Source organism: Leptosomus discolor, chromosome 1 (assembly GCF_034619465.1).
Source record: "Leptosomus discolor isolate bLepDis1 chromosome 1, bLepDis1.hap2, whole genome shotgun sequence".
In the NCBI taxonomy this organism is placed as follows: Eukaryota; Metazoa; Chordata; class Aves; order Leptosomiformes; family Leptosomidae; genus Leptosomus; species Leptosomus discolor.
This window is the reverse complement of record NC_141391.1, coordinates 110171339-110243427: the sequence shown is the minus strand read 5'-3', so window position 1 is coordinate 110243427 and position 72089 is coordinate 110171339. Positions and strand designations below refer to the sequence as shown.

The 72089-nt window shown below is 38.3% G+C and overlaps 1 protein-coding gene across 4 annotated transcripts; it reads left to right on the top strand.

Moving 5' to 3' along the window:
- Positions 1-25030: 25030 nt before the first annotated feature.
- On the top strand, positions 25031-62847 carry USP25 (ubiquitin specific peptidase 25). 4 transcript variants are annotated; one of them, XM_086462818.1, is made up of 20 exons: positions 25031-25162; positions 26028-26104; positions 26819-26892; positions 28355-28503; positions 32993-33120; positions 33887-33982; positions 34276-34437; positions 36253-36461; positions 37176-37246; positions 41374-41602; positions 42979-43176; positions 45310-45449; positions 48219-48332; positions 50205-50300; positions 53817-53995; positions 54822-54900; positions 56696-56775; positions 61199-61322; positions 62005-62200; positions 62655-62847. In XM_086462818.1, the coding sequence occupies exons 1-20, from the start codon at positions 25046-25048 to the stop codon at positions 62825-62827; spliced, it is 2691 nt and encodes an 896-aa protein (XP_086318944.1). In that variant the 5' UTR covers positions 25031-25045; the 3' UTR covers positions 62828-62847. The 4 variants fall into 4 exon arrangements, with proteins under 4 accessions (XP_086318944.1, XP_086318952.1, XP_086318968.1 ...); XM_086462826.1 differs by lacking the exon at positions 48219-48332; XM_086462842.1 differs by lacking the exons at positions 48219-48332; positions 50205-50300 and having other exon boundaries at positions 45316-45449.
- Positions 62848-72089: the final 9242 nt, after the last annotated feature.

The window sequence follows — 72089 nt, the reverse complement described above, 5'->3', positions numbered from 1 at the left end:
ATGTATTGTATGTTCTACACTGGAAAATAGTCTGTTATGTGTGGGCTAGGATTTAATAGTATGTTTCATGTTGATGTATTTGTTTAAATATTGAGGAAGTAGATGGAGATAGAGGATATACGGTTGTATTTAAATAGGACCTAAAACTTGTGTATCAGGTAAAAAGCAATGAAAACATAATATAATTAAGAAGCTAATAAATTCTTTGTCCTGTTTTTTGCAGTGTTCATTTTACAATAACATTTTCTTACCTCTGTGCTAAGGTTGAGATTGAGGGAGGGCATAGTGATGCTATGACTTGAGTATACTAAGAGCAGCTGCTGTATTTTAGCTGATCAAGTATGTTATTAACCTATTTAACAAACAGGATTTATAAGCTTTGAGTAAAGTTAACTTCTTGGTTTAAAGTTTCGTGAACTTAACTTTCTCAACTCAGGTGTGATAAGAGTCTGTAAGTTAAGTTTTGATCAGATTTTACAATGACTTTTGTACAGTATGTGTGTTTATATGTAAATATAGTTATAATTATGAAATATTTGGGACTTGAACTAAGCCTGCGTGTAGAGGTGTGGGAGGGATGTTGGGTTATTTTCATCTTTGGCTGCCCTTGTTCTAGGGGAAAAGGACAATGATTTGATCCTTGTGTGAGAAGGTTAAGTACTGCCTCCTTGTGAAAGACTAATTTTATAAAAATTGGCTTAGATGGGGGAGATTTACCACAATAATTCCTTTTCTCAGTTCACTGTATTCAGCAGACTAAATGGCTTATCAGAAAAGTCCAGCTCTGAGAATATGGAGAGTGTTACTTTATCCACAGGCATTTTCTTTTTCCTTTTGAAAAATAAATGTACTAATTCTGAGAATAAACATACCCCTTCCTCCCCACATTTGTGATAAAAGCCATCTTGTTATATGAGTTTAAGATAACATATTTTTGGAGAGAAGGATGGGATGAAAGGGATTTATATTCTCATTAATAATTGGAGGAAGATTTTTCAGGTGTTGTTTTTTTTCAAAGACCTCAGTATGTGCATGTGTACAAGATAATGGTGGAAGTTCTGTCCAGTTCTGATTGAGAAGTTCAGCTCTTGCATGTTCCTTTTTTAAGGACAGAGTTGTCATAATTACAGAGTTGTGATTTAGGCAGGCACTCAGAAAGATGGACCTATTTCTGGATATGGAAATCTTTCTCCCTTTTTTCGTTCTCTAGGCTTTGACTGCTCCTGCTGTGCTCACTTCTTGGGAGCCTTGAAGCTTTAGTTTATTTCCTGTAGACTTTGTTTTTCACTTCTGAGACTAAAAAGTCCTTTTTCTTCGTATCTGCTTAGCCCATAACTAAGTATTAGAAATGCATTGTATTTAAATTATGGTGGGTTTTTTTTTTCCCTGGTTGCAGAGAATAAGAAATTATGCCTTTTTTTTCCTGTATGTACAAAGGCATGTAGACAATCTGTTCAGTTATATACAGAGAAAATGTTGGTGTTTTGATGAAACAGCTATGTATATTTGATGGCAAAATTACACACACAGTAGCATGTGCCAGATTAAGAGCTTGTTGCTAACAAGGGAGATGTGGACTGCACACTGTACCATATTTTCTATACTTGCTGTAGTATTTTTTGAAACATTTGTTGCTCGAATTAATTTCCCAAAGCCATACAAAAATATTCACTAAAATATCCATAGTGTATCATGGCACAAGAAAGGGAATGGGACTTTACTTGTGAATGGAGGCAGAGAGGAGTGAGAATCTTGGAGATTTTGGCAGCATTGATGTATTAGATCAACTCAGTTACATACCAAGATACACCCTGAGTTGATGGCAAATAATGTCCGAGTTGTACAAATACAGGAAGTTCAGAATTCTTGAATTCTTGATCTGAACTGTTCAGTCAGTTTCCTTAAAGACAGGGCTTCAGACTGTTTTTCAAAAAAAAAAACCCAAAACCAACAAAAAACAAACAAACAAAATCACTTTGTAGTTCACACCCCACAGAAGAATGTTGGCATTCCAATAGAAAGCACAGTATCTGTGCAGGACTTCTCGAAACAAAAAGTAGAACACTGTGGTTGTAAACAAGTCAAGCAGCAACCATTTACTTTTGTTTTTCTAGGTTAAATAAGAAGCAGAAATCAAATAAGAAGTCGATAAAAAGCAAATTAAACTATGGAAGTATTTCATTTATAAAAATGTAGGACGTGTGCATGTTTGGTCTTTGGTGTGGAGGAGTTTGTTTTTGTTTTTTTTCAAAGTTATTCGTAGTGGTTTGGAACATAATTTGCACTGATTTTGTTAAGGTTTCCAAGGAAGCGTTAATGGAATTTCTTGGTTTGTGTAATTGATGTTGTAATGCACGTAGAATTTGTCTTCCTGAATGTAATTGCCTTGTGCTACTTAATGAGGACAGATCTGATTACTTCGTAGGTGTTGAGAGGAGTGCAGCTGAAATGTCCCTGTGTCCAAGCTGAACATCTTGTACATGGCACATTGAAAGTTTTTTACTATTCTCTCTTTAAATGTCCCAGGGGAATGCGCACAGTCTATTTCCTGACTTGAAAAAGTTTCTCCTGTTTACATTAATTTTCATGGATTGAAGGAGAATGAGGCTGGCCGGATAGGGCTTCACTGAGGAAGCTAGTAAGACATGACTGAAAGGAGACATTACCTGGCCTGTGTTGTGCCTAGGGTAGCAGCCATGTTACAATGGGGGCCCATACTATGAGTGCATAAGGATGTGCACAACCCCTAGGCTTTTTTTTTTTTAACATGGTCATTAAAACTACTGAGGATTCTGCACTGTGGTTAAGCATTGTGTAGATCAGAGGTGAAACTGGGGAGGGACGTAGGGTTGGGGATATTCCTGGATGTCCAGCTGTAAAACAGTCACAGTATAAAGACTTTTCCTTGTTCTTTTAGCTGAGTAGCCTGCTAGAGTGGGCTCTTCTGCAGCATGGTTAGTGGGCTTCCTCAAAATGGTTTGGCTGAACTTCTGCGCTTTGGACTCGCTTTGCCTGAGGCTAATTGCATTGTCTGGCTAGCCCCATGCAAGCAGCCCTGAAAAGCTGCTTGGCTATGCTCAGCTTGTTACAGAGAGAAATAAAACACTGCTTTCAAGTCCCATGCCAAGCCTGGCATTAACTAACCCTCACTCCAGAGTTTCCCTCCAAACAAGATTCCAGCGCTTGGAGGTGGGGGAGCCTTTGGTCCCGTGAGGCCAGAGAAATGCCATACCCTGCACGTAGCTTATGGCTCTGCTGCTGGCGACTGCGGCTGTGGTCTCCGAGGGTCGCAAAGAGGGTGTTGTGGCTGCGTAATCAGAATGCTAAATCCTTGTACTCACTTTCTGGAAGGAGGCTTATTTTGTTGAGAGCGATGTGTGAGTAAGATTCTTTGTCAAGGTGGTCTCCCAAATCAGGACTGTATGAATACAATATAGTGAACGTTACAGTGTAAGAGGTATACTCACTGTGCTGGTAAATACATTTATTTATGCAGCTTTTGAGCTGATCATTAGGTTCCTGTTTACTGTGCTCACTTTTATTTCAGTTTGCATCAAGCTATCATTATAGCTGAAAATGAATTTGGCGTATAGGTTGTGCAGCTATTGCGTGTGCTCTCTGAGGACAGATAACATTGTAAGTAAGATTAAGGAAAAATATCATGAAGCTTTGAGAATCAAATACTTTATTAAGACATGGAAACAGATTTGAGGTGGAGCTAGAGATGAGAAAAATCCTTCACCTGCTAAAGAAATACAAAAACAAATATAAGGAAGAAATGTTAGTAGGTCATTAAGTTGATAAATGGTAAAACCCTTGGAGTCAGGGAACTGTTTCAGTTTGAGAATATATATTTTTCTGAACTTGAATCTTGAAATATTTTGAAATATTCTTGAGCTTGGTGGAGGGGAGGGGGAAAGTTTGATTGTTTCCATGGAAAAAAAAGTGGTATGGAGTAGGTATTGTAATCCTCTTACAACATCATTCTAAATTTGTTCCAGTCTGTCATAGTCTTCCTTTCAATTTTAAAGGTCCCTTCAATTTAGTTTAAACAAGAGTTTAAGTAATTCTACCTGAATGATAAATTACTTGAAATATGTATGACATTTGTTTCGAATGAATTTTTAATGACCCCATCAAATAACTTTTACTCTCAAAGCAGAGATACACTGGTCATCTAATACTTTTGAAGGATTGTATCAGCGAGAAGGGAAGTGAATTTGCCTGTTTCTTTACATTTTGGATTTTGCTTAGGAGGTAACATTATTGTAAAAGACTCCTACAACTAGCAGCTACTGAAGAGTCAGGTTCCATCCCTATGCATTGTTTGAAGAGAAGTCAAAGCAGAAAATCTTAGAGGATTATATGCCTGTCCTTTCAGTGCTGTTTACAAGGTTATCTGTCAAAAACTAGATGTCAGAAATTGATTAATCCTTAGGAAATTACAAGTTTTAGGTTCTTCCTGAGATACATTGATACAAAAGTGGTATTTATACCAAATGGTCTCTCACATTCTGAATGCTTCTATTTTTATTTTTATTTTTCAAAATAAGTAGCAATACAAAATTAGTGTGTCCCCCAAAACAATTATCTACAGTAAATGCACGTTATGCTTCATGGTTCTTGTATACCTTGTAAGATACCTTTTCTTACTTTGACAAGAGCATAGCTTGAAACAAAAATCTAGTTAGGAAACTGAGTGATTACATCGTGTGTGGTTTTTTTTGGTCTGTGTGTCGTGTTCCAGTCCCCGCCCCCAGCCCCATTTCTTTGTTTTTTCTAAAGTGTTCAGACTTTGCTCTTTAGGAACTCCATTTACAGACCAGCCTAAACCTCCCTGCCTTTGATGTTTAGCGAGTCTAGAACCAAAGGGGACAATCCCTCATGCTGCTTAGACTACTTGGATGCTTGTCATGCAGCTTCTGAAATCCTGTGCTTGGTGAATGTAGTAGTTAAATAGCAGCTCAGCCTTTTGCATGATAGTCAGACTAGGTGGTTGGGGATAGTGACTACTGTGTCAGTAGTGCACATGCCAGGCAACTTTGCTTATGAGTTCAAGCCATTGTTCTATGACCTGAATGTATCCATCTCCATCTTTCTATTTAGAATATGTAGCTACTACAAATTACCTTTAAGGTGTTCTTTGTCACCAGTCTATGTGCTGATACAGAAATAACTGTATTGAGTGAAGCTTGAGTTTGGGAGCATAACACACATCAGATCTTACTGTTGTGTGAAATATGGACATTCAGCCTAAATCAGTTTCCTGCAAAGAGTTCATACAATTAACTTGTTGGGTGGCGTTTGAAAGATTGTGGAGAGATGTCTTTCTGTGGCTCATAAAGTAACTACTTGCCATGAAAAGTGATTAATACAGGTGTGTAAGTTGCAAAAATGGAAACTAAAAAAGCTTCTTCCATTTTTGAAAGTTGCCTAGCCAGCTTTGATTTCCTGTCAGTAAAATAAATATTAGTGACTTTGTGCTCTGCATACAATAAAGCATTTGTAGATGAAAGCACTACACTATGTGCTGCCTAAAATTTCTTGTTGTCCATCCTGTTTGAATCTGGTTCTTAAATAATTGATGACTTGCAGACTTGGCTCTCATGTCTAGAGCTCTCACAGAAGATTCGCTAACTCACTGATACTGTTTTCCAAAAGGTAATCGGATTACTGTAACATATCTAAAAGTAAAATAGCATCTTACTTTTGAAGATGTATTATTGCATATAAATGTAAAAAAAAAAAAAAGAAAAAGCTGAGCAACAGTAAGTTAGCTAATGATGTAATTAAGATGTCTGTATTAGTAACTGAACGTGTTCTACTATGTATTTTTTTGTTTGCTTTGTTTTGCTTTTTCTCACATTTTTCCCTCCCTTCTGTTCCCGAAGAGTTCTAGAAGCCAGTATTGCAGAAAATAAAGCAAGTTTAAAGAGGACGCATCCAGAGGTATGGAGTGACTCTCCAAACCCTTATGATCGAAAGCGGCAAGACAACTGTCCAGTAGGATTAAAGAATGTTGGCAACACGTGCTGGTTTAGTGCTGTCATTCAGGTAAGCAATCTCTTTGATTAGCTGTTTATACTCCTCGTTGTATTTATTGTGAGGTGAGTTACCTTATTTTATTTTAAGTGGATAACTTAAGATACCTGTTTTCCTGGGAAGTTTAGGCCACTGCATGAGATGTTTTTGAGCATTACTTACTTATTGCATCACTTAATGTGTTCATCCATAAGTCTGAAGTGTAGAAAGTACTGTAGCATAACTAAGTGAAGCTTCAAAATGCTTATTAAAAAGTTGTTGAAGACAAGAAGTCGAGTCTCTGGGTGTCTGCAGCTCATGCTGACATCAGTGACAGCTGTGGATACCTAAGAACACGTGAAAATTGGATTACAGATGAGGAACAGACTTTTTATATTTAAAGGAATGCATGCAAATGACTGAAAGAGGGTGGCTGACAATGGAGGTAGGTAGAGGACGTGAGACTCCCTCAAGCATGGAGTGCTTACTAGAATAGCTACAAGCAAATAGATAGCTGAGTATGGTAAGAGAAAGACTAACTGATAGAAAAGGAGACTTGAGAAGGAGGAAAGAGAAGATCTGAGATGGATGCAATTGTCTGGTTTGGGTTGTTTTACCTACTTTTTTTTTTTTTAAGATAGAGTCAGTAGGGAAACAAGTACAGATACTGCAACTTGTCTGGTGAAATCTAATGTTCTAGTGTCAATAGTTCAACGTACATAAACTTTATGAATCCGTCTTTCAAGAGTTTTCTTTTTTAGAAGTCAGTGCTAAATCTGTGTATGTTTCTGTAAATAATTGGTAGATACATTCAAAAGCATCCAAACCCACAGAAAACTGTGGGTGAAACTGGATTACGACAGGGGAAATGTGTTTTTAGTCTACAAGGAGCAAATTCAGCATACTGTAACTCTTCATAGTCTGACATTTTGAGAGGAATCAAGTAAAATATTTAATACCCATTTTTAACAAATTATTGTCAGGCTGAAGCATTTCAGATAAGCTACTTTCGTACTGATGGCTGTTGTACTTCAAGTTGAGTCCATTTAGATCAACATTCTGCCTTGCAATTTCCGCAAATGGATGCTTACAGAGGAGAACAAACAGTAAATGATATTGCTCTGTTAAAACACTCCCAAGCCTCCAACTGCTTTCGTCTGGGGGGAGTTTCTCAATTCTTTGCAGTTTGTTTAGGTGGTATCTCCAGTGGACCTCTCTTTTATGTACTTGTCTCCCTTGAACATTGCAAACTTCTTGCACCTGTAGGATCCTTTGTGTGGCAATTCCGTAGTTGCATGATGTTCCCTACTGTATGAAGAACTGCCTCGTTTTTGTTTGGTTTTTTTGAACGTGGCTCCCCCTAGCTCTGTCTAGTAGCCTCCCTGTCTCCTGGTGGACAAGACAGTTAAAAGTTGATTGCTGTTACAATTCTGCGGGCTGCTGTCATACCCTTTTTCAACAGGTCAGCTGACTGCTGAATTGTTGCCTATGTAGAATCTGTTCTAACCTTTGATCCAACTTGTTGCTGTTCTCTAGATCTTTTCTAGCTCTAGTAGCATTTTAGTTGGGGGACCAGGAAAATTCTCAAGGTGCGAGTGGGCTATGAATTTATGAGGTGGTACGATGGGCAGATACAGGCTTTTCAGGAAAGACAAGCAGGGATGACAAGGAAAGGCGTTGCCTTGTGAAGAAGCAGCTCAGATGTATGTGGTACTTGTGTGTGGCTAGATGATAGTTTAAGATGAGAGTTTGTGGGTCAGGATCAGAGGAGAGGCTGGTAAAGGCACCACCCTAATTAGTCTTTTACAGACCACCCTCCTCGGGATGAGGACAAAGCTTTCTTTAAAGGCAAGGAAGTCTTTGGATTGTGGTCTGTGGTTCCCATGGGGAACCTTAATAAACATCCTGACACCTGCAGGAATTCCAACACAGCAGGACACAAATGAACCAGATTTCTGGAGAGTATCAGGGACAACTTCTTGATATGAGTACTGATGGGCCAACTAGATGTGGTGCACAGCTGGATCTGCTGTTCCCTAAAATGGAAGAACTGGTTGGAGATGTAGTAAATTTGGTACTTTTGGCTGCAGTGACCATGAAAGTCCAGTGGAGTTCAAGATCCTGAAGGGAGTGAGGAAGGAGTAGCAGGGTATAGACTCTAGAGTTTGGGAGAGCAAACTTTGGCTTCCTCAGGAAGTTGTTATCTGGCATCCCATAGGAGGCAGCTCTGATGGGCTGTGGAGCTAAGGAAAGCTGGCAGCATACTGTAATTGCAAGCAGGGTCCATTTTGCTGCTCAGGGAGCCCATGGCCAAGCTGCAATCCAAGCAGGCAGTGTGCAGGATCTGGAAGCAGAGATGTGCTACTGAGGAGGAGTTTGGAAATGTTGCCCAGGCATGAAGGGATGATGTTAGGAAAGTGAAAGCTCACCTAGAGTTGATGCCTCAAGGGATGTTTAGGGTAACAAGAAGTTTTGATGCTACGCTAGTCATAAAAGGCTGAGCAAGGAGAATGTGGTTCTGTTGCTGAACAGAGCAGGTGTTTTAGAGACAGCAGGCTTAAATAAGGCTGAGGTAGTCAGTGCCTTGTTTTGTCTTAGTCTTCACCGATGAGATCTCCCAGACTACTGTGCTCAATTGGGGGAGACAAACTGAGTGATGGTTAAGGATTCAGAGATCACTCAAGGAAACTTCACCCCTATAAGTCCACAGGACCCACTGAGCTGCATCCAGTGGTACTGAGAGAATGAAGGAAAGTCTTAGCAAGGCCACCTTCTATCATCTGGGAAAGGTTATGGAGAATCAAAGAGGTTTTTGATTAACTGCAGGCAGGCCAAAGAGTCAACCTGGGAAGCTATGGGGTGGTCTGCATTAACTGACCATTTGAAGATGGAGCCAGGCTTTTCACAGCAGTGTATATTGGGAGGATGAGGGGCAACGGGAGTAAGTTAAGAGAGATTCAGCCTGGACATAAGAAGCATTTTTCCCCATGAGGGCAGGCAGTGGAGATTGCCCAGAAGAGAAGCTGTGCAGGCTCCGTTGAACCTTGAAGACATGCCTGGAAAAAGCCCTGGACAATCTGATCTGATCTCAGAGGTGACCCCCCTGCTTTGAGCAGGTGGTTCGACAAGAGACTTCCATCAGTCCCTTCTGAGCTGAATTACCCAATGATTTTATAGAATATTTTATGTTTCATTCTGTCTTCTTTCTTCATTATTTTTTTCTGCTTTAACTACTTCATGCATTGAACTGATACTTTCATGGAACTATCTGTCGTAAATTCACAGTTTTGAATAATACTCGTTAGCTTGGTGCCTGTCATTTTCTATAAATTTTAGGATTACTTTCCACCGTGTACCACACTGTACACTTATCTGTGTTGAATTTAGCTTTATTATGTAGTCACTCAGTCCCATACGATCCTTCTGTCAGTTGGTCTTTGCCAGGTCTTGTTTTTATTACATTGCATATCTCTGTACTGAGCAAACTTGGTCACCTTGCCTGTTGCTCTCTTTTCTAGATCACTTCTGAATTTTGCTTACCAGCACAGACTTTGTCAAATAGCGGTAACCTCCCTTCAGGCTGGAACAGATGGTTTGCTCCTGCCCTCTTTTTTTTTTTTTTGATTGCATGTCTGTGCCTGGACCTTCCATCTTACCTCATCGCTGCTTAGTTAAAAGCTTTTGTTGAATGACTTCTTCAGAAATTACTCTGAAATCCCAGTAGTCTGCATAAATTGGATTGCTATTATCCATGTTCTTTTTGACTTCTTGGTGTTGGATGGTATTTTTTTTCTGTTTGTGGTAGGGATTTTTTTGTTTGTTTTGGTTTTGGTTTTTTTATGGGCAGGATTTCCTTACCTGCAGGTAATACTCAGGTAACACTGTAGGTAATGAAACAGAAAGACTTCTTTATTTATTCTGCAACCTCCCTTCCCACCGAAGTTTTTCTCTTCTTAGACCTCTTTCTTTCAGCATCTAGTAGTCTATCAGGTGTTTGAATTTTCTGTTTTCCTGAGATTTTTCCCTTGTTCCTCTCTTCCTTTACTTATTCCTTCACATGCATAACTCTTTTTTTTTTTTTTTTTCCAGTAGCAGAAACATCTTGGTGCTAATACAGAGAAACATTTTATTTCCATAAAGCTCTTTGTGGAGCTAATATGACTTGGCGTTTTACCTTCTCTGTCATATAATCAGATTTTACATTCTATAGTAGTCCCAAATCTCAAGATGACTGACTTTATATGTATGTGCATTTCTGTAAAACAAATATTTATACATAGGAAACTGCAAATGTTTAAATCAATGTTTTCAAGGAAACTTGAATTTTAATTCATTAACCACAGAGATAAGAACAGAAGCTAGAGAATGTTAAAACCTATGCTAGACCTATGATCTTGTGTTATTTATATGCGATGTGCAACTTTATACCTTGAAAACGGATTATAAAGAGTGCTAGCTAGTTTTTATGGTCACCACCCATATTATGTGAAAATCTGTGGCATCTGAAATTATAACAGTTTGATCCTAAAAGATAGTTAAACTTCTGTGTTTAGGTCTATAGAATGTAATTCAAGTAAACCACTGAAAGATTTATAACTTTACTTGATTGAAAGTTTAGGTTATTAATGTCTACCAGCTAGGAAGACTTATGTTTCAACCAACCATCCCAGGGAATTTACTGCATGTTAATTTAGAGCATTAGCTAATACCATATTTATTTATCCACAGGGCAGATTGACTCCTTGGGTTGCACTGACTATGTAGAAGTATTTTCAGGCTTTCTTTGGGAGTCTTTTGAAACCTGAAACATCACATAGGTCAACAATATCTAAATGTTAACTACTGTCAGTCACAATGATATATTGTGTAATATAATCTAAAACTAAATTGCAAAGAAAGAAAAATCTTTTTCCTTCTATTTAAGGGGTGCTTGTTTAGGAAGAAAAAAGTTTTTGACATTTTGACAGTTCCATTATGCAGTGTATATTATTTTTTATAGCCACTAGTTAGCCAACTTAGTCAAATGCAGCCATCAATGTTTTGTTGCATTTGCATTAAGAACATGAAATTCTGTAAGATACCTTTGCAGTGAGAGACAGGAAACCCTAACAAGTTTCAAAGATTGCTAGAAATACTGCCTTTTAATCTGTATTTATTTGTTTGTTAGAGAAATACGCACCCGTGGAAGTCATCCTTTTCTGTAAGGGAAGAGGGGAGTTTTTCTTCAGGTAGCTCTAAACCAAAGTTTTGCTTTCAGCAGCTAAAGTCAGCGTCATTAGAATGAACAATAATATTTTTTCCACAGTGTAACTTCTAAAAATCTATCCTGTTGTTGAAGACTTTTGACTTAATAACTTGAATTTAAAACTGAGTCCCCAAGAAAAGATGTCAAAACAAAACTGTATTAAAGCATGTTTGCTTTTTCCTTACCTGCCAAGAAACGAATTGAGTCCCTCAACAATTTTCCTCTCTCCTCTTGAACTTGTAGCAAACCTACATTTTTGACAGGAGTTCACCCATACATGCTTTTGCTACAGTTTAGTTAGCTTAACTTTTATAGAAAGATCCCTAAATCTTGTGGTTCAAAAATATTTCTAGAAGGGCGTTCATGTGTTTTTTGATGGGTTTTTGTTTGTGTTTTGTTTTGGTTATTTTTTTTTAATTCTCATTATTGTAACTGCGTATGTCTGCTCTTGAAGTAGAACTTAAAAGTTCTTTAAAGAAACAAAACATGAATATAATGCTACTTTTGTTTTTTTTTACTTCCTTTTTTCCAGTAGATTTCAGTGCCTCCTTTGTAAAAAGGTAACTTGACAATTTTCCTTGGTTTTAGGAGTTTATAGTCTGAGAATTGCTTATAAATAATACCTTTATTGAGCTTGTGAGGCGGCTTAACTCATGCTGAGCAAGAGTTAAATGTTTGCAGGACTTAGGACGTAGAAGGCGGGTAACTCACAGGACATGGATGTACTATTGGCTTGGTATCAGTGGGCTCGCTGCCTAAGCAAGTTGTCTCCCAGGTGTTTTGCGTTAAGACATTGCACAAGACTGACTTTATCTGTTGGAGTTCCAAGTAGGGTTTTGGTCATGTGTGAGGAGTAATGCCCTGGCAGTACTTGCTCCTTGAAAAGGGTGTTGTGGGAGATACCGAGTAGTTGGTTGTTTGGTGAACGTCTCCCTGTGCTAAGACAAATCTCTGATGGGAGGAAGAAAGTGTGTGGGAATTGCATGAAAATTGTACTGTAAATGCTGCTCTATTTCCCCTCCTCCCTGAGTCCCGAACCTAAAGTGCTAGGAGCAGTGTTCTCCTGGGACTCAGAACTTCCTGAGGGCCTGTCTGGATTATAGCTCCTCCCTTTACCAAGTAAGTTACCCTAACAAGACAACTGGGGTTTGGCATCTCCACGCTCTTTTTCTCCAGGAGTCTTTTAGAGTCTAGTTAGTCATTCCAAAATGAGACTTTTTTTTTTTTCCTTACCCAGAAATACATAGCTTGCAGAACAAAGATTAACAGGCTACCATCTTACAAACATAAATCTCCATGGCTGCTCTTTAAATATATATTTTTTTTTTCAGGGTCCCTAACACCACTTCTGTCATTTTACTCTGTTGCGTTGTGTTTAGGAGTAGCCACCTTCCTTTCCTGATGTCAGTATATGTGGTGTTAGGATCTCATTAGAACCTAAGCTTCTAGTTCTGAGAAGAAGAGAGCCAACTTGATGGGTGAGAATCAGGCGAGTATTTTCTTCCCAGTTGGTGGCTTGGCTATTGTTCTTGCCATCTTTGAAGCAGCCTACCATAGGTATCTAGCTTTTGCATTGTTTCATTTTTCCTGTTTGTCATAGTGAATGGAAGGGATTGTGATGGATGATGTGGTAGTGCATGAATACCAAAACCCCTAGTATTACATAATGAGAGTTGCACCTATGTACATTGTACATGACTCCCTTGCTTCCCTAGGCATGAACGGAAGGTTTCATGCTGAAGAAGGTTCAGTGCGCAATCCCCATTTGAGTTAAAATGGTCATTGATGGAACATTTTTCTTTCCAGCATTTTCTCTGTGGAACAGCCTGGGGCCGGGGTGGGTGGGTGGAGTGGTGTGAACTGTTTCTGTGGAGTTTCATGGGCAGAGGAATAATGATGTTGGAAATGTAGTTTCTTACTTTTCCTTTCTCCACTACTCCCTCTGTTCCCCGTAAAGATAGACCTGTCGCGTCCAAGTTCACTTATCCTATGATATTTGCTGACAGGATATTCCTTTTTCTGCTTTTTATTCTTCTCTGTGGTCTCCGGTTCCTTCAGACTGCTTGTGTGATTTTTCAAACTCTTGCCCTATATTTAGTGGTATATAATTTTGCAAAATTTCTGTTGTGACGGGTGGGAAAGCTTTAATGGATGATGACTTTACCTTTGACTCATAAATAGTTGCTCACTTAATTAAAATAAAGGATACAGAATTAAGTGTTGGGTTGTGATCCCATGTGCATTTCCTAGGTTTAGAAGGGCATAAAGCCATTGCATTGTTTAGTTGTGTTGTTTAAGTTATACCACAAACTTATGTCACATTGTTGTGCATTTAGGCAAGAAGTTGAAAACTGTAACCATGTAAGGAAATGTTGGCTTTTATTTTATGTCCTAACAGATTTTTATTTTTTTTTTTTTCTTGCTTTGAACATGTAATAGAGGAGTGGTTGAATGGCATTTTTTAGTATGTGCCAAGACACAAGCATAAAGTGAATTCTTCTGGACTCATCTCATATCATACTTATCTGTCTTCTGAATTGCAGTAATGTTCTGAGTTTGTTGCTATAAACAAGTAAATGTTCTCTAAATGCAGCCTTGTAATACCATGGTGAGCTGTTTGTTTAAAATGTTGATTTAACTCAAGTCTGCTAGAGGTCTTAAGTTAGTTTGACTTTCTAGATCAAACAGTATGAAAGCTGTTTTCCATCTTCTTCCATGTTATACCTCAGCCTTTTGGAAAAGCAAAACATGACAGCTTAAAACTGTTTTATATCTTGCTTTTCAGCAGTTTGGGATGCTGATTTGTTGACTGTTTATAAATAAAAATGTCCTTTTTGAGACACTTTCCAAAGCTTTTAAGATCTGGGAGTGAATCTCTCTGTGGCTCTGAAAATGCTAAAAGTTTTCCTGACTGCTATCACTGTACATGTTGGGTTGTTCTACTTAAGTTCAGCCATGAGATAGTGCACTGTCTGTCTGGAGGAGTTCTGTTTCAAAGGGATGGAGAAAAAACTACTCTTCCTATACTTTCACAACAAGGTTTGAACAAGAACTTGCTCAAGTCCCAGCTTTGAAGCTGTTTTTCCTCTTTTCCCTCTTCCTGACGTGCAATTTTCTAAAGAACAAAAAGATTTTCAGGAAGGCTTTTGACTGTGCCAGGTTCTCAGTCTATGGAAAGAAACAATATCAGGAATATGTTTTGGGTGACTTTCTTATTTTCTTAAGGGTTTTTGGGTTTTTTTGACTCTAAAAGGTAGAAGACAATACATAGGGCTACTATCTGCTTAAGATAAATTATATTTAAAATTGTCTAGTCTTGTTACAGTAATTTCTACACTGTAGAAACTAATTTGCATATAGCAGTTTCCTTTTAGTTTAAGCATTGTAGGAAGAATTCTTGTTATATTTATGCTTGCTGACTTTTACTGCTGTGCAGTGCGTGCATAGGCTCAAATATAGGACTGATGATCACATTTAATGCCCATCATTAGTCTTTATTCTGAAAATGGGATTTACCACTTATATGAATTAGACATGCACAAGTGGAGTAGGAGGCAGCCCCAGTGTGAGTTATAATGAGGTGCTGGGTGGAAAGGAGCATAGCACAGGAGCAGTTGGAGAGAAGTGGACTTAGTTGCCAGTGAAGTTGCTTTTGTTTTTGCAATATGGAGCTTTGCTAGACACTAATATTCAGTCTGAGGCATGCTGGAGTCTTAAGTCACTAATAAGTCTAAGTGCAGTATTTGGGGGTATTTTTATTTTGAACCCTTAGCACTTCAAATATTGGTAACTATTAAATTTAAAGTTAAAGTTTTTAATGTTATTGGAAAGAATGTGTGTGCATGCAGGTGGGAGCATACATCCCATAGAGTTGTGTGTTTTCTTTGATTGAAATTATTGGCATGAGTAAAAAGTTAACCCTTATAATGGCTGGCCTACCCCACTAAAACTAGCTCTATATACCATAAACCACCAAAATTGTTTATAAACTGAAGTGAGAACGTAAGTCTGATTTGTCATGTTGGCAGAGGCAAACTATTCCAAATAATATACTTAAAAGGCATAGGCAGAACTCTATTTTTGCTTTTTATTTTTAGATCAATAATAAGGTATTCATTCTTTAAGATCACTCTCTTCTTGCTGTACAAAATGAAGGTAGATACAGTCTCTGCTTTGTGACTTTAATATCTGAATAAATGTAAAACTGTAAATGCATAAAAGGCCCCAGATGACTAAATGAGGCAAGTGGATATTGTCATATATTAATGCATATATAAGCTTTCAACTCACACAAGATCATGTTTTAGCTAAATGCCAGTACCCGAAGTAATTCATTTAGGAGCTCCGTAGGATGCGTACTTTTCTTTCCACCTGCTGAAGAGTTGCTTTTCAAGCTGTATTAATAAGATATATTTAATTTTTGGTTACTAGCCAAATTAAGTGCTTCCTAAATTCTCTTTGCCAAAATTCAAGTTAGTCTTTGTAGTTTTCTCCTGTTAAATCTCAAGCCTTGGCACTAGTTTGGACAGATTCTTAGCCAGTATTTGCTGCTGATACATAGATATAGTTGTGCACACCTACGCTAGTCGTGGCGTCATTGCCTGGTTTTAATCTCCTTCACTTTGGTAAAAGGGAGCCTACAAACTGGCCTGCCATAAGAATGGAAATTGCACAGCTTTTCTTGGGGCTACTCTAAGAGAAACTGGAACGATGACCGTATTTCACAGTATGGTGGTGGTGCAGCTGTGTGCCAGTAGGTATGTCCTATTTTGTTTGCTAAGCTTCGATAGTAATGTTGATTACTTTTTATTTTTATTTTTTCTTATCACCTTAGGAGAAGTGTAGGTTTTCTGCAGCCATCACAGCACTGGTCAAATATATTCGTTCCACTTAAGCATCCTGGATGATTTTCTGCCAAATGAGAATGTTTTTGGCATCTTGCTGAGTGGTTTAGAATTAGTAGTCTGAATCACTTTATGTGTTTCACAGAACAATTTGAAAGTCCTTCCTTCCTTACAGGCTTAACCTTTGCGAACTGAACGGGAAGATGGCTGTGTTCATAGTATTATGAAATTAGGGGGTTTGTGTAAACTTATATAGAGGTCATCAATGTTAAAAATTCCCCAGTTCCTGTACAAAATTTTTTACTTTTTTGTTCTCCATGGTGGAAACAAACGCTAGTCAAAGAAAATAAAAGGTTTTCATACCTCTGTTAATGAAACAGCTGATTTTAGTGCCCTGTGCTTACAGAACTTGCAAGAATCCATCAGAGAGCCTGTCTAAAGCTTTGTGCAGCAGCTTGATAGTCATCATTTATCTAGATGCGGAAGCCCTGTTTTCCTACTCCCCAAGTATTGTTGATGTCAGTAACTTTACTATTTCAGGACTCTGCTGGTGCTCTTAATGATATGTGTTGCATGCCAAGCTTTTACGGATTTAATATGCTGACTGACTTGTATTGTTGCAGTATTAAAGCAGCATCACAGTTCTCGAAGGTTAAGAATTAATCCTTTACTCAGGCAACCTAAATTCTGCCAAGATCCTCACGTTTGATAATCCTAGACATTAAGGGAGGAAAGGTACAAGCAGGGTGTCTTAAGTGAAACCAAGGCGGCTTCTATTCTGAAACTGCATTTGGACTCTATATAGTATGGGTAGTTATTACTCAGAAAAGTGAATGGTTTTAGTATCTTACAGGCTACAACTCTGCCTAGCGCTCTCTGGCAAGACAGAAAATACGTCGCTGTCATCGCCACCTGTAGCAGAGGAAAGCCACAGTATGTCTGTTGTTGTTCAGCATGGTCAGTTTGAATGCCCTAAACTGACACTGGATTTTTGTTGTTGGTTATTCTCATCTTCTTTCACTATCTTGTTCAGCCCCCAAACTGACCATAATAGGAGGCAGATATTATAAAAATCTGTCTATTTTCATGATAATTTAAATGGATATAACTTATCTTAGCCTTAGCTTGGTCAGGTTTCCAGATAGCAGCTTTTGAATAGGTTTAAATACAGTGGGGGGGGGGGGGAAAACCCCACCTTTTAGAGAATTTTTCTTGCATGCATAGGTTTTGCATACTTTACATTGGTAAATTTTAAACATACTTGATCAAGTCCAGTAGATACAAAGTATCCACCTTTTAGATCCAGCCTGTTTTCTTGCACTGGGACTCCTGACACCTTTCTGTAGCTGCAGCCAAGTGGGTAAGAGATGAAGTGCTGCCCATTGCGATGTGTTTGGAAGGCCAGTGCTTTGGCCTGGGGCCAGCGGGTGGCACTTGGACCAGGGACAGTCTCTGCTGTGTCTCTCTCAGCAGCTGCAGAACAGCTTCTGCTCCGTGGTGTTCCCTACCCTGGGTGTAGGAAGCCTAGTCAACAGATGACGGCTCAGCAAATTGGCAGTTGTTTTCACTAGCCCTTTTCTGAAGCACTGGGGTGGCTGGCCATGGGAGGCCTCTGCTGCAATGAGGGCTTAGGTGAGCTCGTTTATATCTCCTTACCTCAGGAAGAACTGTAGGTTCTTCCGTGAGGTACCTTGGGCACAAAAATTTGTTGGTCTCAGGCACACTTACTGCTTACTGTGTACTTGTTTACACTTATGCTGAGAAATTATCTTCTTTTTTTTTTTTTTTTTAATGAAGATAGAAGTTTCCTGAAGTTGATTTATCTTAGTGTAGAAGAGCTACAACATGATACCATCCTGTTAGCATTAGGTGGTGTTGGCAGTAGATTAACAGTGAGTGTTCTGCTGCATCTCAATACAGCCATGCACAGTGTAAGCTGTTTTGTAGAAAAATTTAATAACTAAATATCTTGCCTAAGAAATTTTCAGTGGAACAAAGCCAAAGGAGAAAAGAGCATATCAAACAATCCTCTTAGTTATTCTCAGCAGCTTGTAGAAATAGGTTAGTTCAGCTTAGTAAAGCATGGAGTTACATGTTCACAGTTTAGAGTTCTGGAATAAAGAAAGAGAGTTTTTGTGAAAAACTTGTGGATTGAATGCCAGGCAAAAATTCCAAACTTTAGTACAGTTTTCTGTACTTAATTTGTGTATGTGTATTATGAAATTGACCAGCTCAGCTGCTTGGCATTTTGTTGGCATTTGGATTAGTCATGGAGAGAAGTCAGTCTTTGGACATTATATTTCAGCAGCTGGGTTATTTTGTGCATAAGACATTGCTACGTTTTGCTTGATGAAGAGCCTGCCAGTGGAATGCTGTTAGGTCATGAGACATAGCTTCAATTAATATCAACTTCTAGAATGACACTTGATTTAAATATTAACATTTTCTATGCTTTGAGTAAGTAAACAAAGGAGCCTTGTGTTTTAATCTTCCTTCTCTGCAAGGATGTATAAGAGAAACCTGCATTTTGAACAGCAAAACAGGAAAAACAGAAAGCTTGACTACTCAATTGTCTGTATTGATTTAGCAAGGTTAGAAAGGTGTTTTGGTGGGTGTTTTGATTCTTTTGTTGTAAATTATTTTCTTTTTAAATCTAAAAATGTTAGGAAAGAAAACTTAAGCTTTTTCATTTTGTTGGAAATGCTGTATACTGTGGGGTTTGGGAAGAGGTTAAACTTGGTACAGGCTCTTTCACAAGGGAAGTTGGGAACATTTCAACTTTTCACAAACATCTTTTTTTCCTTTCAATGTGTTCTAAATTATTAGAATAAATGCAGTGCCTCTTCACAATTTGAGTTTCAGAATCTTGGCACTGTGGGGTTGAAATCCTATTAAATCCGCTGTGTTCTGTGACTTAAGTCTTTACCTGTGTAGGACAAGTTGCAGGATCAAAGTCTATTGCTGGGGTAGGCAAGCTCTGCCTTTCCAAATAAATAGCTAATATGTGATCAAGAGGGGGAAAAAAAGTTAATTATAGATTGTAAAACCAAAGGGGATGAATAGGAGGGCACATCTTTCCTGTGCTTCTCTGATAAGCACATTTAAAATACTTCCCTGCTACCCTTTCTTCATCAAAATGCTAGTCTGTGGTAATGATGTGAACTTTCATTAAAGTGCTTTCTGCCTGTACAGAAAAGCAATGATGCAGTTATGCAGGTGTTGAGAACTTCAGTTCTCAGTCACTGCTTTTATTTTTGCAACCCAGAGTCATCTTGTTCTTGTACTCTCTTGGCTCCAGGCTCTGTGTTACACTGTGGGGTTCTTTGTGGGTGTGCCCGTAGACACCTGTTTTCATGCCTTGCTGCCCTTAAAATGAGAATGTTATCATTACATGCGAAGATCTATAACCCAGTTTCTTTACTCTGATGTACATCATTCGGATCCTATAATAATGGGAGGAGTGGACAGAATGCAAAAGTACAGATAATTGCAAGTGGATTTAAGTTGTATACGCAAAGATGTACTCTCTCTGCACTGAGGAGGTGGATGATAGAGGGGCTACAAGATGAATTTTATATGTCTAAACAGGCTTTAATTTCAATTTGAAAACTGACAGTTATAGAATTAATAAAATTCTTATTGTGAAAAGTAGTTTACCTAGCATCTAAAATTATTATTCCATTTATATGATTAAGTGGAAAGAAGGGTTTATTGATTATGCTGTTTTCTTGGCAAAAAATAGTCGTCTTTTGGTGAAAATATGTGTAGCAAAGTTAAGTGAAATAATGTAGCTTCTGAAATGAAACCTTAGCGTAGCATATGTTTAACATGTCATTTATTTCACTAAGGCACGTTTGGAAGAATTTTGTATTGTTTGTAGAAGTGCTTAATAGTTTTGTTGGTTTTTTGCCTTTCAGTCATTATTTAACCTACTGGAGTTTCGAAGACTAGTTTTGAATTTCAATCCTCCTGCAAATGCTCAAGACTTGCCCCGAAACCAAAAGGTAAAATTAGAAGCTAACTTCCCCTAGTGGCTGATAAGGGTATTTCTCTCTTGTAATTGAATTTTGCACTGTTCTCTAGCTCAAATTAGCATGAATTTTATAATTAATGTTTCTCTGAGCTTCCTATTACGAATCGTATGTAAAATATGTTAACCTCACGGTAGAGTACAGGGTGTTGGGAGAGGCCAAGTTTGCTCAATGTACTGCTGTTTAGACCAGGTTCAGTGGAAGGGCTTCACTGGTACAGCTGAACAGCACTGCCACCAGTAGGTGAGCGTTTCTGATGTGAACGTAGCTTGTGTTAGCAAATGTCTTCTATTGTAGTTCCCTCACACTGTGCAGCTATGGGCGTCCTTTTTGGTTATCTGCGTGTTTTTGATCTGTGTAGCTTTGCCAGCAGCATTGTTGGTATTTTTGGGGAATGCCAGTACTTATAACTCATGATCTGAGATCAAGCTTTTGGTTATTAGCTTGTCTCTTCTGGCCTTTTTATGAGGTGGTCGTAAGCACAAATTTTGCCCTGTTTTATTCTGGTACTCATATGGGTTTGGGGGTGGGGGGCCTTAGCTCAGGTTTGTTGTGACCTCAGACTGGCAAGGGGGGATGGTCATAGACTGAGGAACAAAATAGGCCATTTTTTTCTTCCTTCATGGATGCCCTCTGAGGAGAGGTACATGGGGACACCTTGGTTTCTATGTTCTGAAATAGAAAGGAAGAAATGGGAAGAGGAATTTGCTATATGAAGTGTGAAGGCACTTGATGCCCTGATTTTTAGGAAGGGCTTACAGAGTAGAGAATTCTTTCTTATCCAGAAATTAGACTATTGCCTTTTTGCCCCTTTCTTTTGGATTTTAAAGGGAGTGTGTTGTCACCCTGTTCTTAGTTGTTTTGCACTTCAGGCTTTGCTGGAATATTCACTAGGAAAAGTGAGTGCTGCAATTAAAAAGCAAAAGAAAACAGACATAGAGAAAATTAGTATCCATTTTCTAAACCTCTAGATGTGTACCATAAACGGGAAGCTGAATGTTCAATCAGAACTGCCCCCCCCCCCCATTCAAAGATCAAATTGTCACTTCGGGGGTTTTTTAGGGGAAAATGTTTGCTTTGGGTCACAAGATGGTGTGCAAATACAACATGGGCAGTATTGGGAACATGCCATAAGAACGTGATGGGACAGTGTATCTAAGTAAGAAAGAAAGGATAAAGTCACCAAAGTGTCATACTTAAGTACTTATTTTTGTATCTTTAGATTGACTTTCTGACTGGTATTTCATTATTTGTCATATACTTTGTTTTAGTAATACCTCCAGTAGTCAGAGTTCTTTACCTTCATTTTTCAGGGTCTAAAAAGCAGTTGGCATCTAAGAGATAGTATAAAATAGATAATAACAATCTGTTGGCTTTGAAAAATGTCTTGCCTAAGCATTCACACTGGCAGCTGAATGCCTTTAGCAATTCCAAAGTGCCATTTCTTAGAAATTCTGACTGTGACAGACAATATTAAGGCTGTGTGATATGGTGTGACGTCAGGCAAGTATATGGATTTGTGCAGAAACCTTGCTTTCTGCAAGCCTGCTAGTAAGAATCTCTGGCAGTAGTTTGGTCCTCTCCTTTGTTAACTTAAATTCCGTAATGAAATAACACTGCTAATCATGTACTCATCTGTTTTCTCTGCAGCTGAAAAGGATTGTCTTAGTGTTGAAATATGTTTTGGGGAGAATTTAGGAAGAGATCGCTTCACTAGTTGGAACTTAGACAAATAGAACAAATAAGCATGCATGACCCCAAATATGGTGCTTTTCTTTCTTTATAAGGTGAAGGCAAGTAGAGGCAAATTGATTTAAAGTTGTAATATAAGGTACCAGTTGACAGGAAAAAAAAAAAAGCCCTGGAATGTAATTCCATCTGCTTACTTGTTTTAAAAATATCTCCACTTAGTTTTGTTTTGGTTTTTATTTTTAACCTAGTATTAAGTACTGTATGTGACTGACATTCCCTAGGATCAAATTTCCTTACTAATAAAGACCAAGTTTTAATAATCTCAGGTTTTCAATACTTTGGTTTACATCCATCCTGTTGTTCTTCTGGTTGGTGGAAAGTGGAGTTTAATTCTAGGATCATGACAATCTCTTGATTTAAAATTAAAGCGTGTGGTTATACTTCAGGGAATATTGCATAGTGGGTTGTTGGTTTTTTTATTCTTTCCTGTCAATATATTGAATCAAATGCTGTTAATAATTTGACATGTAAAATTTTTAATCCAGAAGTCATTGGTATACATTCTAACTTTTAAAAAAAACCCAAAGAAAACAACAACCTGTTTGCCTCAGCTAAGTGGATTTTGTTTTTCTGGATTTTAAATTTGGGCATACACTTAAAATCTCCAGTCTGCTTTTTTCTTTTTAATTGGAAATTCATTTCTCTTCCTTGGTGTGTTCTTCAACTTCCTTCTCGAGAACAAATACGGTTCTCTGTAGTTACTGCAGCTTCTTGGCCCTTCCGGTTCTTTTACCTCTTGCTGTCATACGAACAGATCTTTTTTGCTGTACACAGTGAGGTCAGCTAAATATTTGGCCTCAACGATGTCTTCAGAAAAGCTATTACTAGAGGAAGTGGGTTACTGTGCTACGGGTTAGCACATCCTTCCTGCTGTTTCAACACTATCATTATGCCAGTGTCCTGGCATACTGATTGACAATAATGAATGTTTGCTATGCATTAAACATGTAGATTGCTTTAGAAGCATTTCTAAATCATAAATTGTTCCAACATCAGTGTATTAAGAAATTACTTATGCAGGCAGGATAGGTAATAAAATAGAGAATGTTTGATTATGAACTTTCCATACAGTTTTTATTTCAAAATAATTTTAATCTTTTTTTTGTGTGTGTTGATGCACTTACAGAATGCTTTAAAATTGAAAGCCATATGCAGTTCTGTGTTTGCTTTAGTAGTTCTTTTGTTTTAATGTGTAGGTCCTTTGTGGAACTGTGTGCCTTGTATTGGGGAATGGCTTATACCCTTTTGAAGATTTTAGGCTTTGTTTAGTCAGAATCACTGTGTATTGTGGTAATGCCCAAGTAATCTGGTCAAGGATAATGCCTAATACATTAAATTGAGCTTTCTCAAAAAAAAACAACAAGGATTTTTCTAGTTTTACAGAACTTTTATAGGCTTTACAGAGAGATTTGTTCTGAGTAATCCTACTGATATCAGTACCCACTTGTTTATCCTAAAGCTACAAGTATGCGTAAAACTCAGCCAAATTAGTAGTGTAAATTTGGGTAAGTAATGCAATACTCACTGCTTAGGTATTTCAGATTTAACAAAAGGAAGGTGAGATGTAGAGTATTCTCTGGGCAATCATCTGTTACGCATATCAATTATCACTGGTATTGAAGCATCTTGAGAAAATATGTATCTCAAACTCGAAATTCTATGCATTTTTATTAGTTCACTTTATGAAAATAGTACGAGAAAAATCACTTTCACAATTTGATTCCCTGTTTTATTTTGTTACAAATTGCTTTAAATACGTAAATGGGAGACTGGTTTTATTCTTAAATTATGATGATTTAATGCTGAATTAGGATGGCATTTGATGAAGTCTTCAGCCTTTTCTGTGGACACTGTTTGTGATTGGAAGATGTTTTGCAAGGTGGTCTAGAAGAGCAAGTAGAACATGCGAATTTATGTGACTAGAAGTATTTTTAGGTATTATGTGGAACATATTCCAGTTCACCATGCACAGTTTTTAAAGCTGAAGTAAACCAGGCTTCATGTGCAAAAAGCTTTATGCATACTGGATTGACATAGTAGTGACTAAACAAGCCTGCTGTCTGATGAGCATGTGAAATAGTTTGTCATCAAGTAATTCCAGTTTGACCAGCACCTGACATCTGTGCTGCCTTTGAATGATATTTGTTCTAAATACAAGTGGATATTACATGGGTTTTCATTTCACAAGTAATTGTCAACTATCTGCTCAGGAGTATGAGTGACATCCAGTCTCCACAGCATTGTAACCTGTGGGTTAATCTGCAATATGACAGATTTGTGTTTCAGTTTCCTTGCTTTTTGTTATACAGGCAGAAAGTATTTCTTCTGCTTCTCTCTTGGAAATCAGAAAAAAACCTCCATATTCTCAGTGAACTATACTTAAAAATATAGGCAGAAAGGAGAGCAGGCTATTTCTCTTACTTCTGTCAAGAGCCATTGAATCATAGAATGGTTTGGGTTGGAAGGGACCTTAAAGACCATCTAGTTCCAACCCCCCTGCCATGGGCAGGGACACCTTCCACCAGACCAGGTTGCTCAAAGCCCCATCCAGCCTGGCCTGGGACACTGCCAGGGAGGGGGCAGCCACAGCTTCTCTGGGCAACCTCTTCCAGTGTCTCACCACCCTCACAGTGAAGAAATAAGAATGATGTGTGTACGCCTTCTAACTTTAGTCTTCAGTAAAAAATGATCTTAAAAAGGTACTGGGCAGCATGTAGGCTTACAAGAAATTCTGCTAAAGGTATAGAGGAATATTAATTTCAATAAAATGCATATTGTTGCAGCGTATTACTTAAGGCTTTGTAAGTCTTGGGAACAACAGTTTTGTCTTAAATGCAACTCAGCTTCTCCACTTGCCCATTCAGGCCCATTTCAAATCAAACAGCCACATCCAGATGTGGTTTCAGGGAGATTTTAGTTTCTGAAACACAATTTTCTTCCCAGAGAGCTACATTATTTTGTAAAACTGACAGGTAAAGTGCATGCAACACTGCCTTGGTAGTACTAAAAGTAAGCTTGTATATTATGATGGCGATTGGCTGGATATATGCTTAGTTCATTGGGTAACATTTCTGTGAAGTAGATTTTTGTTACCTCTCTGTTAAATATTTTTAATTCTTCTTCAAATACAGGAACATAGGAATCTGCCTTTCATGCGTGAATTGAGGTACCTGTTTGCACTTCTAGTTGGTTCAAAGAGGAAATATGTTGATCCATCAAGAGCAGTTGAAATCCTTAAAGATGCGTTTAAATCGAATGATTCTCAACAGGTAATTTCCATGTATTTTCATTCAAGCTTATGCCTGTTTTTACATGGTCATCTGGTAATAGGAGATACTTAAAATGGACAACAAAAATTCAAAATGTTCACAGAAAAGAACTAATTATCACAGTCTTTGAGCTTTTTCTCTAATACGATGTGATCTCTAGGCACTTTTATTAAAAAAATAAAATAATAATAAAAATATTCCAGTCAGCATGACTGTTTTATTCAGTACACTTTCTTCCTATTATTTTAGAAACTAACTAATGTGTTCCATATTCTTGCTTTTAGGGTTTAGTTTAGCTTCTAAGTCTGTGGTTTTAGAAAGAGCTTTATTCTTCTGATCTCACAGTACATACAGGGCTGGTACAATCCTAGTGTACTATTTGTCTGTGTTTGATTTAGAGGGTCCTAATATTTATATTGAGGATTCTTGCCTAAATCATAGTGGGTATATTTTGCTTTTCTGCAAGATGCTTTATTTTTCCCACATGAGGTGGTGATGTGGCTAAGGTGTTCAGTTACAACAGCATGCTGAATTTAGTGCTCGATGAAAGTAATATTAGTCATCACTTATTAGATACCAAAGGTTTTGGACAATGGGATTCGTAAGATGCCTTTGGACTAGCATGGTATGAAAGCTGAGCCCAAGTAACAGGATCACAGGACAGTGTAATGGCTGAGGAACACCAGAGCCTTAGTGTGATCTAAGAGCCACCCACAAAAAAACCAATCATGGCATAGTCTCAGACATAGTTGGTTTTGGAGCTTTTGTGGAGGAGAGCACTGCTGTACTGATCTTGTAAGGTGACACTTCACTGTGTTCTGTTACATATGAGAACATGTACTGATCATTCTGTATTTTTCAACAGCAAGATGTAAGTGAATTTACACACAAATTACTAGATTGGCTAGAAGATGCCTTCCAAGTTAAAGCTGAAGAAGAGAGGTAGGACTTTTTTCTAGCTCTGTATATGGGACATTTTGATGAGAAGAAGCAAACCAAACAACCACACACTTCTCACTGTATGGCTGAAAAAGATCCAACTCTGTAGTTTGTTTTAGTTCAAGTGTGGTTTTCCATATGTGCTGATACCTGCGATTTTCCATGAATTGTCTTTTTTCACCTTATTTCATGTTAGAAATCTTGCTGAATGAAGTCCAAAGTGTATACAGAGTAGAGATGTGTTTTGTATATAATTGATTAGGCTTTTTTTCATTTGAATCCAGATTTACTTTTCAATCCTGTGGTTTAAATACTTCAAAACCTTGTTCCTGTTTCTCTCCTTAGAATTAAATACTCATCATTTGTATAAGTGAATATCTGTAAACTGTCTTTTGAATACATAATTGTTTCTGGAGTGTTGCAGGAAATAGTTCTTACAAGGGTTTTGTACAATTTAACCACTCACGAATTGAATCTGATTTACATAAATTTTCCTAGAATGAAGCACTTCTGAAACTTAATTTTCGGAATATACTTATTACTGCAAATATATGAATCATTGTTATTGCCATCAGAGGAAAGTAAAAAACTAAGTGAACAGTAACTGAGTAAAATAGGCAGTATTTCCATAATGAATTCAGAATATTCTGCTCATAGTTTTATAAAAGTTCGTAGCTTTGTGTTTGATTTTTGCAGTAACATGCTTTCTGTTTTCAGGGATGGAGAGAAACCAAAGAACCCAATGGTGGAGTTGTTCTATGGACGATTTCTAGCAGTGGGTGTACTTGAAGGTATGCATCTGAATTTACTTGGACTTCTGTGCTTGTGTCTGTTCGGTGCTTGTCTACATACACAGGTGAATGATGCAGCTGTAGCATTTTAGCTGCCTCTGCAGAAATATACTTGGAGAATATGCGTTCGGTCTGTGACGAAAAGTTTGTCCTGAGAATATGAGACTGGAGGTAAATGTAGTGAGCTGCAGTGGTCCAGAAAGACTCTTTTGATAACTTTCAGGAGCTGAGTGCATATACTTAAGTGCAGTAGAAGTTAGGGCGAGATGCTGAGCAAAAGCGCTTGCAAGAAATTATTATCAGGGCACTTTTGCCACTTACTAACGGTATACAAAGGCAAGTTACTATATTTCATCGAGCTTGCACTTTCTCTGCTTCATTTAATGCAATTTAAAATCTCAATTATTGCATTTTCTTCTGTGCAATTTCTGGTAGGGATAAGTTGCCCTCTTAAAAGTACAGTTCATTGAAAACAAGTCAGTGGAAGCCTGCTCAAGGGCAGTGTCAGTGAGAGTACTGAGGAGGAAGAGACTGTACAACAAGCTTCCCTTTATATTATCTGCATATAATGAGTAGATCTGCAGTGCTCTGTATATCCAGGCGGCCAGCAGTTGTGGAAGTATTTTTAATGTTTGTGATGGTGTCCTCCCATCCCGAGAGTGAATGACTCCTGAGATGCATTTGAATGAAGCATCTATAGTCTTTAAAGTGGCTTCCAGGTTGTTCCCCAGCCTGGAACAGTGTATCTAATGATTTGTTGTCAGATTTCAAAACCATTCTGCAGATGTCTTCCTACTAGCTAGCATTCTTGCTCCTTTGTGTTTGCCCACTTTCATCCCCTACATTCTCATCTTAACTGAGAAGATATGTGAAAACCGAACCAGTGAAAAGAAACTGGTGGATATAAGACAACTTTAGGATTAAATAAATTGAAGTTATAAATTGAAATTACTTGTCACCCCTATTTCTCCTCATGTTTGAGCTTACATCTTTATACACTGTTACCAAATTATGATCTTGTTTTCAGGACAGAAACCATGAATGTTCTCTTTTGTGGTTTCTTGTTGCAAAATGTACTTATACAAAGGGTTTTTTCATACCAGCAATTCCACTGACCTCACTGATACAATAGAGCTGCTGTTTGCAGGAGGAGGACTTTGATTTATGTGTGTAAAACTTCCCATACATCTGCTGTGCCAAGTAATTTTGAGTTTTGCTTATCACCAATAGATGGAAAAACTATATAAAAAAAATTGACTGAAGAGGAAAATACAGTAATTTTCAGTACTACAGTCAAGTGACTTTTTCAAGTCACTTTTTTTCATGCACATAATTGAATCGCTCAATAAGAAAATGTGGGTATTGTTCAGCAGACTAGGTCGGGTGACCTAGGTTTATTAGGGTTTTTTAAGGGTAAATGTTTGTTCCTAAAAGTTTTAACTGTTTAATTTCTTACGTGAAGGTAAAAAGTTTGAAAACACAGAAATGTTTGGCCAGTATCCACTCCAGGTTAATGGCTTTAAAGATCTGCATGAATGCCTAGAAGCTGCAATGATTGAAGGGGAAATCGAATCTCTCCATTCAGAAAACTCTGCAAAGTCTGGTCAGGAGGTGAGTTCCGTGCTCCTGTGGGCTTCTCTTGGGGTGGTGTTGTAGTGCTCTTTATTTTTCATTGGGGTTCATGGTTGGTTTTTATGTGACTTGCAGCTGTGCAGGTTCTGATGTCTGGCATTATCGAGTTGTTAATTTGGGGGCTTCGCATCTCTCTTGGAGCATCATCTTTTTTTTTTTTTATTTTTCGTAAGATGCGAAGTTCATGCTTATTAAAAGCTGGCACAAGTAAGTGCTTACAGTGGTGATTTGGCACAGACTGGTTCCCACCTGTTGCTGATACTTGATCTTCAGAGCGGTCATGGGTATAATGTCCTGTGGTAGCCGGCCGCTGCTCTGACTGACTTGCCACCCTGTGCGATGCTGTGAACAGCAACCGTGAGCTGTGCGTTTGACCATTGCTTCAGAGCGTTGTTGTTATCCCACTGTCCCTCCGTCTGGTAATTCCTCAGCACCCTAGCCTTCTTCCCCTCTCCCCTTTTTACCAACATTTCCCAGCATCCTTCTCTTTGCCCCCTTCAGTGGGCAGTTCTCCTCTTTGCTCATGGTGGTGGACAGACAATACTTGCTCTAGGGGCTGCTCTTCCTCCCAGGAGGGCTCTTGCTAGAGCAGGAGGCTGCCAAATGTCAGACCGTGCTGGAAGCATGGATGAGGAGTTCAGACGGAGCCCCACTAAGAAGTGGGGTATGCAGTGTATGGTGTTGGGGTGTGGTGACGAGTGAGATTTATTGTGCAGAAGTCACAGGTTAGGGAAAAGAGTTAGTTGGAGTGATGGTGGTTGTAGAACCAAGAGAGTGTGCTCTGAAATGTCCCTTCTTATTGCTCGCATGCATGTATGTGCCTGGCATTTTTCTCTGGCACAGCTTTCTCTAATAACCTGTGGGTTATCAATATGGAAATATGGGAATTCCCATTGCCTGTGAAGGCTGAGCTGCTTTCTCTTTACACAGTTGTTCATGTTTCATCACGGTTATCTTAAAGGTGTGAAATCTTAGGAGGATTCTTCTACTTAAGTAAAAAGTTCGGGTATAGTTTTTTCCTTGATGTCAATCTTTTGCAGTAATGAAATTTTGCTTCCTTTAATCATACCAACATACACACAGAGTTTAATTACCAAGCCTAGTGACGCACACTGAAATCCTCCAGCCTGAAATTCTCTTTCCAGTTTTGTATTGTCAACAAAAGTATTATAGCATCCCTTTTGCAGTCCCTTTTTCTGGTCAGCTATTATTGATCAAATATTAATCAACCAAATCAGATATTAACAAGCATTTTCAAATATACTTACACATCTTTACTGGATGTGTTTGTCTTTCACAGGACGTTTCAAATTTTTTTTTATTCCAACATTTGTAGAAATGTATTTTTACAATGAGCATGTTTTCTGAAATATAACTGGAAGAAAAAAAAATCATAAATATCTTGGTACAATCCAAAGTTCAATTTCTTTATGCAAGGTGAAATCTTGTATGCACCTACTACAAGAGCATGATTGTTCATCTTTTAACTGCAAGATAACCTTCAGTCCGTAACCTGTGTGCGTTCATCCGTAAAATGTCAGGTCAATTATAAATGTTTAACTAGACATGTCAGACTTGGGGTTGTTTTGTTTGTTTGTTTGTTTTGAGTTTTGAGGGTTTTTTGAACTTGTAAAGTCAGGAAACAATGGGGAACAGAAGAATGGTCTCATAGGGGTCTAGGGTGTTAAGTTTCGAGTTCTGTCAGGGTTTTAATCATCTTGGCTTCTTAGCATGTGGAAATGGAAGTGAAATAGTCATATGCCTAATTGACAATGGTGGCAAAACAAGAAAGGTAATTTTTGTTAAGCCCTAATCTAGAAAAACATTACTGCAGTATTACCAGGGCCATTATGTTTCCCTGAAATTTATTTATAGTGGTTGCTGCTGTTAGTAGTTATGTTTAAGCATAATACCTCAAGATGTTATGGTGCATTGGAACGTTTGGAAGTACTGAAGGAAGCTGAATTTCTTGTAGTTTTAATGAAGCCTGTCTCTGCTGAACAAAGACTTCAAGTGGTATTCATCCAAGCTGGTAGCTATCAAAGCTTAAGGAGAATAATGTTGGTGTGGTAGTTGCGTGTGGTGAAGGATTCTGAAAGTAACATATTTTTTTTTTGTTTCATTTTTTTTTCCTTTTTCCCACCATTGCCTCTAATGGAGTATTTAGCTTGTTGTTCATTATTATTATTATTATTATTGTTATTGTTACTATTACTACTGTTATTTTCATGATGCCTAAAAGCTTCAGCCATGGCGTGGGGTGTCAGCAAATGAGCTAACGTACAAAAAGAAAGAAGAGACATTCCCTGTCCCAAGAACTTAAATCCAAATTCAAGAGAAGATGGAGGTCAATGCACATTGATAAGTGCACAATGCACAAACTTGGAGTTTGAAGTGTGGGGAAAATGATAAAATGTTTTTCAGCATAATAGTTAATGAACTTCAGCACATCAGCAGCTTAGTCATCCTGAAGTGGTGGGGGCCTTGCAACAAAAGGGTTTAAGGGAGAAGGGTTGTGATGTGGCTTTGTTGACTTAGCATTGAAATTTACTGCTGTGTGCAGTTGTTGCAGGAGACAAGTCATGATTGTCATGAAATCATGAGCTGGCCATGTGCCCAGGTGGCCAAGAAGGCCAACAGCATCCTGGCCTGTATCAGAAACAATGTGGCCAGCAGGAGTAGGGAGGTGATCATGTCCCTGTACTCGGCACTGGTGAGGCCGAACCTTGAATACTGTGTGCGGTTTTGGGCCCCTCACTACAAGAAAGACTCTGAGGTGCTGGAGTGTGTCCAGAGAAGGGCAGCAAAAGTGGTGAAGGGCCTGGAGAACAGGTCTTATGAAAAGTAGCTGAGGGTAGTCTGAAGAAGAGGAGACTGAGGGGGGAGACCTTATAACTCTCTACAACTACCTGAAAGGAGGTTGTAGTGAGGTGGGGGTTGATCTCTTCTCCCAAGTAATAGCAATAGGATGAGAGGAAATGGCTTCAAGTTGCACCAGGGGAGGTTTAGATTGGACATTAGGAAAAAATTCTTTACTGAAAGAGTGGTCAAGTATTGGACCAGGCTGCCCGGGGAAGTGGTGGAGTCTCCAACCATGGAGGTGTTCAAAAAGCGTGTTGATGTAGTGCTTCTAGACATGGTTTAGTGGGCGTGGTGGTGTTGGGTTGATGATTGGACTTGATCTTAGAGATCTTTTCCAACCTTATGATTCTATGATTGCCTCCTTTAAAACTGAAAAGGTGTCTAGTGAAGGCTGATACAGGCAAGACAAGGGAAGGCTGCTCACTTTGCATGTAAACAGATGAACAGAGTGATGCTGAAGGCAACAAATTAGGAAAATTCAGCAACATCCTGGAAATCTTTTAGTGTGACAAGGCTAGGTGTGGTAAGGCTGGGCAAGAGGAGAAGAGAGGATACATTGCACTGAGATGTGGAGTGATGAGAAGCTAGACCTGAATTTTAGCCATGAGCATGGGAGGAAAAGGCTGTCTTGGAGGTATTGTATGAAAAGACTATTCAAGACATTTAGTTGGATAGGAGAACTTGAAGCAAGCCCCTAGTCGAATGCCACGTCTGGGTTGTGGGCATTGATGTCAGAAATATGTGGTGATGGTCTCCATAGCAATCAGGGAAGCTTGAGTTGATGGTTAGACATCCAAAGCATATTAAATGGATAGACCATGGTTTTTATGTTGTAGAGTGGGAGAAAAAAGGAACTCTAATGCTGGAATTGGAGCTGAATTTGTCCTGTAGTTTAGAAACGAAGTATGTGAGGAAATAAATGAGGGCTGAGGATAGACCTTTACTGAATACTCAAAGAAAACTGGGATAAGGTGATGGTAACATGGATTTGTCTGTGGATGGATTAGGAGAGATTAAGAGATGTGAGTAGAAACTTGAGGAGAGGAGGTTAGTATGGAGGAGATTTCAAGAAAAAGTATCAGTTTCACAGCACTGAGCGAGCTTGTCTGACCCAGCCCAGAGTACTCGCTGATCCTACTTCAGAGGAGGTCGTTAGAAACTTTGGGTGATAGTAGGTGAATGAAAGGGTCAGAAACTGGAGTCTGAGAATTAGCAGGAGGAATGCTTGATACAGTGTAAAACACCTCTTTCAGTGGCGTTGTAGAGTTAAAAGAGAACAGGACAGTTGGCAAGGCAGGTAGGTTCAAGTGTAGGCTGCTGTTAGTACGAGCAAGACAAATGCGAAAGCGGGAAGCCTTTGTGCCTACTCTGCTTTAACACAGATAGTGATAGATGAGTTGAAGAGCTCTGATGCAGCATGGGTGACAAATGGTCTGTGTTTACAGTGAAAGGGAAAGCTGGGAGCTTTGGAAAGCTTATGCTGATCCACCCTCTAAAACCGATTTCTCCCATTGGTATGTCAGTCTGCAGGTATTGTACCGTTATTACAAAAGTTCTGCTATTGGAAAGCATTCATTGTGGGGTTTTCTGTTTTTCTTTTGTTCAGCACTGGTTCACTGAGCTTCCTCCTGTCTTAACTTTTGAGCTATCAAGATTTGAGTTTAATCAGGCTTTGGGGAGACCAGAGAAGATACACAACAAATTAGAATTTCCACCAATTTTATATCTGGACAGGTACAGTATAATATTATCAACAAAGTCCTAGTATGAATATAATTTAAATCTCATGAGTTTGGTAAGATTGCTGGTGCATCTTATACTCAAATCACAGTAACTTTCTTTCTAGCTAGGCAAGTTAAAATTTTCACGGGTTTCATCTGTTTCAGAAAATACGCGTTGATAACAATTTAAGACATACTGCTACTTTATGCCAAAACCTGCTTGCACTTCAGGCTTTCATTTATTGCTAGGTACTTGTGTGCACGGACAAAATACTCTGAACAATCACACTGTTTATGGGTCCATTTGGTAAAGAGGGTGAGAAGACGGATATTTCATGGTGTTCCAGATAGACTGCATGGTTTGAAGAGGATTCTCTGCATCACTGCATGCTGTTTATGTGCAGAGGTGAAATACCATGAAGACCATGATCAGTTAGATGCTGAATGTTATTTGTAAGCCTAAATAATGAAACAGGAGTATTGCGATGTGGTTGCTAATTAAACCACTTAATTTAGAAGCTTTCCAATACGTTTGTCATCCCTGGTATGAACAGAGCTTTTGACACTGGAGAAAAAGCATCTTCTGAAAGTTGTGGGAGTGAAGGCTTAATGGGTTTACTGTTTTCTTCTCAGTTCTGTTTTTGCTGCTTAATATGTTGTAAGTTCTAGAGAACATGAGGTTTTATTAGCACTAAGTGGTATGGCTGATGGGTGCAGACTTCAGTTTCAGTGTTGGGATATTATGGGCTCACACCTTTTTCTAATTTCGTGTTTTACAGGTATATGCACAAAAACAGAGAAATAACAAGAATTAAACGGGATGAAATCAAGAGACTCAAAGAGTACCTCACAGTTTTACAACAGAGATTAGAACGGTACTATAGATAACTGTGTACATGCAAATAGTATTATAGGCTACATAGAATAAGTCCGTTCAACTATACACATTGTGTGTAGTTATTTGCTCTAGATTTCCTCCCTGTATCTCTTTTCTTTTACTGTTTTCCTTGAACACTATGTATAAGCACGGTAATACTGATGCATGAAACATGCTAGGAAAGGCTTGCTTTATTCAATTGCAGTCAAGCAGAAAAAAAATCTTTTTTTTTTCTTTTTTTTTTTTTCTGTATATGTGAATCATGGCATTAATACGTTTTATGGTTAACAGATATTTAAGCTATGGTTCTGGTCCTAAACGATTCCCCTTGGTAGATGTCCTGCAGTACGCCTTGGAGTTCGCTTCCAGCAAGCCGGTGTGCACGTCTCCCGTTGATGACCTGGGTGCTAGTGCCCCTGCCAGTGGCATGCTGCCAGCCCAGACCTCGCCCAGGTAAGCGCTGCCTCCTGCTTTCCCAAGGTGAGAGGCCAGTCATCCCCTTGTTGCACACCTGGCTGCTGAGAGAGAGGGGAGGAAGCGTAACTACTTTGTTCACCAGACTGATACAACTAGGCATCTTCTAAGGCGTATAGGGTAAAGTTTCTGCTCTCTTCCTACAAGTATTTTTCAGCATGACAGACATAAATAAATAAACCAAAGTCTTAATAATCTGAGTTTGTCTCATGTGCTTATAAAAATATCTTTAGGCGGAGAAATACCATTTTCAAACAAAGCACAATTCCACTTAAAATTCCTAATAGAGACAGTATTTGGTGAGGTTACTGCTTCCCAAGTGTATTGGTTAAGTATCTGAATTTGGGCAGCATGTACGTGCTGCAGAGATTCAAGGTTTCTGGTGTACAATTTATCTGTTAATTTTTGCCTGGGAGTTAAGCCACTTTTCTGCTTTGCAGCTTACACTTCTCACTGAGTTTGTCAGTAACCTAACTCTGACTTTTTAAATACGGAGTAGCCAAAGTAGTAGAGGTTAACAACAATAATGTTGTTTCTTCTCATTCTTGAAGCTGGTAACTATTAGTAACAGTTAATAGAGTAACTTAGAAGAGGACTTGGCTGGGTGGACACAAACAGTTTATAGCAGAGCTTTTTATATTGCATTTGGAAAGTAGGGTTCTAGGTTCTGGTTAACTTTGCATTTGGAAAGTAGGGTTCTCGGTTCTGGTTAACTTTGTGATTCAGAGAACTGAAGTAAATTAATCTAAAAAGCCTTTAAAAGTTTTTAAATGTCTTACTGATACAATGCCAGTAGAAATCTTGATGATAGAGAAGACAAACTTTTAAAAGCTACCATTGCTTGCATGAAATACAATATCAAAAGTAATATACTTTGTTCAGACTGCTATATAGGATGTTTGTTGTGTAAAAATGTAAGTATTGTGACGACTTTTATCGATCTGTAGAAACAAGTAGTGTGTTACAAGGAGTGACATTGTCAGCTCTTAATGTCCTCAGAACTTTCTAAACTACTGAAGAATCCAGGTTCCTCAGGCAGTATCATGATGCTGTAAACAAAGTAAAAAAACAGTGTCTTGCTAAAATGATCTTCAGATTCCTGTTACGCATATTGTTACATATAGGTGGTCTTGTTGATGGGAGGGGAAAAATCTGTAACAGGTTTTCATTTTTAATATCCTGCTGCTCTTGTAGAATTCTTCTAAGCTGTCTGCTGTGCTGTTTTGAGTTAGAAGGATTGTTTGGAACAAGCTTAGATGGTTTGGTGCTAAATTTCCAGTGTGCTGTAAATATCAGAGGTCCCTTCGTTGTTGCAGTTCAGTTAACATGGGTGTTGTGGGTAGGCGATTGGAAAAAGAACATCTGCTAGGCATAAGACATGTGAAGAAGTTATTAAATGGAGAACTTGTGTTTATTGGATTTTATGGCCAATGGGCCATAAGACAAGCTGCTGTGATTTTTCACTCTGCATTTTGGCAGTAAATGTTTCAAACCACAGTCGTTACTTGTATGATGTTATTTGAAAGTGTTCAAGTGAAGCAAACTGGCTTGAACAATCCAATCCAATTTCTTTGCCTCTGGTAATGGCAGCCAGAGTTGTTATTGTGCTAACATGTTGTTACCTACAAAGTTTTCAGAATTTGCATACTAATTCATATTGATATTGTGGGTACCTTTCCTCGCTTCCACTGTAGGAAATTACTACCTTTACAATGTCTGGTTTCAGATGAAAAACTTATTTGTTTGTATATGTGATGATTCAATTTTTTTGTTTCATGTTTTGAACGAATGCAGCGCAATAGAGCAGCAGGGGCCTTCATCTTCGGATGTGCCAAGCACATCTCCTGTTCAGAGATCAGTAATACATAAACCATTCACACAATCACGAATTCCTCCTGATCTGCCAATGCATCCAGCACCAAGGCACATCACTGAGGAAGAGCTGTCTGTCCTAGAAGGCTGTTTACATCGCTGGAGGACTGAAGTAGAGAACGACACTAGAGGTAATGCCACAAGCTGGGAAATGCATTTGCTGTTAGAAAGGATTTGTGGAAGTGGGGGTAATTGCCTTAATGTCCTTAAAGTTCTCTCTAGCACATAGGAAGTGCACATATCTCAGAGATTCTAGTAGACTGGAGGTATATGAACTGAAGATGCAAACTGGGCGTTGAGTGAAGCATACATGGGTGTTTCAATGCAGGTCTCTGTGTGTGTGGTGTTGTGGGGAGTAGAGTGAAACAGAGGAGGGATCCATGCTGAAGAACGTCTCCTCAGATGTTCAGAGCTGTCAGTGTGATAGTGGCTGGGCCCATACTGTGACTTGGCACTCTGCAGGGGAGTTTAGGGTAGAGTGACCTCTTCCAAAAGAAAAAATCAGCAAATTTCTGAGTGAAGGCTTTTTGGAGTCGGTAGAGCGTACGGTCTGTTCTTTTGCTCTGAGGGAAACCAGGGAAGTAGTTGTTCCACCAGGGGTGAGCTTGGTTGAGCTCTAGGAAACAAGCAGCAGTGTTGCTTGTTTCGTAGAGCGCTCTCTGCTTTATCATCCAAGAAGGTTTAGTGTTTGGCATGTAGATAGGTAAACAGATGCACCAAATGTGAAACATACCCTTGTTTGGCTTTTGATGAGATAAAATAAAGATGTAGCCATGTGCAATTATGCAGCCTCATGGAAGAGAGTTTTGTTTGTGGTTTTTTTTTTTTTTTCCTTTTTGTTTTAGATTTACAAGAAAGTATATCTAGAATACATCGGACAATTGAATTGATGTACTCTGACAAAACAATGGTCCAAGTAAGTACAATTTCTGCATAATATAATTAAAAATAGATCCTTTTTGTCACTTTTATTAAAGTTCTTAGGTACTTGAAAATAGAGCAAGTATACAACAATTATATTATAGTGCTTTGAGAAATTTCATTAGAAAGTCATAATGGGTTTTAAAAACTTTTAATTATGCACAGTCAGATGAAGGACAGAATTACAATATTTTACAGGTGATATGCTTAAGTTTAAGCAACTTTATGATGAAAAGCTCAAATACGTTCTGTCTCTGATCCACTTTTTTTGACTTGAATGCAGAACAGTTTTTGTATAATGCAAAATTTTCTCACCCCAATTTGACCATATTGCTAGATAATCTTACGGCTTTGGTGGCAAAGCATTAGACAGAAGAAACTGTTATTATTATACTTTGATGCTTATTGCTATTGTGTATTGCAACTTCCATACTAATACTTGGGAATTTAAGGCTCCTGGTTTTAATTTGTAGTTAACAATGCCAGTGGGGTGGTTTTGTTGTTGTTGTTTTGGTTTTTGTTGTGTGTTTTTGTTTTGTTTTGTTTAAACTCTGTCTGTTAGTATCGGTCACAACCATGACTATTTGTCTAAGCTGCCTTTTAGGGAGTTTCTCATGCTGTATGGTCTGAACGGCGTTTTTAGAATGCTTTACTGCGGAGTCGTGGCTCCCCTGGTATTTCTTATGTTCACATACACGTTTGCTCACTTTGACAGGTTTTAAGGTTAAGGATTACTTCCTCTGTTACTTTCTGTTAGTAAAAAGAACTATTTTCCTTCCAAGTAAGATCTGTTCATCTTACAGTTTTCCTTGAGGTATGTTTTTATTTTGTACATGGTTTGTAATAGTTCCTGCCAGCTGAATTCAGATGTTAAGGATTTCAGGCAGACTTGCCTAGATGGCTTGCTTTAAGCTTGCTGCTGGCAGGCATTTTTTTTTCCTTAATACTTGCGTTAAAACAGGAAGGCTACAGGCTACATATCTAACAGTAAAATGAAGTAATTTGGTGATCTCACATCCAAATAGCCTGCCTGTGTTGGCTTAGGTGTTATAGGAGGAAATACCTCTGGATGGTGAAGATATTAGTCAGCAATCATTCCAATGGAAAAAGGAGATCACTTAGTAAAACACTTTGTCCTAGTGCAGATTGTTATAATGTAGACTAGATTTTTTTGTGTGTTTGGTTTTGTTTTGAAACCGAATTCCAGAAACGGAGGAGGATGAGGATTGTATATAGAATTGTAGAGCAGTGGTTGCGTTAAGTGATTGTTCGGGAACAAGTAGATACTTAACCCATCTGAAATCACAAGTTGGAAGTGAAGGCTGCCCTTCTGCAGCTCAGCTGTTTTTGTCCCTGTGGGTGTTTTGGCCCAACAGGAAGGAGACGGGTACATATAGCTGTCTACTTTCCCCTGCCTACCTCTCCATCTGGGTGATTGGATAGCTTAGTATTGTCCCATTCTGTGTGAGCAGTTTCACAGTATTGTTGTTTTCCTCCGAATGATACAGTTGCAGGACTGAAAACTTTTTCTAAAACTAAACTATTTCAAGGAAATAGTAATATATTTGCAGGATACTTCTTAGTGTTTGTGTGAACTATTTAAGAAGCTCTTCATCTTCTCCTTGGGTCCCCTTTGATTCTAAGGAAACTACAGTCGTCCATAAAACCCTTGTCAAATTGTCATATGAAATATATTGCCGAAATTCTTATTTTGTCTCATCATCCTGAATGAATAGATTTCATCAGCTGCTTATTTGATAATTTCCCTCCTTCCGTGAACTCGCTTTGGGGAAATAAGACACATCTGTTTTTCCTGTGGGAATTCATCTTTGATATATCAGCTTTGATATATCTGTTTTGTAGCTACATGTGACGAGGTTGGCAAAGCTCCATTTCTGTTTCATGAGTAGTCAGTGTAAGTGAAGCAGCTTAATGCCAACTATTTAATTGTTGTGTTGCCCTGTGCTATTAGTTACTGTTGATACAATGGCTTATCGCAAGAGATGCCTGTTGGCACTGAGCTTGCCTGTCTCCCAGTCACAGACTTCTGTGGGGAACCTTCGGGGAAGGTCAGCGTGGATAACTGACTGCTGGTTCTCCTGAGCTGGAGGAGAGGGTACGGGCCCTCAAGCTGACCGAGTTAGTGTGGTTTTAAGTAAAATGATTTAAAGCCATCTGGGATTTTAATGCCCTGTTTTAGGGTAAGGAAATTTTATTGTCAAAGTCTATACAGACTTGGCTTAACTTTTATTTATTTATTTATTTATTTTTTTTTTTTTTTTAAATCTAGAGTCATAGAATGGTTTGGGTTGGAAAGGACCCTAAAGATCATCTAGTTCCAACCCTCCTGATATGGGCAAGGACACCTTCCACTAGACCAGGTTGCTCCAAGCCCCATCCAGCCTGGCCTTGAACACTGCCAGGGATGGAACGTTAATCAGGATCTGTGTATATATATATATATATATATATATATATATATATATGCATGGACTTGCAATAATTTTAAGAAGGCTTTCACACTGATTTGATAACAAAACCCCAGAACATTCAGATTTAAAAACTTGCTGGGATTTCTTCTCTGTATACTTCTTTTGTTTGGGAGATTTATAGTGAGTATTGGTTACTGGGATGAATGTTTGATTCCAGCTGCTCTGCAGTCAAAGGGGGGGTTACAGCTTTACAGTTCAGGGTTTGCAGCTTTACAGTTCAAGGGGAGTTGCAAAATCTCCAGCACTTGCATGAGGCCTGGAAGAGAACGATCAGGTTAAAAATAACTTCAAGGAGTTTCTCAAGTCATAGTTACGTGTGTATTTATGGTTACTGATTATTGTGGTGCTCAAATGATACTTGCAACAAATACTTAGTACACCTTGTGTTAAATAGACCATGTTAAATAGTCCAGACCGTGACAGCAGTAAAAGATGGTTTCAGGTTTTTTATCCTAGCTGAGCTGTTGTCATTCAGGCATACTGTGCATAGCATGGAAGATCAGTTTCCCCTTTTATTTTGTATGTATCCTGCTGTTTCAGCAGGTTAAAATGAGCTGATCACTAAGATGATTTTAAAAGACTTGTAAGTAAGGAAGCTCTCATTCATTTTGTTTCTCTCTCCTTCAGATTTCCGATTGCTTATGTAGAAACTAGGTTTCTCCTTCTTCTTGCTAATCAGTGAACACATGTAATACTGCGATACTTTTTACATTGATCCTAGAAGCTGGCATCTTCCTTCTGTGCCTCAGGAGGAGGAGAGGATGTCTTCATATGTTCCATGCTTTTCTTAGCAATGCTTTTACTGATACATTTAAAATACTGGAAAAAACCAGTTGTATTCCTATTCTGCTGTTAGAATTTTACCTTTGAGTAATGGAAGTATTCAACTCCCAGCTATCCATTTAAATAAACTCTCTTACTGGCACATAGAAAGCACAGAGTTTATTACCTTGAATTTGCATATGCCTTTCCAGACTTCAGGACAAGTTTACCAGGTCAGAACTGGAGCAAATCAGACACTCAAGGCTGTCATATTTGAGGGGTTTTTGTAATTACAACCAGGGGAGGTTCAGGCTGGATATTGGGAAGAATGTCTTTACTGAGAGGGTTGTCAGGCATTGGAACAGCCTGCCCAGGGAGGTGGTGGAGTCACCGTCCCTGGAGGTGTTTAAGAGACGGGTAGATGTCGTACTTAGGGACATAGTTTAGTGGTGGTGGTAGAGCTAGGACAAAGGTTGGACTCGGTGATCTTGAAGGTCTCTTCCAACCAAAACTGTTCTATGATTCTAATATTAACCAATTAGGAAAAGAGAATGCCTGGCAGTAAAGACAGCAGAGTAGATATTTATGCTATAGACTCACTAATGTTTTTAAGATCTCTTGTAACTAGTAGTGGTAAGTAAAATAGTTTGAAGTTCTTTTGCTTAGTGGCTTGCTAGTTTTACCTTTTTGTTTTTTCTCTGTGTCATATTTTGATCCTGTTTAACGTCATTTTTGTAGATTTTATTTAATGTAGCTATTATTGCTGACAGGTAGTAGGAACTAAATGCTGGCAAGGAGAGTTTGACATTTTGGGGTTTTTGTTTTGTTTTGGTTTGTGTTTTTTTGGTTTTTTTTTTTTTTTTTTCAGGTTCCTTATAGGTTGCATGCCGTGCTAGTTCATGAAGGTCAAGCTAATGCAGGACACTACTGGGCATATATTTATGACCACCACCAGAACAGATGGATGAAATACAATGATATTTCTGTGACAAAATCAACTTGGGAAGAGTTGGAACGGGACTCTTTTGGTGGTTACAGGAATGCCAGTGCATATTGTTTAATGTATATCAATGATAAGGAACAATACTTGATACAAGGTAATTGTATGGGTATATTTTCTGCATGTTATAGAATATCTGAATATATTGATAAAGTGAGATCCATCTTTCAGGTGGATTTCAAGATTTTTTAACTGATTTTAATAATTATCGAAGGTTCTATTTATGCTCGTAACTGTTAGAGTGTTCTTCTGGGTGGAATAATCGCTCTTCAACTTTCAGGTTAATAAAGATAATGCCAGCGTTTCAGCATTATTAAGAATGCAAAATAATCGAAGTTTCCCCATTCGTAAACATTTTAGCCAGGTGATTGCATGTTCAGAATTTTGGAGATGTTATGTCACTGACGATTAGAACGGAAATATGGAAATACAGAAATGAGCCTCTTGACGTTAAAGTCCTCGTGTAGCTTTTTTTCATAAGCTTCAGAAATCTGATGAACTTTGGTGAAGCATGGAACCTTGAAGCTTTATGCAGTATATTGAAATGTGAATAACTTAGCCATACCAACCATACATTAAACCAAAGTAATACATGGATTTGGGAAAATTTTTTTCAGATCGTGTAGGATTATGTAACTATAAGGCTTGTATGAAGTGTTTGGAGAGAGGGCAAAGATCCCTTAGCATGAGTTTTGTGAGGCCTGACAGTGGCAGCTAGGGAGCTGACTCTGAAAATGGCCAGAAATTCGATAACAGGTGGTAGAAAATTTTCACGCTCCTGTCTTTTCATAGGGCAGAAAGCTAGAGTGTGCTTTTGTTTCGTTTTTAAATAAGAACTGATATTAACCTTGATATTTCTAGACGGCCAGATGAGTAGTGGACTTGCACCCATAGGGTTTACGGGCCCTGTAGGGTGGCTGTGCCACACTCAGTCTGAGGACTGCTGTTTGGGGGATAGTTACAGCGAATCGATCACCTAGGATCTGGGGTGCTCTTGCAGAGACCATTCTCGAAGCAAAAAGCAAGGTTACTCAGTGTAGCTGGTGTTCTTACCAGTTGACTTTCCAAATCCCTGTAGGCCTACTCTCCTTCCCCTTTTCTGCTGGGAAGTCGAGTTGTGTCCAGCTCTGTCTGGCAGTAATGGAGTTAAGTTATGGTGGGGGATTTTTGTGACTTCTTTTTCTGAATGCTCACAATCAAGGGCACTTATGGCCTGAAAGGCTCATCTTTCAAAATGGCAATGATCTGATGGTGCCCAAGAACACATAATCCAAAGATCACAAGAGCAGTAGCCATATGTCTCAATAGCAGAGGACTGCACAACAGATAATAAAACCGGTTAAAAGTAATAGATTTTGGGGTTTTGGTGCTGTACTGTATGTTTCCAGTAATTCCCTTGGGGAAATTCGTTGAACATGCTTTCTTTTCCCCTACTCTTTCTTTTTCTGAAATTTATATTTCATGTTACCACAGAGGAATTTAACAAAGAAACAGGACAGGTCCTTGTTGGAATGGACACGCTACCTTCTGATCTAAGGGATTACGTCAAGGAAGATAATAAACGTTTTGAAAAAGAACTTGAAGATTGGGATGCAGAACTTGCTCAGAAAGCACAGCAGGAGAAGTTGTTATCTCAGATACCAAGGGCACCAGCACCCTCACCTGCTCCAGGTTAGCTTTTTCTACCTGTTTATAAAAGGAGTGGAACCAAAACCGTGTGTTTGTATATATTGTTTTGCAGCTTAAGAAAGGAAGAAAATGTTAATTTGTGTAATCTTGATTTATAACTACTTACTTGGCCAAGGTAACTCTACTTGAAGTTTGGTCTGTTGGGGTTTTTTTGCATTTTATTTTTATTTTTAAAAAAATAATTATTTATTGGTTCTGCCTTTTCCCTCCCAGTTGCGCTTAGCTTTTAATATTTTTTTTTTTCCTGTAGAAACTTTGGCCTTTTAAGATAGGTAATTATTAACAGGTCTCACCAGTCTGTTTTGAGAATTTATTACAGAATCACAGAATGGCAGGGGTTGGAAGGGACCTCTGGAGATGACCTAGTCCAACCCCTCTGCTAAAGCAGGTTCACCCAGGCAGGTTACACAGGATCACATCCAGGTGGGTTTTGAATATCTCCAGAGAAGGAGACTCCACAGCCTCCCTGGGCAGCCTGTTCCAGTGCTCTGTCACCCTCACAGTGAAGAAGTTTTTCCTCATGTTGAGCTGGAACTTCCTGTGCTCCAGTTTGTGCCCGTTGCCCCTTGTCCTGTCACTGGGCACCACTGAAAAGAGCCTGGCCCCATCCTCTTGACACCCGCCCTTTAGATATTGATAAGTGTTGATAAGGTCCCCTCTCAGTCTTCTCCAGGCTAAAGAGCCCCAGATCTCTCAGCCTTTCCTCATAGAAGAGATGCTCCAGCCCCCTCATCATCTTTGTAGCCCTCCACTGGATTCTCTCCAGTAGCTCCCTGTCCCTCTTGAATGAAGGGGGGACCCAGAACTGAACTCAGTGCTCCAGGTGTGGCCTCACCAGAGCAGAGTAGAGAGGGAGAATAACCTCTCTCGACCTGCTGGTCACACTCCTCTTAATGCACCCCAGGATACCATTAGCTTTCTTGGCCACAAAGGCCATGTCTGGCTCAAATCCACCCATAAGTGATGTATATTATTCTCTTCAGAGTGATTGAGTAGAAGACCTACCTTCTCATTTTAAATTAGGGCAGAAATATATCTGAAGAGTAATTTATTTGGTGTGAGGTATTGAATAGAGTTAGCAAGACTTAGCAATAGTAAGGCCCACTTAAGAAATTACTGTGTAAAAACAAGGGTGTTAAAACTGTGGAAAAGGCTCTGAACAGCAACAGTGAGGCCAATGCTGTTAGGAACCTTGCTAAGGAAGACCACTGACAATCTGACTATAAAACATATGCCTGCTTTGACACAGAAGAACCTGTCCGGTTTTAGGTTACATCCACCTTTTGCTCCATTGTAGAAAGCTCTATGTACATTATGTGAAAGATGACATGATGGATTTGTGTAGTGAGACTGCTGTCCAGGTGTTCTCACTGTTGTATGTGAGTCATTAAGACTGAGCATATATTTCTCATACCTATTTATGACTACAAACTCAATGCAAAAAGTGCAGTGATTTAATGACATTTCTCTTTTTGTGGACTCTATGGAGAGTGACTTCATCTTCTGTGTGTTTTGACTTCACAAACACTTTGAGATTGGTCTTAGTTCTTCTGTTAGTAATGGAAGGTACCAAATGAATGTTTTATTTGTCTGCCAAAATGTACTTTCATCATGTGAGGAATATGAGACGCTATATATGCTAATCAATTTTATTGCCCTCAAGTGGGGGGAGACTTTGAGATTTCCCTTAAGTCAGAAGAATGTAATGTGGTGATTATTTTGCGAAGTGAAAATACATCTGGCACTCAAGTGGCTGTAGGCCATTCCGTATATTGGGTCTGTATCTCCCAGAAAGTCCAAGTAGAATCTCATCTTTGTTATCAATCATCCCCTGTATGATTGATGAATGCCTCACTCAAAAGCCTTAATGGGTTTATAAACAGGACAGGTCTGTTGTTCATCATATAAAATAGTGGGTCCATTTATATGGAAGTGCTCAAAATTACCTGAGACACAGACTGATGTAAAGTTGTGTTTGTGAATGGTGTACACATTAGTGTGCGTTTTCTGTGTGGGTTACCTTATCTATGAGACAGTGATCCAAATAAAACTAATCAATTCAAAGTTTATGCTTATGTTAACACTCAAAATTGTTATCTCATTTCTGTTGCTAAGTTCAAGCAGGAGAACCAGAGTATTTAGAGCAGCCATCAAGAACTGATATTTCAAAGCACTTAAAAGAAGATTCTGTACAAGCAATCAATAAAGCTTTAGCTGAACAAGAAGATAGAGGTGCAGAAGCTATAATGGATACGGTGAGGATATTTTGAAGCTTGAAATACTTCTTTTGCTTTTATTTTGCAAGTGGGAATGATATAATAGCTGATAAAAGGGGGTCTGTGTGGAAACTTTGAACTGAAAATTGGTGTTTCTTCAGGGACTGTCCAACAGTGAAGTCCATCCAGAAAGTGTGTGCTACAGTAATGGGTATAGTAGAAGAAAAATACTAAGACAGATGTCCTCTGTATGGTTAAAGTTCTTGTCAGGAATAGAGCGTATTGTTCAAATGACGATGATGTGTTTGTGCCCACTATCTTTTCAAAATATTAGATGGTTCTATGTATTTTTGAGTAAACATTGACTTTCCGTGTAAAGACTTAAAAATACTGCTTTAAACATTCAGGTTTTTATCTGAGAAATGTAAGATTAGTAAGATTATAATTGAATTCCCTTGAAAGACCTATGGATTTAAAAGTAGCTTTCAAAAATAAGGAGTTCTTCAACAGTATTCTGTAGCTTTAATGCAAATTCACAGCTTGACGAAAATTATTTTTTGTGATTCATCAGATGCATTTATTAATTTGAAATGGTTATAAGAATTAGTGTTGGGGGATTCTGTTTTCACTTCGTACACAAATACTAAAAAGAATTGGAAATTAACTACTTCGTGAGTTATTAATGAAACTAATATTTAACAGTTTTTTTCTTTCAGCAAATGTTTTGTTGCTTCCATGTAAGTATATAGATAAATGATCAATATATTTGCCACAAAAGGAAGTGCCTTTAAAGCAATACATGCATCTGTCTTGGAACCATATCTGTAAGGATAAAATATATGAAATGTATAGCTTGCTTAGGCACCCCTAGTAACCAACAGAGATGATACTTTAGATCTATGCAAAATTTAAAGCATGCTTCCTCAGTTCAGGTATGAACCCTCATTAAAGAAGAGCAGTGTAGCCCCAGGTATCTTTGGGGCCACAGGAAAGTCCTCTTAAAGCCTTTGAAAATGACATGACAACAACTTTTTCACTCTTAGACCTGATGTGTTTTCAATCCCCCTCTCCTGTGGTGTCAGGAGAGCAGAGAAGCATGCTTTCTCTGCTAAACTGAAATCAAAGCCAACAGGGAAACTAATCTAACCCTGGTTGAAAGATGCTCTACCACTAATGCTTCAGGCTACAGCATATCTGACTGTTTGAGTTCTCAGAACGCAGAACAGCTTAGAGGGAGCCTGACAAGCTACCTCCAGCTGAAAGTGTAGCTGTGAAGATACCAAAGCCATGATAAAATGTCTTACACGATGTTGTCCTCTTTCTAGGCTCTGTGGGCATCCATCCCAGTGGGATATGGAAGAATCTTACAGACTTGATTTCACAGATCAAGTGTTTTAGTTCAGGCTAATGACACTTTGCATAGTGATCAGCCTTGGGACTATACAAGGCTGTGGTTGAGGAACCATGTGGGGAGCATCATGATAGGCTTAATGAGACAGAGGCAGGTTGTCTTATTCCAATATTTTCACTGCATCGTTCTGCCACAAGGTGGATGGCTCTTTAAAAACAAAACCAAAAAATCCTAAACCTCTTTTATTTAGAAACAAATGTATTTCAGCTGTTAGAATCTACAGCGAATTTCTACCTACTCTGAAGGTACTCTGCTGATGTTTATAAGCTGCTCTCTGCATACCCAAATTTAACTTAGGCAGAGTTGTACTTCCTTCTTGATGTATCGGCATGCTTTTTAATTATTCTACTTCCATATGCATTTTGACGTGCAGGCATATATTCATTTCCTCCACTTCTTGTTTGTCCATTTTAAAAGAAGGAAAGCCAACATCAGTACATATAACAAACAGGATTGTGGGTTAGACACCACATGATCATTTGTGTCCATTTTCTGCCCTTTTGTCTTTTTTTTTTTTTTTTCCTGCCCTCTGATTGCACAGTCTTCCTTTGTATTTATACAGTGCTGGGTGTAAATAGATACTATGTGTGTTTCTGGAATCATTTAAAAAATGAGGCTATTGTAATAATTGCAGAGCAATTAGCATGGTGCTCTGATTGCTTAGATTACAGTCAAGGTTTAAGTTCTGCAAGCGTTGTAAACTGTCTATTATATAAAGACAGACATAGGAACTGAGATTTGTCTCCTGTATTGTTTAAAACTAAGTTTAACATAGCAAGAATTTCAGTGACTAGCACAACCTTCCCCTGATTTTAAGTCTAATAACTCTTCTAAAAAAATATAAACTTGTTGAATGTAATGCACCTTTAAATATTCTTTCAAATATCTTGATTGCCAGAACCTTTATTTGTATATAAATATTTTTTTAATTTTTTTTTTTTCCCTTCAGAGCATCAGGAAATGTTAGCCTTTGGCTTCTTGCCATCCTTTAGTATGAATTGATCAGACACTTCAGACATATTTAGTAGTCTTTTGTGAAGTGTATGAAAAGAAGTGGTGGTTCACAGACTCATCCTTTAACAACTGCCTTAAATTTCTAATGGATGTTAGAGTTGCAATGTTGGCATACTAACCTGTAAAGGTGTAATTAGTGAGTAAAGAAGAAATGAAATCTTTTTAATAATGATGGCTTAATTTTAAAATGTACTGCTTAAAAAATAAAGAAACTGTAAGTGATTAGAGAATATAAGTGATACTTATATTTTTTTTCAGAACTTCAGCAGTGCACATCAGTTTTACTTGATCAGCCTGTCAGTTTGCATCTCTCTGTAATTTTCTGTTTTCTGATTTTATTTTTTTTTCCCCACACATATACTGATAATGGTTTTCTTCTGCAGAGCTCTGATAATGTCCCAGCTCAACCAGCTCCTAACCAGCGAGTTGTAGAGGTGGCGATTCCTGATGTAGGGACTTTTGTGATTGAGTCAGAGGAGGGGGGTTATGACGATGAGGTACATTTGACTGCAGTTGTGTGCACCGCTCCTCGGTGCTTTCTTGTGCTGCCTGATGAGAATTTTTGGCATGTTTGCACATTATGACACCTAACAAATTTCTGCAAAACTAAATGCTTAGCGATTTGTAACCTTAACAGTGTCTTAATTTGTAATGAAATATGAAAGGAAAGCACTAGCTACTCTAATTGGGCACGCTTTGCATGGTACCATTTACACTGGAGGTATATCTGTCTTTTTAGCTGTGGAAGTTGAATGTTTGTGTTAGGCCAGATAGCCTATCACCAGAAATGCTGGTGATAGACTGTGGACTACTACATTATTTAAAAAGCGACTGGGTAGTGAGTGGTGTTCCTAATGTTTGTGCTTTCTTGTCAGTCCAATAAAGCTAATACTCAAGTCCAATCCCTTATTTGCCAAGGTTAAGCTTTTCAGACTTCAAGGATTAAATAACCTGAAACTGATATGGCCGGTGGAGCTGATTCTTCCAAAGCTTAAGAGGAAAAAAACCCCACAAAAATTCTTTTTTCCCAATTCAGACCCAGAGTGGTATGTGTACCTGGTGCTACTTGAGGAACAGACGAGAGGGCCATGTTATCCTCAGTGACATTATTTTCTGCTGCCCTGTTTTTAGCAGCAGAAAGCAATGCTGCCAGGTCATCAAACTGTCCTGCCTTGACGCTGCTTACTCCTTGTTTGTTTTGGTTGGGGATAGCATTGGTGCAGCCCATATTCTCAGGTATCTGAGCACGTGTTCTTGGTGGGCTGTGAGGAGCTTTTGCTTCCCTAGGCAAATGGATATTTCGGGTCATTCTGCCCTGTAATTGTGATTAGTTGTATCTGTGAGTATGGGATGTGGAATACAATGATTGACATCATCACACTGAGTTTAGCTTCTCACAGATGTGTAGTCTCCACCTTTAAAGAAATAAGGATTTAAGGTCACCCTAATGACTTGCTTTTTTGGGTTGTTCCACCCACCCACACTGCTGTCCCCGTGCCGTGTCTTTCTAGAGGATGATAATTTTCTTCCTTATTTCCCTGTTCCTTTTGTAAGTGTATTCACATTTTTTTTAATGTTATTCTTATGTATGGGAAACTCTTCCAGAAGGTTTAGGGTTCTTCATCTTCTGTTGCTATGCCACTGCCTTGGGCAGAGACAGAGGCAGTGTTTTTCTTTGCTCATAGATAACAAAGGGGAAAGGTCCTTCTGAGTAACCTAGATGTATCAAATTGTTTGTATGTAACAGATGTGAATAGCTGTGAGATGTGTGTCTTATGTTTCGCTTTGTGTTTGTTAAATGTTTTGGGTTTGATTTTTTTTTTTTTTAAGAATTTGTCTGCAAATGCTTCAGGGACCCAATTGCATTTGCAGCAATAGGTCCCTTATTTCGATATTGAAATATGCATAAAATACGGGCAGTGTAGTTTACTATGTTTTCAGTATAGTATGTACAAAGTGTGATTGGGTGATTTTTCTACTTGAAACGTTTTTTTCTTTTTAATCCTTTGGCCATGGGTAACACTCATGCAGGAACTGCATACTCATGGATACTAATGCTGAACGATGCATGTTCCTTTCTTGGGAAGTTTTGACCCTGTAACTTTTAAGTTGTGTTTGACACAGTTCTTCAATTTTTTTTTTTTTTTTTTTGGTAAGCTTCCTTTAATCATATGTTGTTTCAGTGAAAACATACACACATGCCATGACTGATTTGCAGAATATGCACACCAGATCTGTATTAAAATGTGCCATTTCAATGTATGCATGCATTAAGTTGGTTTTTCTCTTGCATGAGACTAAGAGCATATTGAATTTGGTCATTAAAATATTACTTATTCAAAACTTTTACCTTAAATCCCTTGTGGCAGGTCATGCTGACCCCGAACATGCAAGGTATAATCATGGCTATAGGTAAAGCCAGGAATGTTTATGACAGGTGTGGGCCAGAAGCAGGGTTCTTTAAGGTACAACTAACATTTTCAACTTTTTCTCCTCTGACTTTTCTCGTTAGATATGCCTTCTCCCTCTACCCTTTGATGCATATTAAGAGTGTTCCAGCGTTTATATGTACTCTTCTATGATATCAGTCCTCTATTTAGATATTTCACCCTTGAAAAATAGACAGCTATTTCCCTGTTGATTCAGCAGTACACTGCCTTGATATCAGTAGTTTACATACCTTCCTGCATTTTAGCTTTCTAATAATAGTAGCAAGTAGCATGGAACCTAGATGTGTAATCAGTAAGAATATGGTTGGGTTTTTTTTCCCATTAGTAACCAAACCCATGGCTTTGCTAGACTGTTTGGATCATCAGTTTTTTCATGCAGGGACATCAGTGTTTAGTCTTCTGTTGTTTATTTCAGAGAGCTGTTCTTGTTTTGCACTCCTTAAAAGATTTTTAGTAAATCTAAATTACTTTCTTTTGTGTAACTGCATAGTTGTCAATACTATTTATTTATGCAGTGTTTTATTACTGGGAATTAGACCTTATGCTTTTTGTGGTTATTACTCTTCACAATGATACCAGATTTAAAAATGTGTTAGTCTTCTTAACTAAACAAACTTCTGAGCATTTTTAGCTCATGATATTTTGAATTTTCAGGATATTAGAAAGGGAATTACTTTGACATGATGTAAAATCCTCTCAAATGTCATTTGGAGAGGGGGAAGAAGTTTCTTGCTTCTTGTTGAGTAGCTGTCTGTTTTCTTCTTAATTGTGTCGTGTAGTTGCATTAGAAGAAATTGTAAAAACCAAAAGAAACAAAAAAAACCCCAAACAACCAACAACCAAAAAACCAAACACACCGCCCCCCCCCCCCCCTATTCTCTAACCCCTTGCTAAGGAAATTGGAATCTCATGGGTTGGTTTGTTCATTTGTCTGTTTCTGTGGGTTTTTGTAATGGATACTTAGAGAAGTGTTACGACCATAACACTTCTTTGCAGGGCTGTCTCTGTTAACTGTGCCTGCCCTCGGGGAATGGAGAGACACCTGCCGTAGCCTCTGTCTAGTGAAATAGGTTTTGTTTGCGATTCAGTGCTGGGGTTGTTTTTTAAAAAAATTATTACTTAATGAAAGGATGTTAATCTCCTTAGTTTTTTTTTTACGTTGAAAAAAAATCCTCCTTTGATTAAATCAAATTCTAACAGAAAGTTTAATTACATCTAATTATTTTTTTAAGTTGAAGGGTGCTTTGATAATTTTAAAACAGAAATGCAGTTCAAAAGAAAATTATGTTTAGTGCTTCAGAGTTACCCAAACAGTGCTCAGTAGAAATGTTTTTTGGTCCTAAATTTTGAATGCTTAAACATTTCACGGGGGACAGAATTTTTCTTTGAGTGAGAAAATGTTCTGACACTAAATTGTTGGAGAGTGGAAGTTTCCGTACTCATTTTCTGCTGAATCATGTTTGCAATAACTTAGAAGAGTTGAATGTGCTTCATTTTAGAGGAATACATTAGTATGAGTGTATGCAGATGAAGTAGTCCTTCTTAGTAACAAAATTTGTATTTTGAAATGTATCAGATAAAATCTCATGTTACTCCTTCAACTTATTGTAAAAGTTTCTCTGATATTTTTTAATACTGCTATACTCTTGGGTTTCTTCATGTGTTTGTTTTTTATAAAATGAACGTTTACTGAAAATTGGGTGGTTGGGGGTTTTTTTATGACGTCTTTGTTTTAGTATAAGACAAATTAAACCCATTTGACATGGGTCATTGTTTCTGCCAACATTTCACTCCCCCTTTAGGTCTCAGACTTGAGATGTGACTAATACAAACCCATTATGATATTTCTTGATCAAAGATCTCTTCCAATCATCCTTCTTTAGACTTTATAGACAGTGCCTTGCAGAATGCTTGCCTTAAGATCTTTATATAACATTCTTAGAAAATGAAAGCCTGTAATACTTTTTTCTACTATCCTTTTGTCCTGAATTCTGTGTGAAGAAATAATGTTATTTTTTCATTGTACATAGGATTTCTGAATCTGTAGTATACCATTTTATTTTGTTTAAATATGTATCTAAAAATACAGGGTTTGTGTTACATTTTTTTCCTACTTCTAAGTAATTCTCTGAAAAATTAAATTTCTAATAGCAGTTTCTTTTCTGGCCTACTCCAATAAACAGGGTTTAATTGCATAGTTATCCATGTTGGTTTTCCAGTAGTAGAACTTTTTCTGATGTAAGATAATAGAAACTGTGTCTGTAGCTTTTGATATTTATAATCAGTTTTGCCAAACTTCCTTTTTAATGATAATGTGTATGATTAGTATTTAAAAAAATATTGATGCAGAACATTCTCTTAAGTTTTTAAAACTTAAATGTTTTTAAGTTTTAAAGTTCTCCACATGCTCTCTGTTTAAGCCTGCATGAATAATATCCTACCCAAGTGTTTAGTCCTGAAACAAAATGTGTATTGGTAGAGAATAGGAGCCAAAATTTCTGATAGTTAAACGTCAAGAAGTTACCTGCTCCTACCAGGTATTTCAACATAAAGGAATTTGAAATGTTGAACAGGGTGTTTTTCTGCCCGCTTTGGAGCTTTGTTTTGTACATATGTTGTATTGAAACTTTGCTAATGTGTGAAGCTACTGTGTTAAGTCATTTGTTTCAAGTCGACATTTAGTGTTAGCAAACAATCTGATCACCTCTCTATTTTGAGAGATAAATTATGGAACATATTAACATTTGTCACCATTTTTCTGATTATTTTTCTTGTTGCAATTGTTCATGCTGTATAGTTCCTGTGAATAAAATCTAATGAACATAACAGATGATGCTCATTAAAAACTAATGTGCTGGCAAAGCTGGAAAAGTAAACACTTCTGATGACCTCTAAAGTCAATCTAAAATATTCAGTGAGGACTCCATCCTGCCATATAGGAGACTAATACTATTCGTATTGAAGTGTTATTTTCTTTAGAAACCCTACAATTTGATTTTCGTTGAAAGACATTTTCCATTCTCACTTAGTGTTTCCAAAATTATACGTGTTCGTTAAACTTTCTGAAGAATTTGTTTTATTTGTATGTTTGCATTTTAGCCATGTATTTAACCTTACGAGATTTTAGAAGATCCCTTAGTTAAAGTGTCTGAAATGTTATACTGCTTTTGGACTGTACATGCTTAAATCAGCCTCTCTAGGGATTGGATAAAACTTCTGTCAGGGAGACTAGCACAGGATTGGAACTGCTTTTGAAGTAAAGGTCTATCTGGGATTTTGGCAGGCTTAGTTGGGGAGAAACGGGAGCAATTTTACCATTTGTCTCGTTTTTTTTTGTTTGGTTGGGGTTTTCTGTTGGTTTTGTTTTGTTTTGTTTTTAAAGTTCAGGCTTGTAAGAAGGGTGGACTGTGGAATTGTTAAAAAACTCTTTTGTAGGCAAAAGGCCGTGGGACATGAATTATCCTGTTATTGTTTGTGACGTTTAAGAGTTAAAAGCCAGAAAGAATAATGTATATTTTTTTAATTATTTAGGCAATTAAATTGGAATACACGCGTTTGCTAAAATTAGCCCAGGAAGATCCACCACCTGAATGTGATTACCGTTTGCGTCATGCAATTGTTTACTTCATCCAAAACCAGGCACCAAAGAAGATAATTGAGAGAACATTACTGGAACAGTTTGGAGATCACAATCTTAGCTTTGATGAAAGGTAATAAGATCTGCATGTCTCACTTCCTGTGCTCGTGAACATTGTCTGTGTGGAGACACCCCTTCATGTTCAGATAGTGCGTGTAATAGAGGGAAGGCTAGTGTGTTTGTTTGGCTTTATCTTCCAGTTAATATCTTGCAAGTATATTTTTTAAAAAATATCATCTTTATAAAAATCTCTAGAAAAGAGTAAACAAGAAGTTGGTTTTCTGTTGTTATGAAATAAGGAGAAATACTCAATGTTGTTCATAATTTTGCACATAGATTTCTGTACCTTCTTTCAAAACACTGTGTAAGGCTGTGTAATTTGCATTTCTTCACTACCCTGAAAGCCTGTAGTAGACAGCAAAGCCTTACAAGCTAGATAGGCAACTTACTTGAAAGAGAGACAGTGTCTCTTTTCCACTCGAATTTCCATATATTTACTTATTTAAAGAAATAAATAAATTGAAAGGTAGAGAACATTAGTCCGATTTTTGTGTAGTGAATAATCCTTTAGTGTTACTTTTGCAAAGTAAGTATTGGGGAGTTTCAAGCCATCTGAACTTCAAATTAAAAAGAAAGACTGAGCAATGTGGCAATTCAGCAAAATAAAACAAGAAATAATTCTTAAATAGTACAGGCCTCCATCACACATCCTTCAGAAGTATGTATGCCCTCTCCCACTGATTATACCATGCATAATAAACCCCACATTTTCCACAGTGTTTTTATACTGTTTTTATACATTGCATAGCTTATATTGGTTGAGGCTGCTGTCTTTGCATGGATAATACCCTTTGTGAATGTCCAGTAATATTCCATGATTTCTTGTTGATTTTTGTAAGGTGCCGTAACATAATGAAGGTTGCTCAAGCTAAACTTGAAATGATAAAGCCAGATGAAGTAAACATGGAGGAATATGAGGTCAGTAATTTTTATGCTTTAAATTAAATTGTGGTGTGAAATAGTTATCAGTAAGCTGAATTTTTTCACAATTTTCTTCTTGACCTACACTGAGAAGTTAAAACTGGTTATTGAAAGACCATTTATTTGTAGGAAGGCTGCTCTGATCAGTTGATACAAGGTTTTTTCCACATCTGTAATTCCAGTGATTTGAGCCATAAATTAATGTCAGGTTTGGGTCTTGTCCTTACTACTTAACGTGTCTCGATGTCACTAACAGTATTTTGTAATTGATCACTGTATGAGCCAACTGGCTTTCTCTAGTCCTACAGCTAGCAGTGAAGGAGGGAGTGTGGTCTAAGCCCAGCCTTGCTCATCTGGAGAAACTGGGTCACAGGCACGGTCACATTTGTGCTTTTCCTCCAGCTGTCTCTGCAGCCATTCCTGTTTTCTTACGAGCACCAGATTCTTTTGTTTGCATACGTAACCAGTTTATGCATTTAATTTTTCCTCCTGTGCTATTTAGAAAAACTTGGAAAGAAAAAAGAGCAAATCTCAGACATTAAATAATCGTGACTAATATTTGCCAAAATAATTCATCTCATATTTAAAGCTAAGTCTGTAGCTAGTTTTACAACATCAGTTTCAACTCTGCATGATACTGTTCATTAAGGCCTCTTAACAGTGGATATTTATGTCCTAGGCAGATTCCAGAGCACCACTTATGCCGCGTTGTGCTGTTAGGTCCAAACAGGGCTGTGGGAGTAATCTTTCCCTCAACAAACCAAATGAAAAATATTTAGTTGTCATTTCCCATTACTGGGTTCAGGACCTACAGTAGATGCTACTACATTAAATGTGCCGTCCCTAGCCTGTGAGCGGAAAGGACTCTTGCATTTTTTAGGCTGTACAAGGCTCAATATTTTAGCATTTTCTGAATGGTGTTGCGCAGGTAGAATAAACAATTCTGAACTCAGCTTTAAGAGTGAGGGAGTGGGGGTGCAGTTATGTGCCACTTTTTCAGTTCCTGAGGCAGATAGTTGGTGGTTTCTCCGAAGGTTGTATCAGTATTTCTCCTGTATAATGAGATGGCTTTTCATGGACCCTTTCTCATGCTCTTTGTGTTGAATCTGTAAGTGGCTATGTATTAGAGTATGCTGTCCCCTACTTTATCTTTAATGAGCAATTGAAAATTGGCTACTAACCAGCTGTAGTAAAAGCGCCTTTCTCACTTAGAGCATGTGAAGTGTACCGGTAGTCACTTTGTGTAAGTGGTGATGCAGTAAGATGAATGTTCTACTCCAATATAAACATCTCCCCAGTCTGAATTGCGTTTGGGTTTTTGATACTTCCCACATAAAGTGTTCAGGCTTTTTCTCTATGTCATTCTTATATTGAAAGTTAAGCTTAATATTTAGTGTATGAAAAAGCTTTCTAACGCTTTCTGAGTAAATAACTGAGTGTAATGTAGGGAAGAAAAAAACAGCTATTTTATCTTCTCAACTATTTTTGAGAAGAAAAAAGGGATCTCTGTGTTCTCCAAGGATGCTTTGTGTTCCGTTCAAATAGTCATACATTCTGTAAAAATAATCGTATTTAGAAATATTGTAGTTATTTAAGAATTTTCTTTTTGTTGAGGGAGGGTGGATTCAGGTGGACTTTTCACACATGCAATCTTACTAGGGTCGTTAGCACTTAACTGAGATTATTCAGCACTAAGTAAAGTGTGTGTGTTTAAAAAAAAAAAAAAAAAAAAAAAAAAAAAAAGTATTTTATGTTTGTGGATGAAATTCTATATACCCTTTCTTATATGCAGAGATGGCATCAAGACTATAGACATTTCAGGGAAACAACCATGTTTCTCATGGTAGGATTGGAATTTTTCCAAAAAAAGAGGTAAGTGGTAGTATAGAACTCAAATGTAATAGAGTGATTGAAGGCAAAATGTAATATTGATAAGTAAAGCTATTTTTTAAATTAAGGGTTGTTTAATGTGTTATTCATTTTAGTTAAGTATTTATTTGGTCCATTAATGTCTTGTATTTACCTCAAAGTTTTCTGCAACTTCCCTTTCTTAATCTCCATTTCCAGTCTCTTACCAAGCCATGGACTCTTTTCAGAGCACCCTGCACGTGCACCCATATTCCTCCACCTGTCCTACTCTAAGTGCTCTGCATATCCCTCAGCCATAAAAATCCTTCCTCTCTGGCACCACATGTGCACATACATTTATTTGCTTTCATCAGCAATCATAATTAGTCAAGTCCACATCTTATCTGTCTTTTTATTGGGTCTTCCTACAGAAGAAAAGTTTTGCCTTCTGCATTTTCCTGACCCAAAATTCCACCTGTGATGGGCTTTAAAGGTCAGGAAAAAAGAACATATTTGAGGAAAACTATCATTAATAACGTATCATAGTTGTAGCTTCTTAACTCCATGAGGCAATGGTGATTCATTCCCTTCTGTTTTTGAACCAAGTCAGGAATCATGGGTATATAAAATTGGTGACATTTATGTACTTAATGCACTACAGCTACACATTTATTCTGTGATCTACATGTGCAACAAGGATGGTGACTATAGTATAAATGCGTCAAAACATTCTGCAGAAATCTTTGAAACAGAATTATTTAACTGTACCTCTCCCTCCCATGTCCAGCCAAAGGAATGAAATGATTACCTGCTAAATATCCAGTGGCTGACATCTGTGGTGTGAAAACAATTCTGCAGTCAATCACTTATTTTTCATGTATAACACAGTAGGTAGGGAAACTATAGTCAGGATCAAACTTAATTTTTTGTCTGTGTTGTGTAGTAAATAGGTTAATATTTCTCTTACATGTCTTGTATGCTCCCCCCCCCCCCCAAAAAAAAAAAAGAAAGGAAAAATTATTGGAAAAGACACTGCCTTGTCTTGGTGTTAGCTGCTGTACAAAGACTTAGCTTGTCACAATGAGCCCATAGTCTTGATTTGTCTTCTGGTTGCTAGCATGTAATAAATGGTGCAGTCATTAATAATTCAAATTGCAATGGGCTACTTTGTCAGTCTTAAACCGCTTATGTACAGAGGTTGGTCAGAAGATTGCTTGGTTTATTTTTGGTATTGCTTGATCCCTTAAGGAGGCAAAAATGTCATGGGCATTGGTGTGGTATATAGGAAGCCTCCTTGTTACCCCCGGATTTCATGTGCACTCTAAGCATGCAGGCAGGAATGGAAAATTTTCAAGTTCCTTGGCACTGGGACTCCAGGATGGCACCTTCAACTCTAAAACACCAGTGTTTTCACTAATTACTTCTTACCATAATTTATTCTAATTGTGCAAGGGGGAGGGAGGGAAGCACAGATTTCTGCTCTGTGCTGAACAGCAGTTTTGGTATCATTTTCCGTGATTTACGTTAATTTGCAGAATTAGGGTGAGGCATTTGTTACCAAACATCTTCGTAATTTAGAAAACGAGCCTATAATGACCAGTCTTAGACTCTGATATTGGTCAGAAATAAAAAAATAAGACATTATCAGACTCATCTAACCTTCAAGGAAGTGTAGCATTCATTCCCTTTTGCAAGAAATGCAATTTCATAAATGCTTCAAGAGCTGTTCAGTACAAAGACAGTAAAACTAGAGTTAAGTGTGCTTAGAGGATGGGTGAGGATCTGAGTATCCGTTGACCTGCTCTAAAGGTGACTGTTGTAATTATGCACCCATGTTTCAGCTACAGGTTCCCAAAGGACTGAGATGTTTACTGAGGTTTGCATCTCGTACACTCTAGAGGGCAGTACTATCATCCTTATTCTGAAAACGAGACTAAGTTGATAAATGCTTCCAATTCCCTTATTAACACTGAAATAATAAAAACATAACTTTAAAAATATTTAATAAAATGTAGACTCTCATAATTGAAATGTAACCTTCAGTAGCAGGACTGTTTGGAGGCTTTTTTCAGAAACCCTTCTCCCTCAGTTGACCAACTTTTTGTAGATTTAATAACACTAATTGATACCTAGCAGTGCTCAATCTCTAGATGGAGCCAAAAATCACACTTTATCCAGATGGTCTCTGATTTCCTTAAATAATTGTACTGTGTTGAACAAACACAAAATCAACGTTAAAGTAGTAGTATCTTTTTCATGCCTACTTTCAGTGTTCACTCATGATGCCTTACGGTGGTTGACATGGCCCTCTTTCCACTGCAGGTGGAGAATTCAAGTGTCTTTCAGGCATATCTTCCCTGACTGTACTATAGAGTAGGGACCTGCTATGGGTGAGATGAACGCAGCCAGCTAATGAACCTCAGCAGGAGTTTTACCTGCTGCTCACTCTTACGGTAGTGACTGAAAAGTGAACAAACTGTAGAGCTTAGCAGTTGCCTTTTAAATTTCTTGGAAAGCCGATGCAGTTTTTCAGTTTTGACTGAAAGGCCTTTTTCAAAGCGGTGCTAAAATTTAGCCAACCTGTGCTTTCTGCATCTTTTCCAAAGCCTAGACCTAGTGAGCTCCATCATTCTGTGAGCAGCTTCAGTGATTTTTAGGCTTAAGCTTCATAGCCTGGAGCTCATACACCCTTCAGGTGTGAAAAGGCAGAATCTGTTTGCTAATTTACACTGTAGTCATATTCCTCAGTCTCTCGAGATATATAAGGACTCCGAGCTTGGATATACAGTAGTGATCATTTAAAATACCTTACGTTGCTGTTAGGTGGCCCTGCAGTTGTTTCAGGGAGAGGTCACAATACCGAGGGAAGGAGCAGGAAGAGAGGGACTGGGAACCAGCAGCAAGTTTTTAATTCAGATCACAAATAACTGAACTAAGAATGGAAGGGGAGAGAAGCTCCTTCTTCTGGCTTTATATCCAGCAATTCTAGTTCCTTGCAATTGTCTTCTCCCCTTTCCTCCTACATTACGTTTTCTGCTGTCTGGTCAGTTGTGCTGGTGATCAGTGATGTGAAGAGTTTTCATGGGCAGGAGAAATGGACTTGAGGACAGGGTGATAGGACTTGTTCTTTTAATGAAAGCATAGCTTTGTATTTTGAGGACAAAATGGTGGGGAACAGTGACTGTAGTTGTAATTATTAATTAATAAATATTTGGAATTGCAAGGGACTATGAGCGGATCTTACGGTAGAAGATATAACTGTGTAGTAGATTCTGAAATTGTGGTCTTGGGCTTCATCTTGTTCTAAACAGGGGTATTAGAAGGTAAAGCTTTAAGCAACCATTGCTATTTCAAGTAGCGTTTTCCATTCTTATTATGTCTTCTCATTGGGAGGCATTACTGTAAGTCTTGAGTTTGTCTACTTCAGAATATTCTGACACGTATTTTTCAAGTATGCCCTCTACGTGCTCACACATAATTTTTAGCCATTTTTAGTATTTTGGTGGTTTGGTTTTTGTAGTTTAAACCTTAGCCATGACTTCCTGTCACTAGGTATGAGTCAGTCAGTGAATGCACAATATACTGTTCCTCTAACACTCCATTAGGAAATTTCTTTTCCTAGATATTTTTAGTTTGAATAAATATGAGATTTCTAACTGATTGTTTTTAGGCTAGCTGCCTGAACTGCTTTCGGTGGCTGTCTGTCATAACTGAGTTTCTGTAAGTCAGAGAATTAACAATTTAAGATATTTTCTGGAAACGGTATGCAGCAGTATAAGGGGAGATTGTTACTCTGTGCTTGAAGGGGTGTCTGCTGATTATTAACTGTTAGGTGCTTAGGTCCTCTGTTACTTCTCCTTTACCGATTGGGCATGTATTTTATTTTCTGCATTTAGATTAAAGACAGAAATATCAATGCTTCTGCTTTTGAAATGCTGTTGTAGCTTCTTCCATTGCTGTAGACATCAGTAGCTTGAAAGAACTTACAGTTAGTGAGGCTAAAAATTCACGGTTTATTTTTTTGAAATAAGGTGACAGCTTTAAATCTTATTTGCTAAGGTGTAGAATGCTATCAAAATACATATGGCAACAGAGGATCAAACCAAACATAAATGCAGGCAGGAAAAATTAAGTTTTCATATACACTCAAGGCTAATCCAAAGTGATTTTTGAAGTGAGTGAAATGATATCCATTGGTTTCAGTGAGCTTTGGATCAGACTTCATGTGCGAGTGATCTAACCTAATAATAAAATAAATTGTTCTAATGTGCATGAAAGATGAAATTGTGTGGTAGAAAAAACACCATTATGAAGAGATTGGTGGGGAGGGGTGGACTTACAGTCAAACAAGCAAGTGAATTTACCTGTCCTTTGAAGAGCACAGTAGTTACCTTGAAACAGGTGGTACCTGGATGTTACATCTAATGTTTTTGTTTCTTTACTTCAGCTATATGGAAGCCTTGCTCTACCTTATCTATGCTTACCAGAATAACAAAGAACTCTTGTCCAAAGGCCCGTACAGAGGGCATGACGAAGAGCTGATATCTCACTACAGACGAGAATGTTTGCTAGTAAGTGAAGGGTGAAATATGCTTTGAGAAGTTGAACTTGCTGCATAGCTTTAACAAAATTAATTAGCAGAAAAGTGTTGCCATCGTGTAAAACAAAACCAAAGCCAACCAAAAGCCCCTTTCATTAACAAGTTAAACTTGGGTAAGGAAAAAAAGCAAAAGTAAGAAGGAAAATGTTATTCCCATTTTTTTGAATAATCAGTCATTATCTTTATGATTGTAAATAGTGTACTCACTGCAGTCATGTCTCGGCTAGGTAGGAACAAGAGTTTGACAGAGTTGGTGAGCAGACTTACCCTGTTGCCATGGTTTGACAGGAAGGCAAATATTGGAAGAGGCATCAACAGGAAACGAGGTTGTTTTTTTTCCTTGATTGTGTCACTTTTAGCAATAGTGAGAAAACAGAAACAGGTGATAGGACCCCTCAGTCTTAAAAAGAACAGCTGCAAAGCTTGAGTTGGCAGGTATCAAATGAAGTGGCTTGAGGAATAGCACAAGATCAAGTGGTTTAATCAAATATATGCATTATTGCTGTAAATGTTAAAGTGCAACTGTGGTTAATACAAATTACCAGGTAGCTTTGTAGGAAGACTGTGCTTTAAAACATGCAGAAACTGATGTGTGGTAGAATGTGAAATGCTGTGTACTTAAAGGCTTTCCTTTTTTGTGGTGGTTTATGAAGAAACTAAATGAACATGCTGCAGCACTGTTTGAATCAGGAGATGATCAGGAAGTAAATAATGGCCTGATCATTATGAATGAGCTTATTGTCCCGTGTTTGCCATTACTACTGGTGGATGAAATGGAAGAAAAAGATATTGTTGCTGTGGAAGATATGAGAAACCGTTGGTGTTCCTATCTTGGACAAGAAATGGAACGTAAGTCATTTATTCATTAAGGTAAAAGGCCCTTGTGCACCTTTTTTGTAAGTGTGGTGTTTCAATGTCTTGAATTGAGCCTAAATCTTTCGTGCTTTGCTAGTGTATTTTGAGCTACCCTGAGTATTGAACGTTCCCGTACACATTTAAAGAAACAGTTTTCCATATATTGCACTGGGGTATTAGGCCTTAAAGGAAACATGCTTTTTGAATGGAAAAACATTTGTGGTGTTAGACCATCTGACAGAGCATTTATATTAACGTCTTACTAGGAATTGGTATGTCCTAGTTATTACTGGCAGACCTGAAGAAAGCGGATTATTTCAAGTGAAATTCCTCCTCTTCCTACCCACCAATAGAAATAAAAAAAAAAAAAGTCAGTGTTGGGCAGAAAAAGGAGGATTCCACGTGCAGACGTAAATGCTTATGTTTGTTGTTCTTGTTTTATTTGCAGCTAACTTGCAAGAAAAGCTGACAGATTTCCTGCCAAAACTGCTAGATTGTTCTACAGAGATTAAAGGTTTCAATGACCCGCCAAAGTTACCCTCCTACTCCACACATGAACTGTGTGAAAGATACGCCCGAATCATGTTGTCACTCAGTCGAACTCCAGCCGATGGAAGATAAATTCTGCAACCTTCCTAAGCACATTGTATAAACTTTTTTAGTTCTTAAACCTTGCCTTCCTGTCACAGGGTTTGCTTGTTGCTGCTATAGTTTTTAACTTTTTTATTTTAATAACAGCAAAAGAGAAATGACTGTACAAACTTTAGCCAGACTGCAAACAATTAAAGCTGAGAATCGCATGGCGCTCAGTCGTTTCAACCAGAATTGATGCAACATGCAAGTCTGATCATTATGGCAAAACTGCTTTTTTGCCACTTATCTGTTACAGTATTACTTTGCTTTTATCTTAAGATCCTTTACTTTATCAACAGCTGTCTGGATCATTTTGTGACTGCAACTACTTTAAGTGTCCAGTGCTGTGTAAATACATGGTACTTGGTAGCTTGTAAATGAAATGAAAGAATAAAGTTTTATTTATGGCTACTTCTGTGTTTGCAAGCAGATACCTTGTATATTAGTGTAAAATACGGGTATTTTTAGAAGAGATACAGTATATTGATGGGTTACTCAATTTTATAGACAAGGTTCTTCAGGATTTGTGGCCACTTTAGTTACAGGTAGTCGGAGATTACTGTATGTGAATATATTGAAAATCTGTCACAGTATTATACACTGTTTTTTTGTATATTCTTTGCTGATCTGTATGATACTGCACCTCAACACTTTTGTGTGTGTGTGGCCATGCCAAGTCTTTTCTGATAGCAGGGATTGGCTTTTGAAGCAAAACAATAATGGCACCTTCCTTCTATTCTTAGAAAAAAAAAATAGAAAAAAAAAGTGGAAGTATTTTCAGTAGAAATACATTACACCCTCTGAGCAAAATTTCTAGAAATTGATTTAATTAGAGAAAATAAAGGTTTTTAAAAAACGAAATTTGTGAAGCTTAAGAATTAATCAATTTTTTTTAATTGGTGTATTAGTCATCTAAGTGACCAGAAATAAAACCTTACATTAATTCCTTACTCGAAGTGGGTTGCTATTGTTGCAACGAAATATCTCAGAAATCTTTTATCTGTCCTAATTAAATTTCTGTTGGAAGTTAAAGAAAAGATCTATAGGGCTTGTTTTGTAGAACTGAAATACTGTCTGGTTTTAATGAAGAAACTTAATTATTTTGTGGAAAAAGAAATTTAACGCGTCCTTAGGTAATCCTGTTACCTGACACTATTTTGATTCCTACTCTTTATAGAGAACGTTTTGTGTTAGAACAGTAAAATATGTGAATATTTGTTTGTATGTTTTTATTGGAGCGACACTCAACTTTTCATTGCAGGCTTTCCAGTGGTGTTTATTTGAACATCTACTAATAAAAGAACACAGCGGGAGGGAAGGAGTGATTAAGTTCAGACCACCTAGAAACACAGTGGGCGTAAATGTAGGCATCTTGTGTGCAAGAAGAGGCAGAGTTCAACCTTAGTATGTATCGGTTTTGAAAGTTATTCGCTCTTGAGAGATGCTGGGTCACCATACACAGTGAATAGAGTGTGGCCTTAAGTTCAAAATCTTTTCAGGGATGTCTTCCTGTTCTGTTTTCAGTATTGGAGTGCTTCATACTTTGTCAAACTATCCATTTATTTTATCAAAATTTTTTTAAAAAAGAATATTGAACTCTTACAAGTGCAGTGCTACTCAGGAGCCTTTTTTCAGGTCTGAAACTATTGATGTGTGAAATACCACTTTTCAAGGAAAAAGGCATATTATGAAAAGAGTGAAGATACATTTTAAAAGGTTTCACGTTTTGTATCTGTTGCACTTGGAAACTCAAGAATATGCCTACTTAGCACTGTGTATTTTGAAACAAGGTTTTGAACAGATTAGACTTCTTGTTTGCCTTTTTCAATAACGGTAAAACCAATTAAAAGTGAAAGAGCAATTTTATTTCTTTATTGCTAATAGGTTTTGAATTTGAATGTTTGTGAAAATTTTTAAGGAAAGCTCCCCTCTAACCCTGAAGGAGCCAATTATCCTCATCATCTGTGTAATCTTCCATGACAAACACGGGGGGAAAAGACATTCTTTCTAAGGTAAAAAGACAAAGAAAGTATTTAATTTGGGAAGAGTATCGTAAGGCATTTAAATTAAAAGGAAGCAAACAAGGACGGGATTATTTGTTCTTTTTGTTTCAGTTTTTTTCAGTTTCTTAAAATATTAAAATAATCCACTGTAGTTCACAGTACTAAAGAAAAATAGGTATTCATTTGCAATGACTTGAATTTTTGAGTTGAATTGAGACAGTTTGTTTAGTAGAACAGAAATAAATATATGTATTTTACTATTTTAATATCTTTTAAATATTGTGTATGAATTTAAACCTTCAGTTAAATCATTAAGATTTACTGCAGTCAGATAGCTGATAGCTTGGATTCATGGTGCCTAGCACAAAACCTATGCAACAAACTGTGTAAGGTGGTAAAGCATACAGTTCATTTGGCTACCTAATAATCTGTGACTGAATTACGTAAGTAGATACTTCTCTTCAGTATGGGAATAATGAGATTTTTATTGGATTTTTTTTCAGTTTATGGAATACAAAAAGATTAAGGGGATTTAACCCAAATTCATTTACTAAATCACCTGCACCATCAAGTAGATGCAAGAGTGGTTTTTTTCCCAGATGTTGCTTCGTACTGTGGAGGACCCTGAAGGCATCGCAGTCTTTCAGTTATGTGCCTCCCTGCTCTGTGCACTGCCCACACTCACCCGCCGCCCCCGACATGTGTCTTCTTATTAGCTGACCTATTGTATTGCTGCACTTTAACTGATATTTTGGTAGTATCAAAAATCGTGTTGCTTCTAGTTAAAGCTGCCATAGCAGATCTGTTAGTTCCAGCCTTGCAGAAGACCATGAGCAGCAGCAGAGTTAATCTGAACAAATGAAGGGGATTGATGGAGTCAGTTTGTGCTTCTTAGATGTGGTGATATCTGAAATCACACCAGACACAAGGGGGTAGACTAGACCTTCATTATTGAGTCACTGTTGCTTTGTGGATGATCTGTACTTTTAACTGCAGTGAATGACTTGATGCAGTGAACAGACTTGCTCTAGAAAACATGAAGTATGAGCATAGTCAGAAGCATATGCTTCATTTTCAGGCATTAAAAAAAAAATACAGACATTATCAGTTTGTTTGGGTTTAAATATCTTTCAGATTATTTTTAGGTGACTCCAGTATGCATGTGAAGACTGCAGCTCCAGAAAGGTACTCGACATAACCAGTGGCACACGCGAAACAGTCTGATACTGTCCAACAAATGTAAAGGTCCATAAAGAGAGACAACGGTGGTGGTTTATGTTCTTAATTTTGTGCTGTTTTCTCATAATCCAGTGAGTCCAAATGTCTGTGGCAGGCCTTAGATAAATACAAGTTAAGAATGTTGATGAAAAAATACAGCAGGCTTAAGTATATAATAAATGACCTCACCCATGCGGTATTTTCCAACATAAATATGTACCTTAATATTTTAAAAAACATATTCTGGTTTTGTGTCTAGAAGGATGCAAGAAGAATGGGTATCATTGAGAGGGAAGTGGTTGCATCTCTCCATTACTTGCTTCTGGAGAGGATATGAATATGAATATAAAAAAAAGTCTTTTAGCAAAATGCAGTAGGTAAAATTCAAAACGGGAGCGATTCTTTCAAGTGGAATAGAATTATTTTTCATGTGATTTGATATCCAGTTTTCCTTTGCATATTGTATTCTTGAAGATCTTTTTAAATCCTGGGCTTGATGGGTAAGCTATTAACTGAAAATGCTCTCAGTTCCTGAGGACGATCTTCCTTTGTAGGCACACTAACAGTATCGGTGTTTCCCTAGTTGAGTTTCCATCAGCACAACATTCCGGCCTAGTTCAGCCATTCTGTTTCAGTTTTGATCCTTACGGGAGTGAAGCCGCAAAACTTTTGCAGGCATCTGTATTTCTTATAGCTCCAGCCACCGCTGTCGTACACACATGTGCTCCAGCTTTTGTTGTCATACCCCTAAAACCTTGGACTTGGCTGAGTTTTTCTTCACTATGAATTTCAGATCTTCAACTGTAAGTAGCAGGAAGAGACTGTCACTTCCCAGAAACAAGCTTCTTGAGGCAGTACTTTGAAAGAACAGCTTGACTTGCTTTCATTCACTCTTTTATTTCCTCCTTGCTCTGTTGTTCCCCATTTAAGTGACTCAAGTATCCACTTTTTAGGCTTTCTAGTTTGTTTAGTTTTTGCTTCACTGTCTAACCACCGTGTCTTCGCTACCAGCTAGTGAAATGGAACCAGGATTCTTCTGCTTCCATCTGATTAGCGTGGGCTCCAGTTTTCATCTCTACAGGCTCCTGAGTGCTTTTCTTGGAACCGATCTTGTGCAGGATCCGTGGGTCAAATAACAGTGTCCACTCACATGCTGTCTGGCAACTCAGCATTTGAGAGCCTGAAATAGGAAAGCTATGGGTCGTTAGTTCAAGCTGCAAACTTCTGTATAGTCTCTTGGCGCATTAAAAAAAAAAAAAAAAGAGTTATTAATTTGTTAGAGACTGACTGAGCTGGGCACTTTGGAAGCATGAAGCGTGACTCATGCGCTGTATCTCGGCACTATCTATCTAGGTTTATGAAGTCTGTAGAAGCTATTTCTGATGTTGAATAATCTTCACTTAAGTTTACCCTGATCCTTACGCTTTGTCTTGAATTATTGAAGCTGCAGTCAAATGTAGATTTTGGCAAAAAGCAGCTATGTCTTGCTGTGCTGGTTTAAGCTGGTATCTGTGCAGTTTGTCCCCCTATCTGTGTTCTGTATCTAGGTATTTCCTATCACTTTGTGGGACTGTATCTTCTTTGTTATCTGTGTTAAAATTTCTCTGAACCAATTTGTATTTCACCGACTTGCAGGCAACAGGGAGAGAGCAATAATTCCTGTAGATTTCCTTCAAGAAACAAAACTTGTATTTTATCTGTGACCTTAATCTGTAACAGTGAAACTTTTAATTGAGCTGTGGACTAAGGACCTGGAAAACCTGGGGGAGTTTGAGGAGGGATTGCTTTTTTTTATTATAGGTAATACCAAATCATAAGGTGGAGGGAATTACTACGTAAACATAGTAAACTTTTATATGGATTAGGAAAAGCCCATTTTTTTCAAGTAAGAAATTTTAAGCAAAAAAAGTCAGTGTTAAGTAATGCAATTTGAAGAAAACCTCATGCCTTCTGAGAGGGAGGAGGTTGGAGTGTTAGGCTTTTGAGAGGAACCTTGATCTGGGGAACTGAAAATCTGGTAACTTTTAATAGCTCAAGGCAATACATTCTTGTAATCTGCTCATGAAGCTCTTTTATTTGGAAAGATTCTGTAAGTTTTGCATCTCATGAAGCAGATTCTTTAAAAAACAAAACAAAAAACCCCAGCCAAAAACCCCTCCCCACAAAATCAAACAACAAAACCAGCATTCCTTGAGGGAGATATTATTGTTCTGAGAAGTCCAAGTTGAGTTTGGATGCTCAAAAGATTTCTTGTCTCCTCCCTTCCATGCTCACAGTCTATTTTCAACAAGTACATTGTGTTTTGGAATACGTACAATTTCCCTTTGAATTTCTGCAGGAAAATTTGTTATCTGCAGTGCCTTTGAATATGAGATCAAGACCTGTCTGTATTTGGCACGGACACTTGTTCCACTCTCAGCTGATGGGGATTTTAGTTATGTGGTTGTTGCAAGGTGCTTGAACAGATGATTTGTCACTTCAGTATCCATCTGTAGATTGGAGTCTTCAATATACTTTGCATACAAAGATTTATACTGCTGTGTTTCAAGAATTGACTCCCCTATCCCCTTTTTGTGGTCTAGATTAATCCAGTTATTCAGGTGCCTTGCAATGGGCAAGTAAACCAGTACTGATTTTATTTGCCATCATTCTTGTCTTTTCCACTGAAGACAGCGACATCTCTGTGTTATGTGGACTTCTGAGGAGATTTTGTAGTGCTTTGTGCTCTGGGAAATTGTTTAGCTGAAATGGAAAGTGATGGAGTTTATTACCTGCTGGTTGTAGCTGACAGAGAAGAGCCATTAATGATGTTTCCTAATTAGTAACAAAGTAAAAAACTTCTGCCTTGACACAGTGCCCCACAAGGTTAGGAAAGGTGAGTATCTTTTCTAAGAAAATAGAAGCCACTAGGTAAAACGTGGCAAGTGATAAAACTGGCCAAAATTCCTTAGGGAGGGCACTTGCATGGATAGTGTGTTTGTTCTCCTGTCTTTGTTGCTGGACTAGGCATACCGCTAAAAATGCTGACTCAAAAGTATTTATTGTGGATTTTTATCTGCTCTGTAGTAATTTTATGGGTATTTTGCTTTATAGATGTTTGCTTTAAAGAGGCTCGTTTTGTAAGTGCATAATGTCAATTCTTGGTTATAAGCAAGAAAGAACGAGGAGTTCAGATGGCTATTTTCTGTCAGAAGTTCAGTGAAGCTGTGAAACTTTGCAGTTATCCTCAGTTATCTCTATCCTGTTACCTGGCTACTCCCTGCTGCTTCCAATCAAAGCACTTTTGAAACAGTAGGGCTAAGGGCAGAATATAATGTTGATTTGTTTGGTTGGTTTGGTTTGTTTTTTTTAAAGGGAAAAAATAAGTTGTTTATTGAAGAGGGTTACAAAAGGTATAAGGTAGCAAGAAATACTGGCAAGCTCTGGCTAAGACAGCAAGAGAGGCTAGTAATATAGCTAGTTTTCAAACTAACCTGTCTCATGTTATTTCTGCTATTAAGATTGAATGATTTGGTTTTAAGTGGCATGCTAGTGGTTACAAATGCTGCTTACAAGCCCTCTATAAAAGGATGCTGTACGAAGAATATCTAAAGGGACTATGAGTAAGTGTTGAGGGCTTCTAAGTACTGCAGTCTAACACCTCTTTCCAGAGTGAAAGTGTGGTGGAGTTTGATCCCAGCAGAGATCAGAAAAGAAATGAGAGGTGTTATCAGCTACAGAAGCGCACGGGTGTGTGAACGAGCAGAGATGTTCCGTCAGGATTTCTGCAGAGCGGGAGCGTGAAGGCTGCTGCGTTCCCTCGTCTCGCATTTGATCGACTGCAGGCTCTTTGCCCAGAGGAGACTCAACACTTCTCAGCAATGTAGGCAAAGCTGGATTTGGCCATGAGAGACAGAGGAGCAGGGCTCCCTTCTGCTGTAGAAGAGGGAGAGGAAATGGGCACATTTTGGACAGGAGCCCTAGGGAGCCAGGCGTGTTATTCCAGGAAGTGGGAAAGATGGCGACAGTTGGGAGAAGCCCCCTGTTTTCCATAGGAGTCACTGTCCGCTCGCTGGCCGTTCCCCTCCCTTCCCCTTGTCATCAGCAGAACTGTGACTCCAGGCTCATGCACCGGTGGTGCGGGCACAGAGCTGACAAGTCTGGCCGCCAGCAGCCTGCTTTGTTGGCTGAGTGCCTGCTTGGCCACTCTCCTGCTTAGTGTCACACCTGCAAGCTCACTTTCACTCCTGTTTAAGCCTCTTCTGAGCCTCTCCGTCCTAGGGTACTAGCCCTGTTGGGTAAGTGAAGTGATGTTCTTACTTCCTAAATAGTGAAGCAGAGGATCCTGTATTAAACCTGCACTCAACTGAATCCAGCTCACTGAGTACTCTCAGCTATGTTGTAATTGACTGACTGACTCACGACAATGTATATCTTCCCTCAAATTTTACAGCATTTTCAGATTTTCACAGTTATTCTTACATTTTAGCTCACTGACGGAGAGGTCTTCACAGGACCTGACTCTTTCCCCTCTTTTCCCCAGTAACTGGGAAGTAGTTCCCAGTAACAAGAAACCTGTGTGTCATGACTCTACAAAAATGTCTTTGGAACAGAAGATAAACTTTCGGTCTCACAGCCACCTCGGGCAGCTTTAAGAGCCGTGAGATGATAATAGCATAGCTCCTCTGATGCCTGTGGTCTCTCCCTGTAGGTAACGACAGGGCTCCCAGTACTGCTTGGTGCGGTTAGACTGGGCACTAGCATGCTGTCATCAAATAGTTTTCATGGTTCTCCAGAGTAATAGCAAATGTCCCAACAGCACATGCAGCCGGATTGTGTAGGAGATTATCAGATTGCATATGGGAAGCTGCTTGTTAAGTCCGCGAGTTACAAATTTCTGCATTACTAGTAGGCTGCCTACACACGAGAAGAATAAATACTCAAGTTAAATGGCATGAGACAGTCTGGAAATAAACACAGATCTGCTGAAACTGAAACCTTTATTTTTTTCTGAAAAATCTTACATGGCGACAGCCTAGCCACGAGGAGCACAGTTGACATACTTGAAGTTTCCTATTTGTTCACTTTTGACCAAGCTGTTACCTACTGTATTACAATGTTTTAAAAGGTTCTGTTTCTTATCTTAAATGGCCCTTCTCCTTCAACTAGGAATCGAAGTTTTCCTGGAAGTGCTCAGTGACAGTCCGTACATAGTTTGTTGGGTTTTTTTTAACTTTCCTGTTGAGCTTTTCAGTTGACCTACATAGGAAATAATTTTAAATGAATGCATTAATCTGAGCAGCCTTTCTTTAAGCGTATAAAACGCACCTATTCTTGACAATGCTTTTATATTGCAGATGTTACAGTGCCTGTAGGTTTTGTCTGGACTGGGTTAGGCTTGGTTTTATGCCCATCGTACTTTTTAATGTTTTCTAGAGAGCATAATGGTGTAAGTGATCACTTCAGAGCCTCTAATGACGCGTTGTCTCAGGGAACAGGGTCAGCTAAGGCCGGAAGCGTGTCACTGCTGCGCCCCGTTAAAAAAGTGAGTGCTTTCTGCAGGGGTGGAGGCAGCTGCTTGTCTGGGAGAGCTGTGGGGTTTTAACCGCCAGGGGAAAAGGATTCTGAAGTATTTTGAATTTCTTCTGTCTACATAGATTTACTGAAAGTATCACAGTCTGGCTTTGGGTGATGAGAAGCTGCAGAACAACAGCTGGAGGATGGCGCTTGCGCTCGGGCGTAGTTCTGTCAGACCCCGGGGTGCTCTCTGCCCTTGGGCAGAAGAGTTCCAGCCACAGGTAGGCAGGAGATGTCACCTCCCACGCTTTTGAGGCCTGTTTCGCATGTGCTTCGTTCTTCCCGGCATCGTGACATAGCCTGTAGGGCACGGTGACCAACTTGCTTTGGCCACCGAAAGGCGCGGGCTGCCCCTCAGCCCTCTCACCGGCGGCGGCTGCACTTCCCACCGCCTGGCACCGGTGGGATTTAGGTTAGAGGGGTGGGGGGCAGCCAGCCGTGCCGGCGGGGGGGGGGGACACTGCTCGGCATCC

Coding starts and splice junctions, on each gene's coding strand:
- USP25 (XM_086462818.1), top strand. CDS start 25,046: ATGCGTGAATTGAGGTACCTGTTTGCACTTCTAGTTGGTTCAAAGAGG. Junction 41,603..42,978: donor GGAACAATACTTGATACAAG/GTAATTGTATGG, acceptor ATGTTACCACAG/AGGAATTTAACAAAGAAACA. Junction 61,323..62,004: donor ACAGACGAGAATGTTTGCTA/GTAAGTGAAGGG, acceptor TGGTTTATGAAG/AAACTAAATGAACATGCTGC.